The sequence below is a fragment of the Nicotiana tabacum genome, chromosome 5 (assembly GCF_000715075.1).
Source record: "Nicotiana tabacum cultivar K326 chromosome 5, ASM71507v2, whole genome shotgun sequence".
Taxonomy (NCBI): domain Eukaryota; kingdom Viridiplantae; phylum Streptophyta; class Magnoliopsida; order Solanales; family Solanaceae; genus Nicotiana; species Nicotiana tabacum.
Window position 1 is genome coordinate 134,470,320 of NC_134084.1, and position 72,089 is coordinate 134,542,408.

Here is a 72,089-nt window from a genome sequence, read left to right on the forward strand (position 1 = left end):
GCACTGAATTTGATGATGCCTCGTACTCACTCCCCGACTGATAAATAGCCCTATCAGCAGCCCTGATGAGTTTCCTTGTGTTTTTTCATTTTGTCCTGCACTGCATCAACATAATCCTATAACATCTCACAACCAGTCATTTCAAATATAAATCCTATACTACAATGAAAATCAAAGGAAAACAAAAGGAAAAAGACATGGGTTGCCTCCCAAGAAGCGCCTAATTTAACGTCGCGACACGATGCAGGTTACCATCAAATCATTTGAGATGAAGAAGTGCCACCACGTGGTTGTCATCGATTTTTCCCAAGTACTGCTTGACCCTATGCCCATTCACTCTGAAAACTTCCCCATTTTTGTTCTTCAAATCAAGTGCACCAAACGGGGTCACAAACACCACTTCAAAAGGTCTACTCCATTTTGACTTAAGCTTTCCCGGAAACAGACGTAACCGAGAGTTGAACAAGAGAACCAAATCATCCACTTTGAATTCCTTGCTACGAGCATATTTATCATGAAGGTATTTCATCTTGTCCTTGTACAAGGACGAACTGGAGTAAGCATGGAATCAAAATTCATTAAGTTCATTAAGCTGCTCCACATGAAGATTGGCTGCAATATCTCATTCAAGATTTAGCTTCCTCAAAGCCCACATGACCATGTGCTCTAACTCAACCGGTAGATGGCAAGCTTTCCCAAACACCAACCGATACGTAGACATACCAATCAGAGTCTTGTAAGCAGTCCTATAAGCCCATAGAGCGTCATCCAACTTCTTTGACCAATCGGTCCTATTAGCATTGACAGTCTTTGACAATATGCTCTTGATTTTCCTGTTGGAGACCTCAACTTGACCACTTCTTGAGGATGATAGGGAGTGGAAACTTTGTGATTGACACCATACTTTGCAAGCAACGTGTCAAAAGCTCTGTTGCAACAATGAGACCCCCCATCACTTAACATTACACGAGGAGTACCAAACCTTGTAAAAATGCTCTTCTTGAGAAATGCAACAACACTCCGGGCTTCATTGTTGGGCAAAGCCACGACTTCAACCCACTTTGAAACATAGTCCACCGCCACAAGAATGTATGTGTTCCCACACGAGCTAACAAACGGGCCCATAAAATCAATGCCCCATACATCAAAAATATCAACCTCAAGAATGGTATTGAGAGGCATCTCATCTTTCTTCAAAATTCCAACCGCTCTTTGACATTCATCACACCTCTTCACTAGTTCACTTGCATCTTTGTACAAAGTTGGCCAATAAAACCCACAACTAAGAACTTTGGAAGCCGTCCTCACCCCGCCGTGATGGCCACCATAGGGAGAGGAATGACAAGCCTCCAAGATACTCAATTGCTCTTTCTCCGGGACACACCTTCGAATCATACCATCCGTGCAAATCTTGAACAAGTACGACTCATCCCAATAGAAATCCAAACTATCCCGTTTGAGCTTCTTCCTTTGGTTAGAAGAGAGCTCACACGGGATTATACCAGTCACGAGGAAATTAGCAACATCTGCAAACCATGACATACCATTCACCGCCACCGAAAGAAGTTGTTCGTCAGGAAATGAATCATTGATCTCTAGGCCATCACGAGGCCTCCCCTCCTCCTCCAAGCGGGACAAGTGGTCTGCCACTTGGTTTTCACTACTCTTCCGGTCCACAATCTTCAAATCAAACTCTTGAAGTAACAAGACCCATCGCATCAGTCTAGCTTTGGAATCCTTCTTCGTCATCAAGTACCGGATTGCGACATGGTCGGTATGGATTAAGACCTTGGCACCTATGAGATACGACCGAAATTTCTCCATTGTGAACACAATAGGAAAAAGTTCTTTCTCGGTCACCGTGTAGTTCACTTGAGCATCATTCATTGTCTTGCTCGCATAGTACACCAGATGAAATATTTTGTTCACTCTTTGACCCAAAACCGCCCCAACCGCAACATCGCTCGCATCACACATAAGCTTCAAGGGCAAGCTCCAATTAGGTGCAGTAACGATAGTAGTGGTGGTCAACTTATGCCTGAGAAGTTCAAAGGCTTGCATACATTTTTCATCAAACACGAACTTGGCATCTTTTTCCAATAGCTTTCATAAAGGAATCAGTACCTTCGAAAAGTCTTTGATAAATCTCCGGTAGAACCCCGCATGCCCAAGAAAACTTCTAACTCCCTTGACAGAGGTAGAGGGAGGGAGCCTTGAAATCACATCAATTTTTGCTTTGTCTACCTCAATACCATGCTTTGAAATTTTATGCCCAAGAACTATGCCCTCTTCCACCATAAAATGGCATTTCTCCCAATTGAGAACAAGATTGGTTTCTTCACAACGGGCCAAAACTCTATCAAGATTCTTCAAGCACTCATCAAATGAATCACCCACAACACTAAAGTCGTCCATGAACATCTACAAAATGTCTTCCACCATATCAGTGAAAATGGCCATCATACACCGCTGGAATATAGCCGGTGCATTACAAAACCCAAAAGGCATCCAAGAAAAGGCAAAGGTGCCATATGGACAAGTGAATGTGGTATTCTCCTACTCTTCCGGAGCAATCAAGATTTGGTTGTACCCAGAATACCCATCCAAGAAACAGTAGAAGGCACGCCTAGCAAGTCGGTCTAACATCTGATCAAGAAAAGGCAATGAAAAGTGATCCTTACTGGTCACTTTATTCAACTTGTGGTAGTCCATGCATACCCTCCAACCGGTGATGATTCTAGTAGGAATCAACTCATTTTGTGAATTTGCAACCACGGTCATGCCACCCTTCTTCGGTACACATTGCACTAGCGAAGTCCAAGAGCTATCAAAGATGGGGTACACAACCCCGACATCCAACCACTTGATCACCTCCTTTTTTACAACTTCTTGCATTGCTTCGTTCAATCTTATTTGATGCTCCAAGGAGTGCTTTTCATCATCTTCTAGGATAATCTTGTGCATATAGAATGCAGGGCTTATCCCCGGAATACCAGCTAAAGTCCATCCAATTGCCTTTTTCTTCTTTAGAAGCACCGCCAATGTGGCATCAACCTGCATGTTAGTAAGACAAGAGGAAAGAATAACTGGAAAAGTAGAACTTGGGCCTAAGAACTCATACCTGAGATGTGGAGGCAACGACTTCAACTCCAACACCGGAGGTTCCTCAATTGAATGCTTTGTTGGTGGAGTCTTCCTATTCTCGAGATCCAAAGAAAGTTTTCTAGGTTCATAAGAGTATGAGCACATTTCATGTAACGCATTCACACACTCCAACCGGCTTGCATCCTCATTGACGTCAAGATTCAACAAAATAGCCTCAAGAGGGTCCTTCACATTGATCATTGCACTGGTATCATCAACTATCACTGCCATGACAAGGTCCACAAAAGAGCACACCTCGAAACTATTGGGTTTCTTCATTGACTTGCACACATGAAAGACCACTTTTTCATCACCCACCCGGAAGGTGAGTTCCCTTGCTTCCACATCAACTAACGCCTTCCCAGTAGCAAGGAAAGGTCTCCCCAAAATGGTAGTAACTTCTTAATCCACCTCACAATCCAAGGTCACAAAGTCAGTTGGCAAGATAAATTTGTCCACTCAGATAAACACATTATCAATAATGCCCAATGGTCTCTTCATCGTTCTATCTGCCATTTGTAATCTCATGGAAGTCGGCCTACGCTGCCCAATACCCAAAGTTTTGAAAACTGAGTATGGCATCAAATTGATACTAGCCCCCAAATCAAATAGAGCCTTAGCAAAGTCCGCACTCCCAATGGTGCAAAGAATGGTGAAAGCACCACGATCTTCAAGCTTCAGGGCCATTGAATGCACTATTGCACTAACTTGGTGAGTCATCTTTATAGTTTCACAATCCATGGACTGTTTCTTTATCACCAAGTCCTTCATGAATTTAGCATAGCCCAACATTTGTTCAAGAGCCTCCATCAAAGGCACATTAATGGATAAGCTCTTCATCATGTCAATGAACTTTTTAAATTGATTTTTATTTTTCTGCTTCGCGATCCTTTGAGGATAAGGCGGAGGTGGCCTTGGCAAAGGTACCTCGGCTTTAGGCACCACTGGCTCCGGCATGTCTATTACGTGTTCCCTAGACAGGTTCACGTCATTTTGAGTTTCCACCGAGGCATCTCGAATATCAATCCTCACGTCTTCGTTCACATTGTCATCAATCACATTTTCAACCACCAAAGGAACTTCATCTTCTTTCAACTCAACTTCATCACTCAAAATTTGCTTTTGTTTGGAGGCATTTACATGACCGCCTTTCCCACTTCTTGTAGTTACTGCCATAACATGATTGTTCTCACCCTTTGGGTTAACCACCGTATCACTAGGTAGAGCCCCCTTAGGACGAGTATTCAAAGACTATAAGATTTGGCCTAACTGCACCTCCAAGTTTCTAATTGAGGTATTGTGGGAAGCCAACTGCGCATCAGAATCTGCATTCTTTTTCATCATTTGTTCGGACATCATTTCAATTCTACCTATATCATTGATAGAAGAACTAGGACCTTGGGATGGAAATGGGGGTGGATTGTTTGGTTGTTGGTACATTGGGGGCCTTTGAAAGCCTTTCCCCCGATTTCCTTGGTTTCCATTATTCCATCCACCTTGATTGTTGTTACCACCCTAATTGTTGTTGTTACCATTCCAATTTCCTTGATTGTTTTGATTGTTGTTCTGATTACCCAAATTGTTTTTTTGGTTGTTGTTCCCCCAATTACCATTGCCTTATTGTTGTTGATTGCCCTAATTGCCTTGGGGTCTCCATTGTTGTTGGTTGGAAGAATTGCCCCTTTGGCCTTGATAATTGTTCATGTATTGCACCTCTTCACTCTTTCCATCATAACCATCATCTTGAAATCTACCACAATTATTGTCGAATTGCTCTGAATTCCCTTGATTTTATTGACCTCTTTGTCTTCTTTTGTTGACAAGCATGTTAACACCCTCCATAACATTCACTTGGCGAGGATTTTGAACTTGTTGCAACTGTGCCTTTGCTAGTTGGCTCATAGTAGTTGTCAACTCAGCTATATCCTGCCCATGATCATGTAACTCTTTGTGAAAATGAGTAACCGTAGGGTCACCCTGGGGCACATTGGCTCTACTTTACCAAGCAGAAGAAGTGTCAGCCATCTCGTCAAGAATGTCACAAGCCTCATCATAAGACAACATCATAAAGTTGCCTCTGGCAAGTTGGTTCATTATGTACTGATTTGTTGTGTTAATGCCCCAGTAGAAGGTCTGTTAGATCATCGCCTCAGTCATATCATTGTTGGGGCATTCCTTCACCATTATTCTATAACACTCCCAAATCTCATGCAAATGTTCGGTGGGCTCCTGCTTGAAAGCCAAGATCTCATCTCTCAATGCTTCCAAATGCCCTGGTGAGAAATTTTTTGCAATGAACTTGTCCACCAACTCATCCCAAGTAGTGATGGAATGGTTGGAAAGTCGCTCGAGCCAATCCAATGCCTTCCCTCTAAGTGAGAATGGGAATAGTCTCAATCGAAGTGCATCTTCGGACACATTAGTTTTCTTGCTCCCCCAACAGGTATCCACGAACCCCTTAAGATATTTGTAAGCATTTTGATTGGCAGCGCTCGTGAAATACCCACGCTGCTCCAGTAATGGCAGCATCACATTGGTAATTTGAAAATTGACCGCCCGAATCCGGGGCGGGACAATTGCACTTGCATAGCCTTGGTTTGGAAGCACTCGATGAGCCACTCTTGGAGGTGGCGGGGGAGGGTCTGAAATATTATCATTGGCCTGACGGCCTTTCCTTTGTCCTTGAGGCACAATAGGGACCTCATCTTCAACATTGTCATCTACATCCTCCCCCGATGGAAGATCTCCAAGAGGTGCATTATTTAAGTTTGCTGTCATTTTGTACCTGAAGTTGTGACACAAACAAATTAGTAACATAGAAGGAAAGAAGAACAATACACAAAACTATTTAGATAGATAGCCAAAATTGTTAACTCCCCGGCAACGGCGCCAAAAAGGTGATCGAGGCCAAACCTGCACTACTATGGAGTAGCGAGAGAGGTCGAAGCAGCTTTTACCCGATTAAGGTCGGGATCGATTTTCATAGAGAGCTAGATATTGGAGTCGGGTGTCTATCTAAATTGGAGTTGTGTATTTGATCTTAATTGCACTTCTACACATTTTTGGTTTTGATTATGATTCTAATTTTATGAAGCTACAATGCTCAATTAAACTAAAATAAGCTAAGGTTAAACTATTGCGAGTTGTTCAAATGATTAAAAGGCACTAGGGTAGTGACATTTGCCTAGGTGGTCAATTGACGGAATCTTGAGTCTAAAGCTAGATTGTCACATTTGGGGAGTATGATATAACCATTGCGCGATTCTACTCACTCTATGCCTATTGGTAGTTCAAATGATTTTGCTCAAATTGACATTCTCAAGACCAATTGGGTATGCAAATTCGCACAAGCAATCAAGGTTCAAGTCGGGTATTACTATCTCTAGGTTTAACCCTTTAATTGGGGCTATTAATCTCTTGAGTATGCCTCAATTCCTTGTTGGACTAATTTCATGGACTTAGGCTCTCTTTCTCAAGAAGAACCAAAGTGTACTAGGCATAAACTAGTGTTTGCAACCACTAATTCACAATTAAAACCCTAAATTAGCCCAAATATCAAACACCCATAGACAATCAAGCATCAAAACACAAGACCCATCAACTACCCACACTAGGGTTGAGCCACAACCCTAGCTTATGGGTCTAGCTACTATAATTAGAGAAGAAAACAAAGCAATAGATGAAGAAAAACTCATAATAATTAATTGCTAAATTATACTTCAAGATTCAATGTTGAAATCACGCTAAAATTACTTGAAATAGCTAAAATGAACGAAGTCACGAGCGCAGCTCAATATAAAAACTATCTCATGACCTAAAAATGGGAAAAAAATCTATTTATACTAGGCTGAAAAATCTGGACAAAAATACCCCTGCGAGGCTAGTGCAGACCGCACAAAAATGAGTGTGGCTGCACTAAGGCTCTGAACTTGAATAATCAACTCTCTGAACTTGGACAATGGGGACCGCACGAAATCGAGTGCGGCCATGGTGGTTTCCATTGCGGTCCACACAAAACCCCTTGCGGCCGCATTGCCTTTAGGCCTGAATAACAACCTCTCTGAACTTCACTTGTGCGGACCACATAGAGTGGTGTGCGGCCTCACTGGCCCTGTTTGACTGAGCTTTGTCTTGTCTTCGTACTTGTGCAAGTTTCACTCCTTTTTGAGCTAGTTTTTTTGACACTTTGTCACCTTGTTGATCAAACCTGCAATCAAGCACAACTTGTGAGCCTTTGGGACTATTTTGTACATATTTCTAACCAAAACTTAAGCAAGAAAGAGTGTACAATGTATCATATTCCCTAGTTATCAATTATTCTTGATGCAAGTCCAGAGTAAATTAGAAGAAGTTGAATCGGCTAGAAATAGTTGAATAGGCATGATGGTGGCAATGATCAGTTCCTTCAGCGCGTCGTGTTATACATGTGATTTTTGGCGGTACGTGCGAGGCTTGACGGTAGCCGAAATTGATTTATATTTGGAGGAACTTGAGTATTATGGCTGGTTAAATGTAGATGGATCCGGGGAGAGTTATGGTGGCTTAGACCACTACTAGAGGATTATATTTTTCTGCAGTTGTGGGAATTCAGTCACGTGTTGCAATGATTCTTCTGAAAAGAGTAAGCGAAAGGTTTCTATATGATGAAGTGTCTACCCTATTAGTGGTTCAGGAGTTAAGATGAAATTTTTGTACTCTTGTGTATTGGCATGATTAGGTGCAGTGAGTAGCATGGGAATTGGAAGTTGTGGTTTGGTGTTGGCAAGTGTGTCAAGAGCTCGGATGAGCATGAAAAGGATTTAGATATTTAGAGTAAGTTGGTATTGTCTTCAACGTCACCAAGATTAGTGTTTTTGTGTAAGAGGCTTTGTGTATTGATTTGCGGATCCTCGATTTGCTTACAACATTAGTGCGGCCGATGGTATGAATGTACAGACTTGTTACCTGGTACGGAAGGTCGTGGGAGCGTACCCCATGGGAAGATTGTATAAGTACGACGTGTAGTCGCTTGATTGATTAAAGAATTAAAACCAAGTATGATTGTGGTAATATTGTTAATTTGGGAATTTGTGCCTGGAGGGCGCTCAGTTCATTTGGTTTTGGACTGTGGAAGTTCGTTCCGGTTATGATGGTTGTTCTTGTGTGTTATGGGAAAAAGGGGTATTATGAATCATTGAAAGGTTGTTAGCCAGGGCGGTACGATCAAAATCGGCTTGAGGTCTGTGAATGGATCTAAATGTGAATGTGGGCTCTGTATCGAGCCAGGTAGGTTTATCTCAGCATATTGTTCCTTATGGAGGAGTATTCGGACGATAGATGATACTTCGTCGTTGGCTATTTCATGTAATACTGAATGGTAATGTTTGAGTTGTAAAACGGCTTGATAAATTTTGAATGTGTTGAGGTTCTATGTAGCGATGGTGTTATGTGAGCAGGATGGCTCTCGAGATGCAGGTCATTTATTGCACCTTAGTCGTGCTTGAGTTTTGTAGCGTATGGCACTATTTGTCTCCCTAAGAGTTTCATTATGCACTTCGCGTGCTTGTGGTTGAGATTCAAGTATTTCACAGGTATGAGCATTTTAACTCGGTAAGTAATTCCTATATAGATTATTATGTGTCAATCGGGTGGCACACCGCCACGGGTATCATGGTTGGATCGGGTTGCACGCTGCAATAGTGTAATGTTAGTTAACAGTTTCCCATATCTATCCTTGTGTGTTTTGTTTCCAATATTCTGAGGAAGACTCATAACACTTTTTCCGTTGCCTAATTAGTTACGCGGGTTGAGTAGTCCTTTCTAGAGTTCGTTTTATTATGTATCACATTCGAATTTGTGTTTTGTTGGCACATTGCGGCATTATATCAGATTTTTGGCAGTGTCTGAGGTGGCTTATTGCTTAGGTAGCTTATACTAGGTGAAAACGAGATTATCGCACTTGGGATCAGTGCAATCAGGTTTATATAAAGAATATTAAAGAACAATTATCGTTGCGTAGTTCAAAATAAAGTGATGGTTCTTGTCAGGAGAAATGACACAATAATTTGTTGACTCGGCAGTTGGTTATGAGTTTTTACACACCTTGTACGTCACGACAATATTGCATGAGTTGGAATAGGACTTATATGTGTCATAAGGTGTGTTGTGAGCATCGAATTCGTGGAATTTTAGCTATTATTATCTGAGAATGTTATTCCCGTCATATGGGTTATACACTGTATAGAGTGGATTCAACAAAGGTATGCAATCATGTATTGGTGCACCGTGTAGTGATTGATACGGTGTTCGTATGTTGGAAACAGGCCTGGTAGAGAATTTTGGATGTTGGAATTTGGATCTAATGCTAATTTGACAAAACAAAAAGAGGAATCTTAAGATTTGCTCGAGTAAATGTGCTCAGCTGAGTTGTGGTAGCTCGAGCGGTTAATAGATTGAACTCAGCCTTATGAAGATTTCTAAGCCTGCTGTCATCTGGTGTAACCGCACCTGCGAGGTTTTGGCCGCAAGTGCGGAGTTGTAGAAGCGGCCAAAGGGGCACATATGCAGTTTGGTGGGGAAGTACTGAGACCGCAGATGCAGTTATCTCGCCGCAGAAGCAAGACCGCACCTACAGAAAGGAAGGCGCAGAAGCAGAAGTGGGTATATGGGGGATAGACCGCAGAAGCGGTAGTTGGGCCGCACCTACGGAATCACAGAAGCGGTCAAGTGACCGTAGGTGCAAATGTCGGGGCTGGCAGTGTCTTCTTTGAAAATGAGGGTTTGGCTCTATTTCATTTCATTTTCTCCCATGGGAGCCGATTTTGGAGCACATTGGAGTGCCATATTCATCAATGATAATGGGTTAAGTGCTTTCTTCACAATTTTGAATTAAACATGAGTTTACGTAGATTGAACATGAAAACTAGTAGAAATTGGGGTTTTGGTGGTAAAACCTACAATCTTGTATGTTTGGATTTTGACAACGAATTTTGGACATGGAATTGAGAATAAATTATATATTTGAGTTCATGATATCATGGGCAAAGACTATTTTCAAAATTTTCGGAATTGGGGCACGTGGGTCCGAGGGTGATTTTATCGACTTTTCAAGCGAAGTTGGGAAATATTGTAAATAGGATTTTAATGAGTATTTGAGTATATATTAATGAGTTTGCACCATTATTGACTATTTTTGGAGCGTTGGGCGTCGGTTTGAGTCGTCTGAAGGGCTTGGAGGCCGGTCATGGAATTTCCGAGTGAGGTAAGTCTCCTTTCTAACCTTGTAAGAGGGAATTAACCACATAGGTGAACTAAATTATTGTGTGCTTCTACTTGTGGGGGCTACTTACGCACGAGGTGATGAGAGTCCGTACGTATCTGCTAGTTATGCCTATGTCCGGGTAGTTTTAGGCTCACATCATGCCTTGTTAATATTGTTATTGATTTATGCTCATTGTTTGCCTTGAGAGGGAGCGAGATTGAGTTTGCTTATTAAATATTTTGGAAGGAGTTGAAATTGAAGAATTTAATATTTAAAAGGTTTCATTTGAACTTCAAAATTTTGAAAAGAATTGAGGAATATTATAATAGCTTAAGAAATCGAAGTGTATTCGCATCGCATATATGTTACGTGAGTGGGGTAATTTCCTTAAAAAGCTACAAGCTGAATTTTCCTCATTTTGAAAAGAATTAAGAAAGAGATATGATTTTAAATGTTAAATTTATATTTGACCACGTTGCATGTATGATTAGCGAGCGGGTAATTTCTTAAATTTATATTTAACCGCGTCGCATGTATGATTCGTGAGCGAGGAAATAGATACATCTATGGTTCGCATCGTTTAACCCTCGGTAGTTCACTGATTGGGCTGAACATCCTCGGTGGAAATTATGTGTGATAATTTGTTTTAAATGAAGGAAGTGTTTTGGGGTTCCTTAATAATAACGAAAGAATTGTTCAGATCTCTTCTTGTTCTAAGTTTTGTTGTTATATCTACAAATCATGTGAAATTAGAACTTCATATTATGATATTATTGAACCACTAGTAAGTGTCGAAGTCGACCTCTCGCCACTACTTCTTCGAGGTTAGGCTGGATACTTACTAGGCACGCGTTGTTTTCATACTCACACAACACTTGTTGTGCATTTTTGTTGCACAAGGACGCATGTGTAGTGGCCTAGTGGGCACATCGGCATGGTTGATACAGAGACTTAGGTGAGTTGTATCTCTCGAGATAACCCGCAGCCAACAGAGTCTCCTTCAGAGTATTGGTATTTCCCTTTCTGTCTAACTTTTACGGACAGTTATTGTATTTTATTTTATCCCTTAGTAAAAGATCATGCACTTGTGACACCGGGTTTCGGGATGATTATGGGTTATTCAATATTGAAATTATTAAAACATTATTATTTATTTTGTAGTCCATCTTTTACTATTAAATTGAAGAAATATCGTGATTTCAAAAATACTAAAATGAGAACTAAATAGATTATTTAGTGTTGGCTTGCCTGATAGTGGTGTCCGGTTCCATCGCGACCTTTAAGCCATCCAAATTTTAAAGGTTTTGGTTCCGAACCTTTAAAAGGTGTATGTATCGAATTTTTAAATGTTCTCGTCTTGAACTTTTAAAAGTGCTCGTGGCGAACTTTAAAGGGTCCTCACTAACGTCTTTTAAAGATTTCTACCACGAGATTTTAAGGGTCTTCGTCGTGAATATTTAAAGGTCTTCATCACGTGCTTTTAAAGGTCTTCACCGCGAACTTTTAAAGATCTTGACCATGAGCTTTTAAGGATCTTTGTAAGAACATTATTGTTCTTCGCCGTAAATATTAAAGGTCTTCATTATGAGCTTTTTAAGGGTCTTTGCCACAAATTTAAAGGGTTTTCATCACACACTTTCATGGGCTTCACCGCAAATTCTAAAGGTCTTCATCACGAACTTTTAAAGGTTTTCACCGTGAACTTTTAAAGGCTTTCGCCGTAAACTTTTAAAGATCTGGAACCACGAGGGTTTAAGGATCTTTGTGCGTAATTTTAAAGGGCCAAAAGTTTTAAAGGTCTTCATCTCGAACTCCTAAAGTACTTCGTAGTTTGACGAAGATACTTACGCTGTCTAAAAAGAAAAAGAGACAACAAAGTATTAAAAAAAGCACAACAAAAGAAGAAGAAATTACCTTCGCGGCAATGCCTCTAGACGTCAAAGAAAGGAACTCAAGAGCATCATCAAGATGCCGAAAGCTGATTGATGCTCAAAATACATGAGAAATGTGTCTATTTATAGATTTCTCAAGGCAACATATTAAGTGGCTTTGTCGATGTGGGGGCAATAAGTCGTGTAATCCAAAAGGAATTGGGTATCCTCATGTCACGATCCAAAATTCATTAAGGGTGATGGCGCCGGACACCACTGTCAGGCAAGCCAACACCAAGAAGTTAATTAATTTCTCATTTTAGTATTTTTGAAATCATTTCTTTTCCTTACATTAAACAATAAATAATGAACTTAACCGAGTAAATAATGATGTCTTTAACAAATTTGAATACTGAATAATCCCATATTCATCCCAGAACCTAGTGTCACAAGTGCATGAGCAAATTTCTATGAAATAAAATGTAATACAATAACTGTCGGAATACAAATTGGAGAGAAAAGAAAATACAATACTCTGAAGGAGACTCTGCTAGCTACGGGTCGTCTCGAGAGATGCAGCTCACCTAAGTCTCTGTATCAACCATGCTGCTGCGCCCAATGAGGCCACTAGACATACATGTGCTTGTGCAACAAAAATGTACAACAAGTGTAGTATGAGTACGAAAACAACGCGTACCCAGTAAGTATCCAGTCTAACCTCGAAGATGTAGCGACGAGAGGTCAACTTCGACAATTACTAGTGGTGCAATAATAAAATAATAATAATGTGAAAAATCATAGATTTTTATAAGGTGATTGCAAACTCAACAAATATGAAGCAACTACAGTTCTTTGGTTAATAGAAAATTTCAAACTTATTTTCTTCTTTTAACAATTTACATCACTGGCCAATGAGGCCACATCAATTATCAATAATTCCAAAAGAATTAATCAAGTCATGTGCAAATCAGGTTGAGGTCGTACGGCCCGATCCAACAAATATTTAAACTGTGCAGTGCCAGAGGGTCAAATAGCGCGAACCATAGATGCATTTATTATCCCGCTTATGAATCATACATGCAATGCGGTCAAATATAAATAAAAGAATTACCCCGCTCGCGAATCATACATGCGACGCAGTTACACATAGATAAACACATTCAAACAATCAATCAAAAATTCATCAGGGAAACAATTACCCAAACAAATGGCAACTTCTCTTTTAACAGTCAAGAAAGTGATGTTTAACCCTTTAAAATTTATTTACCAAGATCGATGTGATTTATGCAATTTAAATTGACAATACGGTTACAAATATTGCAAGTAAAGCATGCTTTTGGGTCCTAGACTACCCGAACTTAAGCATAATAGTAGCTACGCACGGACTCTCATCACCTCGTGCGTACGTAGCCCCCACAAATAGGATCACATATTTAATTATTTCACCTACAGGGTTAATTCCCTCTTACAAGGTTAGAAAGGAGACTTACCTCGCTCCGAAATTTCATAGCCGTCTCTCAAACCTTTCCAACAATTCAAACAGATGACCAAAGCCCTAAAACTCGTTAATAAATAGGCAAAATCCATAAAAATATACTCAAATACTCACAACAATTCGATTTATATAAATTCCCAACTTCGCACGAAACGTTGGCAGTGGGTCCCACGTCTCAGAACCCGATGAAACTCCCAAAATTCGATAACTCATTCCGATTCAAGTTCAATCATACTAATTTTATCAAATTCCAATAACAACTTGAGCTCCAAATCTTAAATTTTCGTTCTTGAAAAGTTTTGCAAAAATATTGATTTCTTCCATTTAAATCCGAAATAAATGATGAATGAAATCATTGAATCATAAATTATAATTACTTTTGGATATGGAACACTTACCCCAATCCATATGGTGAAAATTTCCTCAAAAATCGCTTCAATCTGAGCTCCATAGGTCCAAATATGTTAAAAATGGCACGAAACCTCGAAATATAGCTTCTGCCCAGGCATTTACTCTTTGCGATCGCGTAAAGTGATTCGCAATCGCGAAGCACAACATTTCTCAGTGTTGTGCCCCCATTTTCCCTCCCCTTTTTGACGGAGAAGAGGTCCGGGTTTCGACATTCACGGGGTGTAATGACTCATTTCCTTTTGGGAATTGGGTATTTGAAGAGTCGCCACCTAACGGGTTATGGTGCGTTAGGGCACCTAGAGCAATTAACTCTGAGTTGGTTTGCATTTCTAGAGATTAGGGTAAGGGCTGGAAGTAACCTCGAGGGGAAGGTATTAGGCACCCCTCTTGGTCCACAACTGTGGGTCCCGACCAAACTTATATTTACAAATTAGTCCATATAAACATTTGAATCAAATAAGTTGCAAGTAAAGCACATTAGATAACTCAAGTGGCAAGATAAAGGTTTGAACAAGCTTAAATAGAGAGAGAGGATTAGTAAAGAGGGGTCCTAGGTTGTTTATCCTATAGGATCACCCCAGGCAATGTCTGGTAAACACTCCTCAATGAGAGGCTACACGTGTCATTAATCTGTAGTCATCATATCCCATGTCTACCCTTCCCATCCCCTTATTGGTCATGCAAAGCGAGTGTTTGGTCACTAATTCCTATTATGTGCTGCTACCTGTCCCATTTTAATGGTCCCGGAAGGGGTTAGGACCTCTACCTATAGGTAGTTCTAGATGTACCCCTAAGGTTTAGAAAGGCGAAAACTCTAAAGCGACAGTCAATACATTTAGGACTTTCACACATAATGGGAACAAATAAGAGGCTCACAGTTTCCTCCTCAAGTAAACATACAAGCAGCACAACTCAAACACAATTAAGGTTTTTATTAATTAATGTCCTAAAACAGGATATCTAAGTGAATATGCAGAAACAGAAAAAAACTTTTATACCCAGAAGGTATAACCTAGTAGTTGCCTAGGGACTCTCTTTTTTAAAAAGCTTATTAGGATCAGAAACGTTAAACGACAGAAACAGCTTCAGGGAAATGCAGTTTTTTTTGAAAATGTCCTAAGGCTTGCCTATATGCAGTAATGGTATCTATGTTAATGCAGAAACAAACAGGTTTTTCAAAATAGACTCCTTTAATACCTATAGGCATGATATCTAATGAGATTGAGGCAATTGTGAAAGCGCTTTTTTCAGGAAATGTTTAACACTTAATAAGACTAGTTTTTTTAAAGAAAGAACGAGGTGTAGTGAAGTTGATTTATTAGGCCGAATTAAATTATCAGATAGAATTGGGAGTGGATATCCCTATAGGCATGATATCTAGGCGGATTACTGATTTTAATCGATTTGCAGTAACATACAGGAATGCTCATTAATTCTGAATTAGAATTGAGTCCTATAGGCATGGCATCTACTGATTAAGACATGATAGTTTGGAACCTATAAACATGGTTTCTAACATGACAAAATGCAGAACCTTAGGAACATCATTTCTACTTGATGCAAACGAAATTAGAAATGAGATCCTATAGGCATGATTTTATTAGGCAAAGCAGTTAGTTTTAAAAGAGTAAAACCCTATGAGCATGTTTTCTATTGAGTAAAATAGGCAGATTTTAAAAATAAGATCCTAAGAGCAGGATTTCTACCCATATTACCCCATAAAGTATACATCTACCTACCCTTTTACTAAATACCCCAAATATCTGTTTATAAATTATTACAGGCCAATGAATGAATTACATAAGTAAAATAGAAAATCAAGAAGCTATTATATAGGGAGCCTACAATTAGGCCCAAGTTTCCCCAAAGCCTCCAATGGTCTCATAAGCCTCAATTACATAGACAAATCAGAGTCTAGGTGCATCAAAGTTCCCTAAGGGTCTCAAGAACCCTGGGCAATGCTTACACCTAGACTTAGCAACCAAGAATTGAACCAGTGCAATGTGGAAAGGCCAGCCTCAGTATGCCAGAGTTTATAGGGCTCTCAAGAAGATCCCAATGCAGTACACATACTAGAGGGGTCAGAACTTATTGACTAAGAGTAAAGTGGAAGTGCATGACACAAGTTGAAAAGGGTTTATTGAAAACTGTATTGGAAAGTCTGTTTTGAAAACAATTATTAAAGCAACAGAGATTGTTTGAAAAAGAGGTTGGAGTAGTAAACAAATCTCAAACACTTTAAGATAGGATTACACACAGTTATTCTACAGAATCCAAATGAATTCAGTAGTCACACAGGGGTCAAGGGGTTTAGGACACATAGACATTTGACTGCAAACACATAACCCAGCAAGGGTCTTAGGACTGGATTGGATATGCTCAGAAATAGTTGACACTGGTATAATCACAAACCAGTCAGGAAGAACACAAACACATAGAAGGGGATAGGGATTTGGGGATTCATAAGATGGTAAGTACATAGTAAGTAAAAGACAATTGACAAGGCATGCTTTGAAACACATATAAGGGAATACATTAATCTAAAGGGAAGGGGAGACATAACAACATGCTGATAATGTAACTTAACTACAAGTTTCACAACAGAACCACAAGTAGAAGCAGACTAGAAATAAGAGAAACTGAAACAATAAGAGAAACATGTTGTTGTTGAGGCTTTAAATTAAAACTAGGACATACCAAAGAAGAGAGAAGTAAGCAGAATGAAAGAACAAGAGAGCACAGATGATTAGCCTTGGCTTGCAGCCAGCTAATAGCAGCAAATATCACAAGAGAGAGGGGAGAGCAGATATATTTAGTAAGAGAGGTAGTTTTGAAAACCAAGTGTCTGTGTCTGTTAATGAAAGACTTAGGGTATTTATAGTTTTGAAAATAGGCAGAAAATAAGGTAACAAGTAAAGGTTTAGCACTATTATGGAAGTAATCACAACTAGAATCCAATTAATACAAGTACTCCCCTTTAATCAAGGAATCACAGCTTAAACGGATACCAACATGGATAACTAAGGAAAGAAAATCAGTTGAGAAAGACTGATTTTTACCATATAAGAGGTAGTAAAAGTATAGAGCATATGATTGGGTCTAAGTACAGAACATACCAATTAAGGAAAGGATTCAGCAAGAATAAAGTATCACAATAAATAAGGAAATGGAATCAGTCAATTTAAACAGACAAGTAGAATTTTAGGGTTTTGAAAGGAAATCTTGCAATCAAACCATAAATTAAGGAAATCAGAATCAATCAAGAGGGAGTCGTGATTCTGTACCTCAACATATAAATAGAGGGGAACGAACAGGTGTAGCAAACAGGCAAGGTCAGCCATATCGACAGAAAGAAGCAAGAGATGAACACAATCATACAAAAGTGACATATGTAGGCTAAAGACTCAGTAGAAAACCCATTTGAAGCATGGTAACCAACCAAAACTTAACAAAATCAGGTAATCATGCTAACACACAGAACCAAAGCAAAGAAGATCTAGAAAAATTAGGGCGTTTTAACAGAGTCGAGTTAAAAAGCAGTAGGAACATAAGATCAATCAAAATAAGCAAGGAAAGAGGTTTAATCATAAATAAAATCGGTTAAAACAAGTGTAGAAGGAACTCCAAGAAACCCTAATTTTTAAAGAAAGTAAAATGGTTTAAAGTTGAGGATCTTTCAGAAGAAGTTCGAGAATAGTGCAAAACATAGGAAGAAATAGACTTAAAGCATAAAAATAGCACAGATCTGAGAGATTCAGACGAGAGTTAGGGTTTCAAAGGAAACTCAGATAGAAACTAAAGAACATGTTGTAAACTTCACCGATCGTAACATATAAGGTGTGATTTTGCCCAAAATCACACCAGAGAAGCCATGAATAACAGAAACAGAAACCCTAGATCCATATTGGCATTGCCCAGGACCCTTGAAGGCCTTAGATATGATGAGCAAGGCGGTGGAGTGACCATTGGAGGCTTGGGGTTGAAAGGTAGTCGCCGAAAATGACCAGAGAAGGAGGAGGTGGTTGAAGAATGATTAGGGTTAGGTTGAGAGAAAAAAGAGGAGGGAGAATCTGAAGGCGGCGGTGGTTTGGAAATGAGTAGGGTTAGGGGGGTCGTTTAGGAATTAAAAAGGAAAGGGTTTGTATGGACCGTTAGTCTAGGAGATCAACGATCAGGATTCAACCGGGTAGGTGGGTTCTGGGTTTGGGTAAGGGGTTATAGGGTCTGGGTTGGGTTATTTAATAGGATTGTGCTGGGGATTGGGTCCGATTTGGCCTACAATTGAAAGCCAAATCTGGCTATTATTTAAATAGCCACTTTCCTTATTTTAATTTATAATAAATAATAGGTAATTTCAGAAAAATAATTTAATGTGCCAAAATAATTTAAAATACATAGTTAACATTTTAAAAAATATAGGGACCATTTTAAGCATATAAAATATAATTATACCTTAAAATGGGCTAATATTGCAATTATATGCAATTTAGCTTTAAAATATACTACATATAATGCATAAAAATTACATTAGCTATATTTTGGCATAAGTATAGAAATTAAATGAATAAATCATTATAATAATTTTTAGAAAATAATTATTGGGGATTTTATGGATAAAAGGGGAGAAAATAAATCAATTTAAATCCTTAAAATTATGGAAAATTTTATAAAACCTTGTGCATGCTTATATATGCATATATATGCTATTTTGAAGGTATTTATACATATTAAAATATATAGGGAAAAATTGGGTATCAACACTCAGCCCAAAATTTGCCCTTCGTGATCGCGAAAAATGCTTCGCGATCGCGAAGAACACATGCCCATCTCTTCCAGACAGACTCTAGTATAATAGTCATAACTTTTTGTACAAAATTTCAAATTACAATGGTTTAACTTTTTGAAAACTAGACTCCAAGTGCTACAACTTTCATGCCTTGCTCATCTCCCAGTTCTTTATAGATTACGAGATATAAGCTGCCAAAGTCAGCCCTGTGCAACACAGATTTCTTCTTAATCTTCCTAGACAACCTGGAGTGTACCAGCCATAACTTTTTGTACACAACTCCAAATGCAAATTGATTTAATTTTATAAAAACTAGATACAAAGGGCTACAACTTTCATTCTTAGATTATCTCCAAATTCCTTATAAATTGCAAGATACAAGCTTCCAAAGTCGGGTTAGTGCAGCAGAAATTTTCCTTTACGCGATCGCGAAAGGCCTTCTGCGATCGCGAATTACTGGCCAATTTCTCCCATTTTACTCATCGCGATCACGAATAATTCCCCACGATCGCATAGCACACTGCTGTAGCCAAAAAATCAGCAGCTAAAAATGGCCTAGAAATGGTCTGAAACCTCCCCAAAACTCACCCGAGCCCCTCGAGACTCCATCCGAACATACCAACAAGTCTCAAAACATAATATGGACTTAGTCGAGGTATCAAATCACATCAAACAACGCTAAAATATGAATTACACCCCAATTCGACTCTAATGAAACAAAGAAATTCCAATTTCTACATTCGATGCCGATATACATCAAATAACGTTCGATTGATATCAAATTTTTTACACAAGTCACATTCGACATTACGGACCTACTTCAACTTCCAGAATCGGAATCCGACCCTGATATCAAATAGTCCACTCCCAGTCAAACTTCTCAAAAACCTTTAAATTTATAACATTCGCCAAATGTCCCCGAATGACCTGCGGACCTCCAAATCCACTTCCGGACGTGCTGCCAATCCAGAATCATCATACAGAGCTATTCCCAGATTCAGAATCCTAAACTGACATTGATAGAAATACACCTCAACCCAAATTTATGAAATTCTTTCAAAAATGCTAACTTCCTAGATAGGCGTCGAAATGCTCCCTGGTCATCCAAAACCCGATCCGAATATACGCTCAAGTCCAAAATTATCATACGAATATGCTGGAACCTTAAAATGTCGATTCCAATGTCATTTACTTAAAATTTCAACATTAGTCAATTCTTCCAACTTAAAGCTTTCGAAATGCAAATTCTCTTTCCAAATCGACTCCGAACTTCTCTAATTTCAATTCTGACCATGCGTACAAGTCATAATACTTGAAGTGAAGTTACTCACGACCTCAAACTGCCGAACGACATGACAGAGCTCAAAACGACCGGTCGTATCGTTACACCTAGCTCAATTAGAATTACATGACGTGCTTTTGGCATATGGGAATAGGTGCAAGTTTAGGTGTTCTATGTTAATTTGAAAAGAGAAATCCTATTTGAATTGGATTTCTATCAATGCGTTAAAGGTTTGTATTTACGTCATCTAGGATGCTTGGGGTTACACCAGCAAAGCTTTGCCTTTTTAATGTGAAATACATGGAAGTCTAAGTCAAATAAGTATTTGAGAACTGCAACAGATTCATGTATTCATATTGACTTATGAAGTTTCCTGGAAATGAAAATAAAGGGTATGTTGTCTTCATCAAATACTTCAAGTTGTTAAATTTATATCTCGACAAGCCTTGAAGTAGGGGCATTTGTAGGCATATGAATTTTATTGGAATTAAATTTGTAAAATAATTTTGACAATATTTTAAATTCAAGATATATTAGTTCAAATAAATTTATTGGGCTAATATAATTGGATTAGTTATATAAGTCCAACGTATATGGATTAAATAAATAAGTCTTAATCCATTGAGCTAGCACATTTAATTAGGCTAAAGTGATGAGCCTACTTCATTAAGTCCAAGATGTCATCTTCCTTGAGGCCCAGTTTGGTGTCACGTGTCATATGACGTGGCGTGCCAAGTCAAATGGAAGAGCCAATATGATTGTGCCACGTGGCGAAATGACAAGGCATGCCAAGTAAAATTAAAGGGCCAACGAAACCGCACCACGTGTGCAAGTGACATGTTGTGACCAATCAAATATGGCCTTGTCACACTTCAATTTGATTGGTCGGAAAGAGTTTGTTCTTATCATAACTCTTACCTCCCACAACTACAAATAGGGGTCGTCATAACTCAGAAAAGGGACCAGAAGTTATAAGAAGAAGCAAGAGAGAGCTCATGGATCAAACACTGCAGATTTCTCTAAAAACTACATGCATTTAAGTGTTCTAAGGATTAAAAGATCAAGACGAAGATTCAAGAACAAGTTGCAATCCCTTGGATTAAAAAGACGTCAAGATCAAGATCAGACCTTAAACACTTGGATTAAACTAAAATAAAATTCAAGATTAAGCTCAAAAGCTCTTTTATTTACTATTGGAAAGAAGAATCAGAGGATTCATAGAGATTGTAACACTCATATTATTTAAAATAAAATACTACGATTGTTGCAATATTTTTCGGTCTTGATTTTATTTTCTCTACGCAATTTTGTCTACACCTGTACTTACTGCAATACGTTTTCTCATATGGATAACTATATAATGCATATTCAAGAGAGACCAACTAAATTAAATTGCTTATCTTTTTGTAAACAATTTTTATTTACTGATATGGCGTACACGTGCAACGCACGTACTCTAAAACTAGTAATAATAAAAAATATTGAAGGCTCTTGACACAATCCAAAAGGAGCTCTTTGTGTATTTACTTATTTATATTTTCAATCACGTTAGTGATTTTGGCTCCAACCACTATTTGCGACTTGCAAGGAGATGTGAAAGCACCAACCAACGTTTTTGTTCATTAGTCAAAATCTAATCTTCTCAGCTGACCTCCCCATACCCTACCCGACATGGCCATTCTAAAAAGGAAAACTTGACTGTGTGATTGATTTAGTTGGCAGCTGCAGCAATCTTTATCTCCAAAAGTTGATCGTAAAATGAACAGGAATGATACATTCGTAGATATATATGATGTTTACTTTTGTCATTGATTTGAGATGTTTGTCCATTGTCTAGGGTGCTAGGTCACTGAAACTTGCTCATGTTTTTCGCACTTTCACATATTGTTCATCTAAAAGACGTGCTAAGTTGCCTATTTTTCACGTTGTATGATATATACTTTCTCCATTTCAAAAAAAATAATTGTCATTGTTTAACTAGGCACAAACTTTAATAAAACTAAAAGACTTTAAGATATGTGATCTTAAACAAATTATAGTATTTGTGTGATTGTAAAAATTTTAAAACTTGCGGTCTGAATGTCATAGTATTCGTGTAGATATAAATACTTTATATTAGAAAAATATTAAAAAGTGTCAATCTTTTTTCAAATGGACTAATAAGGATATAGTGTAAATATTTTTGAAACAGAGAGAATACATCTCTTTATACCCTAATCACTTGTGTCATTCAGCTCTTAGTGCTCCACTCTCAATCAACTAGCAACACATAGTTCACATTCACATGCTGTGGTTTGTCTTTAACCCTTTAAAAGACAGAACATAGACTGATTACTGTATCCTTGTTATGGAAAATCAGTTTAAAGAAATAATAATCATAATATGACATAGAAAATATTGTAAATGATATATTTTTGATGGCAGAGGAATATCCTTCTCCCCATTACTTTATGCTGGTTGCTTACCCTAAAATCCGAATAACAATTAAATTTATATTGTGATTTTTAAGATATGTGATTATAATCCAATACTAACTGATAAACAAGATATCAAATGTATAAATTAAAGAGTAAGGTAAGTCAAACCAGTGTGTAAGCAAATCTCGACCTCGAGCTATGGCAACCTCGAGGTAGGTGAATAAGAACAATAAAGTAATAATAAGGCAACTTAGATGAACAATAAGCAAGAAAGTGATGTATGTATATTCTCTTGTCAATGATTGATGCGTTACAAATGATTGGAATCCCCTTTATATAGTAGGAAAATCCTAAATAAGGTACACTTTTAATTGTAGTAGGGAATCTTATTATACAGTTGTCTAACCGCCTAGTACAAATCCGTTCCCGAATTTACGCCGTGATCTTAAGGCCACTACGGTAATCTCGCCCTTCTGCTATATAACTATAACGGTATTATCTCGAGGTTGGTCATACTTGGGCTCGGTGTTCATCGAGCACTTCAATCTTCGAGTCTTGTAATCCGCCATCGGGCTCGAGCCTGATTTTGACCGTATACAGATAGTCTCCACGTTTCTTAGAGTAAGGGGATAAGAAATGATTTGATCTTCGATCCTCTGATGCCTCGATCATGATGTCAATCCCATGACATCAGTGGCAGAAGTGATTGAAAGGTCGTGTCTGCGTAGTTGCCAAGGTCATTAATTGAAGGCGGCTGATGGTTGGCCATTGACTTCCCCAAACCATTGAAGCGGCCACTATAAATAGGTCAATTTCACAACCTTTGAAATCTTTACTTCTCAAAACTTTCCTAAATCTTTACTAACTTCTTCATCTTCTTTGAGTCCATCCTTTTCTTCAATTTGTGCTTGTTACAATACCAACTTCTTCTCTTCTCTTGAGTTTCACAACAGTGATGGATAAAACTTCTAAAACTGTTTCTCAAAAAGAAAAATCCTCCTCATGATCACGGTCGGCCAGTGGTAGAACGACGGTGGCACCTCGTATCGATGAGTGCATTCTCGGGCCATGTGAGCTATCTTCCGATTTCAAAGTCGATAAGGCTGCATCAGTTCCAGGCGGATGTGAGCCCATGTCCCGATACATCTGCTTGATAACTGAAGACGATCTCGAGCAGGTGAAAAAGGATTGCAAATAGGAGGATAAGGAGGTGGTGATTCCTTCCCCTGAGGAGGAGATCACCACCCATGTGGATAGATACTTAAGCGTATATACTTATCCTTTCACAATGGGTCCCGTAGACCCAGTTATTATCGATTTTTGTCACTAATATCGGGTGACACTTGGCCAGATCTACCCTTCTTTCTGGCGCATTGTCAATTTGCTTAGGTGTTATTCGAGCAAGGTCATGGAGATGTCTTTTATCCTCAACCATCTGACTAGGCTATACAGCCCTCGCCTCTATCGAGGTGGGTTGATAAAGCTCCAGTGTCGATCCTCGAAGGCGCTGTTCTATAGAATCGATGAGGACAAGGACCAAGGATGGATGGGCCGGTTTGTCTGAATCATGACCTCCGACCTAATTCCTGCAGAAAGGATGCCATTCCCCGAGGAATGGAACATGAAATGTAAGTACAACCCCATCGATGATGCTCATTACTCTGCTTTATCTATTCTTCTTCGATCTAATTTCTTTTTGATGGTGCACCTTCCCCTTGGTTTCCTGGTGTGATTCCGGACCTCGCAGGTTGGGATCGACAACTGGCCTCCACTTTATCACATGCTGAACGTTGTTGGAGCAATTTGTCCAAGGGTTGGTAGGAAGCTAAAAACCATGGTGAGTTCCTTTTTTATATGTTGATGTTCCTCTGTAAAATACTTGTTTTCCCCCTAGTCAGGCCTTGGAAACACTATTGTTATGAGGTCTCCTCCGCCCGATGAAGAGGAAATCCTGAAGCCAACCAAAGAGAAGAAAAGGAAAAAGGGCTTCACCACCAAGTTCCCCGAAGCCTAGAAACAATAAAGCTCGAAAGCCTAGGGACGATCCTGCAGCTGTATCTGCTAACGTGGTCAAACAACTTCGGGATAACGAGAAAGAATGAGACGATGCCGACTGCTTACTGGTAGCTCGAAAGAGGGGAAGTACTAAAGTTTCAAAGGCCGCTGAACCGGCGGTGGCTGATGTGATTCAATCTCGAACCGAAGATTCTCGGAGGGGATCTCGAGCAGAGTTCCCGAGCCATCGGGTGATAAAAGCGTACCTTGCCGTAAGGACATCTGTCGCGTGAGCCCGAAGGGTATAATTCTGAGGCCCTCCAAAGAGAAGAGAATGTCCCAAGTGAATCACTTGGGATAATTAACATAGATGAATCGTTGCATGGCCCTGTGTTCTCTAAAATGCAGTTTCGAGATTCCCGGATGATGAAGACTCCCATGTGGGGATGACCCACGAAGAAAATGATATTTTCTAGGAACGCTTTGTGGGGGTCAAAGATGGTCCCGATTCGGATGCTTCATTTATTTTTGACGAGGCTCAGCGGCTTCTTAAATAAGTAAGTTTCTGCCTCTATAATTATGTTCATGTTTCATTCTCATTTTTCTAAGTCTGACTTCTTTTCTTTGTATGAAGGCCGTGACGCTCCATCGACAAGCGTTATCCAAATCTTGAGCCGAGCTTGCCCGATGCGAGGCTGAAATTGGGAAGCTCGTGGAAGAGAGGGACGACCTCAAACTCCTCTACGTTCAAAAAGAGGAGGAGATCAAGGCGAAAGAGGCCGAGACCCTGGGGTGGAAGTGGTATATGGATCGTCTTGCCTCAGAGAAAGATGGGCCTAACTGGCTTCGGTCGAATCCCAACTTCAAAATGTGAAGGGAGAAAGCTTGGCCCAGAGCCAGAAGATTGAGGAGCTCGAAGCTAAGTCAGCCGCCGAACTTACAAAGGCTAAATTCGAGGCGGAGGCGTTTGTGGCCTCTTATCGAGCTGACGTCGAGGCTGCCAACATTCGGGCACAGGAGATCTCTATTGCTACTGAAGTCAAATTGTCATGCAATGTCGACCACGCTAGGTGACAATTTCGGAGAGAGACTTTGAAGGAAATACACGCTCGTGGCTTTGACCTCTCAGCTGGTATCGAAAAGGCAAAAACTTTGGAGGATGAGTATGCCGCTTTACTCTCCGATGATGAAGACTCTTCTAGTGGTTCCGAGAGCAGAGGAGATGAGGATGAAGTCCCTGAGGAGGAGGTTCTCGAAGATGTGGCTCCCGAAGATGCAGCTCCCAAAGTAGACTAGGCCCTAAGGATTTTGCTCTTTTTGTGTGTAAGGCTCCTTGTGGGCATTGTAAATACTTTTCATGTATATAAAGAATTCCTTTTCTTTCTGCTCCGTCTCCCATTTGTTGTGAAGTCTGCTTCGTTTTCATTTTTTGAAATTTTTTGATGTTTTAACTTCAATAATGAGTGAGCACTGGCTCGAACTAAGAGTAAAACAAACCCTTAGGTTTTTTTAGTAATCGATGGGCAATCTTATAATAGAATACCTCTTAAAGTTTTTTGATGAATCCTCGAGCTATGCTTAAGTCGATTTATGCGAGCTCGAGATGGTGGGACCCTTAGGTCCGAGTTGAGTGAGAATAATGTCTCAAACTCTAAATGTTTTATCACTTAGGCTCTTTTAGATTGGGCCGATATGGCCTTTAAGAGATGGCTATTGTTTCCCCTTTTCGGCTTAAAGACTTAGTAAAAATTTCTTTATGCCTTGGCATGCATTTTTTACCCATTGGGTTTTCTGAGGTTTAGTGTCGATCGCAACTCTTTTGTTTGTTTTGCTTAGCATAAGTTTGTATTTGAATAATTGGATATCTCTTAAGGTTTTTCGAGGGCTGGTTTTATCGAAGCCCTTTGATTATTTTGCCGAGGGTAGCCTTTATTAACCCATTTTTAGAGAATTTGAAGGCGTGTTTTTATTGCGGGATTCAGACGTTTCTGAGCCGCGTTATTTCGGTCGTAACCTTTTGTAACGACCCGAACCGTCGTTTCCTTTATTTTCATCCCGTATTCCCCGTTAAATGCTTATTCATGTTTCAATATGTGTACTTGGTGAATTTGAGTCAATTCGGATCGAGTTTGGTATGAAATGGGACAATTAGTCTCTTTAAGGAAGAATTAGTTTGGAAAAGTCAACCGGACGTTGACTTGTGAGTTAGAGGGCTCGAAATTGAATTCCGATGATTCGGTTAGTTTCAGGGGATGGTTTAAGGCCTAGGAGCGCAATCGGAATTAATTTTGGAGGTCCGATGAAGAAATTAGCTCATTTTGGCGAAGTTAGTATTTTGGCGATTTCTGGTTGATAGGTGAAATTTTGATCCGACGGTCGGAATGGAATTCTAAGAATTTTTGTAGCTTCGTTATGTCATTTTGGACTTGTGTGCAAAATTTGAAGTCAATCGGACGTGATTTGATAGGTTTCGGCATCGGAAATAGAAGTTGGAAATTCTAAAGTTCATAAAACTTGGATTGGAGGTTGATTCATGATTTTAGAGTTGTTTGATATGATTTGAGGCCTCGAGCAAGTCCGTAATGTATTTTGGGACTGGTTGGTATTATTGGTCGGGGCCTCGGGTGTGTTTCGGATGCCCAATGGGTCATTTTTGGAAGATTCTTGCCGTTTTAAGCATAAATGTAATGATCTAAAGGTTCATTTTTAGTTCTAGAGATCTAAATTTGATTTTGAGACTTCCAGAATTTAAATCATGAATTATAGGACTGATCTGGAAATTTTGGTTTAATTTCATCAAGTCGCGATTGGGTTTTTGACGTGAAATTTGAGTTAATTGGTTAACAAGCGAAATGGCTATTGAACTGGGCAAACGAGATCCGGATTGAGTTTCGATTGAAGGGTTGTGTTCGTATTATTATTTGTGACTCATAGGAACAAGAATCGTCTAATTCTGAATTCGTATGATGGAGTTAGAGCCATTTTAGTGAAAAATGGTTGTGCTGCAAATTTCTTAAAAGCTGCTGTATTTTCTGCAGCAGTGAACAGTACCCGCGCGTGAATAGTAACTGCGCGGGTGAACAGTGAACCATGAACCGTGAACAGTGCCCGTGAACAGTGCGTGTACAGTAACCCCGTGAACAGTATCGGACAGAATGTTAAGTTCGGGAGATTTTCCATTTTTAACGATTTGGACCTCGGATAAGGCGATTTTTCGGGAGATTTTCGGAGAGAAAAACGGGGTAAGTATTCTTAACTCAATTTTGGTTAGATTACTCGAATCTATTACAAGTTTTGGCATTTAATCCGTGAATTTAGCGGGAAAAGTTAGAAACCTTCTCGAATAGAATTGAGAATTTGAGGGTCGAAATGTTATGGGAATTTGATAATTTTGATATGGTTAGACTCGTGGAGAGATAAGGAACTCGTTGATGTAAAAAATTTCGAATTTCGAGACGTGGGCCCGGGGCTCGGGTTTTTGCTAATTTCGAGAATTTTGGTATTTTTCGATTGTTTTGATTGGGCTTTGTTCCCTTATCATATTATGACATATTCGTTCTGATTTTGGATAGATTCGACGCACGTGGAGGCCAATTCGAGGGGCAAAGGCGTCGCGAGCTAAAGAAGTAGCCGGTTTGAGGTGAGTAATGATTTTAAATGATGCACTGAGGGTTTGAAACCCCGGATTGCACAACATACTGCTATGTTGAGATGAGACACGCATTGTATGACGAGCGCGGGGTCATTTACTATTGGGGATTGTGACTTGGTCCATCCCAGTTGATATTTTTACCGCGTAATTGATAAAGATTTATTGTTTTTCACTATGATTGGGCTTATTGCCATATTTGGGCTTCGTGCCAATTATCTGAAATCTTTTGTGAATTTACATCACTATTTTCCTCACGAATTGAAATATTATTTGAACTCAGTCCAATTGAATTATATTATTTTGTGAACTACATTTATACTCAACTCGAGATTTAATGATATTTATAATGATGTTGAGCTGAGCACTATTGTTTTACTGATGCCCAAGAGGCTTATGATTATTTTCTGGACTGATTGAGGTCGAGGGCCATACGTGAGGATATGTTGAGTGATGTGAGGAGGCTTTCAGGCCTCGAATGTTATATGACGAGGCTTTCAGGCCTCGTGTGTGATGTGTGAAGGCTTTCAAGCCTATTGATATTGCGCTTGGGCTGTAGGAGCCCCTCCGGAGTCTGTACACATCTCCAGTGAGCGCAGGGTACCCAGGTGAGTTGGGAGTGGACCCGAGAGGCCGTTGCTTGTGTGTGGTGAGTTAGGAGTGAGCCCGAGGGGCTGATGTTGTGTGCTGGTGAGTTGGGAGTGAGCCCGAGGGGCTGATACTATACTGAGATTTACATATTGAGCCCGAGGGGCAAGCTTTTGATTTATCCCTACTGTGGAAATTATTTGTCTTTACTGTTTTAAAAGAAGAATTATCTGATACTCACTATTTTACTGTATAACTGATTTTACTGCTTGGGATAGCATTATATTGTGCCGTTATGAGATTTCATGTTTTCAGTCGTTATTTATTTTTATTACTCACTAGGTCGGAGTACTCACATTACTCCCTGCACTATGTGTGCAGATACAGGCAGAGCTGAGTTCGCTCCTGAGCGCTGATTCTTTCCAGATCAGGCTGTGACTAGGAGTAACGAAGTAGCTGTTGACGTCCGCAGCCCCGTTTTCTCCCTTATCTTTGTTATTTATGATAATTCCAGACTTTGTAAAATATTAGTAAACTCTATAGTAGCTCATGACTTGTGACACCCCGATTTCGGGCTAAGTTGGGAGGGTTTTCCTTGTTCTATCACGTTTATTTCGCATTTAAGATTATATTGCCCATGATTTAGACTTATTCCTGCTAAGTAATTATAAAGAGATGTATTGTTTTGTTGATTGGCTGGCCTTGTCCTCACGAGTGGCGCCATCACGACCGGGTTGGGATTTTGGGTCGTGACAAGTTGGTATCAGAGCCTAGGTTAATTGGTCTCGCGAGTCATGAGCCGATTTAGTAGAGTCTCGCGGATCGGTACAGAGACGTCTGTATTTATCCTCGAGAGGTTGCAGAACCTTTAGGAAAACTTCACATTCTTGAATTTTTATCGTGCGTTCTTGATTCAGCTTGAAAAGTAACTCTTACGATTCCTTCCATATGTTCGTATGCGCGAACGAGCACTCAGTATTCGATTTACCTTGATGGCTTGTAATTCCCCGATAGAAGGGCGAGACGTGATCTCGGTGAGTTTGATGTTAGGCCATTTTGGAAGACTTGAGGCCGGATCTTGCCTATGGCTTGAGCACTGAGCTGCTGATTGTGCGAGCAAGTGTTTTGAACCTTTATGTTCGGTATTGTCCCTATTAGTGGCAATCATGGCTGGATAGCTACGTGAGGAGTATGATAGTACTGCGAGATGTATCTATATGACTTGGAAGTGACGAGGAAGGTCTACTGGATGATAGATGAACTATTGAGTGTATGATTTCCATTGTGATAGGATGTGTAGTCCCAAGTTATGGGTGCGTGAAGAATCTTTTTATGTCTCCTATTTGGAGTGAAGTAAATTTCATGTTATAGTATGAGTTTAGACTCAGGAAGATTAAGTGATTGTGTAATGTGTATGGCAGTGGAAGGTATACAAAAAATATTAACTAAAGGTAAAGCTAGTGGGTAATTGGCTTATGAGGGGAATCTATTTGTCATACTAGTTAGATAAGTCTGGGAGCTGAGATCGCTTCTGTAAATGTATTATGACGAAATCGTTGAGTCAAGGAGACCACCTTGAGGGTCGAAAACATTAAAGAAAGAATATGTTCTTACTCGGTTGAATAGCCCAATAATGGAGGATTGAAAGGTATTTTCTATGTGTTATGATTCAAATAGGTGCAACGCATGTCCATGTATCAATTTTGATAATATAATACATGTAATATTGAGATTAATGTTGTTGATATACATTGTGATGCTTTGTCAAGTTGTGGACGTGTTGTTAGGATGGTTTTGGTGATTCTCTGGCAGGTGGATAGGCCCAATTACAAAGGAAACTCTGCCGAAATTTTTGAAAAATTTGGGACTTAGTAAAAAAAAATTGTCGCCTAAAGAGTGGGCTTAACTGTTGTGTGAGTGAATGCAAAAATTGCAGAAGAGTTAAAATTTCCGATGATTCGTGTTTCCACAAGCTTATGAATGATTGAGTTTAATCTCACCATGGTATTACGGCAGCAGTAGAGTATATGTGTTGTGATCTATGGCTTCGAGCCAAGTTGTGGAGCTTGTTATTGGTTAGCGGATTGTACGGTTATGTACTATGTTAGTTCCGATTTGATGCATGCTGGTGAATCAGTTCTGGTTGTTGAAATTAGGCCGAGAATGGCACGAGTGAAGGAAAAGTTTTGACAAGATGTCATGAGCTCGGATGAGCAGGAGATACGTTTCGATGTTTACGGTAAGTTGGAATTGTCTTTAGCGTCACCTAAGATCGGTGTTTTGTAAAAAGGGTTTTGCATCCCGGTTAATGACTCTTGATCGCTCTTCAGTGTTAGTGCGATCGATGGTTTGGAGGTACGCTCCAGATATTGTTGTGGTAGGTTGTGGGAGTGTGTCCCACGGGAAGATTATATAAGTGTGGCATGTGATCACTTGATTGATTAAAGATGTAAACCAAGTATGAAGTTTGTGATGGTGTCGTTAAATTAAAGATTCATGCCTGGAGGGCACTTGGCATATTGGGTTGTGAACTGGGGAGGATTACCCCGATTGTGATGGTTGTTCTTGTGTGTTATGAGAAAAATGGGAGTTATTATGGACCTTTGAAAGGTTATCAGACTAGTTCAGTGTGATCAGAATCGGCTTGAAGTCGATGGATAGATTTAATGTGAATAATGGCTTTATATCAGGCCAAATGTGTGCATTTTAGTAACGCGGTCCTCATGGAGGAGTAGTTAGGTTGATGTTTCATTGTCAGATATTTCACGTAGTGATACATTGCGCCGTGTTAGTTGTGAGACGACTTGAGAAATTGCTATGTGTTGAGAATCTGTGTAGGAATGATGTTATATGAGCATCTTGTCTCTTGAAATTCAGATTGTACATCGCACCTTAGTTGTGCTTGAGTTTTGTAGCTTATAACGCTATATGTCCCTCAGAGATATTATTATGCACTTAGCATGCTTAGGACCGATACTCGGTATTTTTTTGTAATGAGCAAATTTGGCTCGATGTGCATCTCCTTATGTAAGATCTATGTGTGGATCGGGTGGCACGCCGCCATGGGTATGTTATCTGGATCGGATTGTACGCCGCAACAGTGTGATGTTGAGTATAGTTTTCTATATGCTATTTTGTATGCCTTGCTTCCTGTTTTCTAAGGAAAGTCTGTATTAGTGTGTGACATTGGTATTTCCTTCCAGAGTTTGTTTTCCTTTTGTACCGTGTTCGAATTGGTAGCTTATTGGCATATTGAGGCATCATATGTGACTTTTAATTATGTCTGGGGTGGCTTATTGCCTGAGCAGTTCGTACTGGGTGAGACGAGATCATTGAATTTGAGATTAGTGCAATCTGAGTATATGAAGTAAATTAAGGAGCTAAGACCATGATTTTGCTCAAAATGAGGTGATAGTTCTTGCCAGGAGTATAGAACCAACGAATCGTTGTCTCGACAGTGGTCATGAATTTATGCATATCTCATCCGTCATGTCAATATTGTAAGAGTTAGAACAATACCTATGTACATCATGCAGAACATGAGATGTGTAGCGATTTTCTTCTAGGTGATTAGAGAAAAAAAAGGCTTTAGATGATTAGGGCGAATGATCTTCGGATGATTGGGGAAATAGTATTGCTAGTTGAAAGTGACTTGACGAGAGTATATGTCTCATAAAAAGGTAATGTTATTAAACTAATGATATTTCGGTAGTATTGCGGCATGTTCTTGTTGGGTCCGTTGATGGTACTGATGAGCTTGAGGTACGACTCTTTCGTTTGAGTCATTTTTCATGACTTGAGTATGTTCAGGCCGTTTCTTATTGGTGCGCGTATTATGAAAGTTGTGGCTTAGGCCTGTATTGAGGTGTCATATCACCAGAGTGGTGTGTTGGATTCGAGGTGATCATTGGGGTCATTGATGAATACGAACGGATTTGATTTCAGCATGTTTGATGGGTAAATATCGAGGTTCGGTTTTTTTTAAAAAAAAATTGTTACTATAATTGCTAGAGGAGAAATGGCCTCATGAATGGTTGATCTGAGCAATGGTTATGATTTATTGCGTGTTTCAATTATCATTGGCAGTATATGAGAGTGTTGGAATGAGACATTGGCTAATAAGAGATTTCTATCGGTATTTGGTTGTTGTGGGCAGCTGCTGTGAATGGAAGTTATTGCTGCATTTGTTTGAGTTATTGGTATATCATACAATTGCACCTAAGGTTGCAGGCATGGTCTATTACAGCTGGTTCAAACTTATTCTGAATGTAGGTGTGAGGTTCTGATCTTGTGTATGATTCCGAAAAGGTGAAATGTGGCTCTATGATTTATGGGCTAGACTAGATTGTGTGATCTTAGTTACAACGCGTTATCGGACCCATGTGAGATAGGGTGACGTGGGATCATCTCCAGGTTTGTGCTTGATAAGGTCATTCAGCTTTTGGTTGGCTCCTAGTACAACTCTGGGTACGCTCGAGGACGAGCGTTTGTTTTAGTTGGGGAGAATGTAACGACCCGAATCGTCGTTTCCTGTATTTTTGTCCCGTATTCCCCGTTAAATGCTTATTCATGTTTCAATATGTGTAGTTGGTGAATTTGAGTCAATTCGGATCGAGTTTGGTATGAAATGGGACAATTAGTCTCTTTAAGGAAGAATTGGTTTGGAAAAGTCAACCGGACGTTGACTTGTGAGTTAGAGGGCTCGAAATTGAATTCCGATGATTCGGTTAGTTTCGGGGGATGATTTAAGGCCTAGGAGCGCAATTGGAATTAATTTTGGAGGTCCGGTGAAGAAATTAGCTCATTTTGGCGAAGTTAGTATTTGACGATTTCTGGTTGATAGGTGAAATTTTGATCTGACGATCGGAATGGAATTCCGAGAATTTATGTAGCTTCATTATGTCATTTTGGACTTGTGTGCAAAATTTGAAGTCAATCGGACGTGATTTGATAGGTTTCGGCATCGGAAATAGAAGTTGGAAATTCTAAAGTTCATAAAACTTGGATTGGATGTTGATTCATGATTTTAGAGTTGTTTGATGTGATTTGAGGCTTCGAGCAAGTCCGTAATGTATTTTGGGACTGGTTGGTATTATTGGTCGGGGTCCCGGGGGCCTCGGGTGTATTTCGGATGCCCAACGGGTCATTTTTGGAAGATTCTTGCCGTTTTAAGAATAAATGTAATGATCTAAAGGTTCATTTTTAGTTCTAGAGATCCAAATTTGATTTCTAGACTTCCAAAATTTAAATCATGAATTATAGGACTGATCTGGAAAATTTGGTTTAATTTCATCAAGTCACGATTGGGTTTTTGACATGAAATGTGAGTTAATTGGTTAACGAGCGAAATGGGTATTGAACTGGGTAAACGAGCTCCGAATTGAGTTTCAATTGAAGGGTTGTGTTCGTATTATTATTTGTGAATCATAGGAACAAGAATCGTCTAATTCCGAATTCGTATGATGGAGTTACAGCCATTTTAGTGAAAAATGGTTGTGCTGCAAATTTCTTAAAAGCTGTTGTATTTTCTGCAGCAGTGAACAATACCCGCGCGTGCGCAGTAACCGCGCGGGTGAATAGTGAACCGTGAACCGTGAACAGTGCCCGTGAACAGTGCGTGTACAGTAACCCCGTGAACAGTATCGGACAGGATGTTAAGTTTGGGAGATTTTCCATTTTTAAAGATTTGGAGCTCGGATAAGGCGATTTTTTAGGAGATTTTCGGAGAGAACAACGGGGTAAGTATTCTTAACTCAATTTTGGTTAGATTACTCGAATCTATTACAAGTTTTGGCATTTAATCCGTGAATTTAGCGGGAAAAGTTAGAAACCTTCTTGGATAGAATTGAGAATTTGAGGGTCGAAATGTTATGGGAATTTGATAATTTTGGTATGGTTAGACTCGTAGAGAGATAAGGAACCCGTTGATGTAAAAAATTTTGAATTTCGAGATGTGGGCCCGGGGCTCGGGTTTTTGCTAATTTCGAGAATTTTGGTATTTTTCGATTGTTTTAATTGGGCTTTGTTCCCTTATCATATTATGACATATTCGTTCTGATTTTGGATAGATTCGACGCACGTGGAGGCCAATTCAGGGACAAAGGCGTCGCGAGCTAAAGAAGTAGCTGGTTTGAGGTGAGTAATGAATTTAAATGATGCACTGAGGGTTTGAAACCACGGATTGCACAACATACTGCTATGTTGAGATGAGACACGCATTGTATGACGAGCGCGGGGTCATTTATTATTGGCGATTGTGACTTGGTCCATCCCAGTTGATATTTTTACCGCGTAATTGATAAAGATTTATAGTTTTTCACTATGATTGGGTTTATTGCCATATTTGGGCTTCGTGCCAATTATCTGAAATCTTTTGTGAATTTACATCACTATTTTCCTCACGAATTGAAATATTATTTGAACTCAGTCCAATTGAATTATATTATTTTGTGAACTCAGCTACATTTATACTCAACTCGAGATTTAATGATATTTATAATGCTGTTGAGCTGAGCACTATTGTTTTACTGATGCCCAAGAGGCTTATGATTATTTTTTGGACTGATTGAGGCCGGGGGCCATACGTGAGGATATATTGAGTGATGTGAGGAGGCTTTGAGGCCTCGAATGTTATATGACGAGGCTTTCAGGCCTCGTGTGTGATGTGTGAAGGCTTTCAGGCCTATTGATATTGCGCTTGGGCTGTAGGAGCCCCTCCGGAGTCTGTACACACCCCCAGTGAGCGCAGGGTACCCAGGTGAGTTGGGAGTGGACCCGAGAGGCCGTTGCTTGTGTGTGGTGAGTTGGGAGTGAGCCCGAGGGGCTGATGTTGTGTGCTGGTGAGTTTGGAGTGAGCCTGAGGGGCTGATACTATACTGAGATTTAAATATTGAGCCCGAGGGACAAGCTTTTGATTTATCCCTACTGTGGAAATTATTTGTCTTTACTGTTTTAAAAGAAGAATTATCTGATACTCACTATTTTACTGTATAACTGATTTTTTTTCTTGGGATAGCGCTATATTGTGCCGTTATGAGATTTCATGTTTTCAGTCGTTATTTATTTTTATTACTCACTGGGTCGGAGTACTCACATTACTCCCTACACCATGTGTGCAGATACAGGCAGAGCTGAGTTCACTCCTGAGCGTTGATTCTTTCCAGATCAGGTGGTGACTAGGAGTAACGAGGTAGCTGTTGACGTCCGCAACCCCGTTTTCTCCCTTATCTTTGTTATTTATGATAATTCCAGACTTTGTAATATATTAGTAAACTCTGTAGTAGCTCATGACTTGTGACACCCCGATTTCGGGCTGAGTTGGGAGGGTTTTCCTTGTTCTATCACGTTTATTTCGCATTTAAGATTATATTGCCCATGATTTAGACTTATTCCTGTTAAGTAATTATAAAGAGATGTACTGTTTTGTTGATTGGCTGGCCTTGTCCTCACGAGAGGCGCCATCACCACCGGGTTGGGATTTTGGGTTTTGACACCTTTAGTATGGCCGTAGCCTTCAGGTATGCCTCTTGGACTTGATTCCCAATTACATTTCAAACTTGTTCGAAATGTTAGTCTCCGAGTATGATGGCCTTGGCCTTTACGTCGAGGGATACCTCTTTGAGGTCTTATGAATCTAAGTTTAGATAACTCGAATGTGTTGACTGTCGACAATACTCCCCGAGTATTCGAGGTGTATTTGCAGTTTGCCCCTTGAGTCGTTTCTTATAGAATCATAAGTGTGGAGATCGTATAGTAGCAAATTTCTTTCAGACACAAAAGGTTTGATATAGAAAGAATGTTTCTTTGAATAATTCATACATGCGTACAAGTTTTGCCATCGGGACTCGACTATTCTGTATGGACACGGTTCATCCGACTATATGGCCCATTACAATGTTTTCCTATCGAGACCCTCTTTGGCGTGAAGTATTTTTCTCAAAAATATAACCTTTGAGGGTGATGCCCTCCAGTATTCGAGGTTGATTGAAAAGAAGCCTTGGATACTGTTGAATTTTCCTTAGGTAGCACATAGTTGTTGCCTCGTTAAAAAACTCGTCGGGAAAACCCATTTGGGATAAAACCCAATCTAAAGGAAAAAGATTGCAACACGTGCTTTAAAACCTAAGGTCTTCGTGTAACTTGACGTCTTTGATTGAACACCTGCAATAAGTTAGTATTAAATATAAATGGAAAAAGGGAGAAGGTCATACCTCAGGAATAATATCATTTGAGTAGTGATAAATTCCAATTGTTTGGCAATTGTTTGCCTTCCATCGTGTCGAGTTTGTAAGATCCTTTTCTGATGACTCGATAGGGTCCTTCCCAAGTCGGGCCCCAGTTTCCCTTCATTCGGGTCTCGAGTATTGAGGGTGGATTTCCTTAGAACTAAGTCCCCGATCTCGAAGTGTCGAAGGTTGGTTCTTCTATTATAATATCTCTCATATCTTTGCTTTTGTGCAACCATCCGAAAAAGTGCAGCTTCTCATTTTTTATCTAATAGCTCGAGGCTAGTATTCATAGCCTCATGATTTGATTCCTCCTATGCATGTCAAAATCTGGCGCTGGGTTCCCTGACCTCGACTGGAATTAAGGCCTGGGAGCCATATGCTAAAAAGAATGGGGTTGCCCCCATGCTGGACTTCGATATCGTTTGATATGCCCAATGAACATTGGGTAGAACTTCTCTCCATTTCCCTTTAGCGTCATTCAACCTTTTCTTTAAGTTTTGAATGATAGTCTTGTTTGTTGATTCGGCCTGTCCCGTTTCTGCTCAGGTGATACGGCATTGATAAGATCCTTTTTATTTTATGTGCTTCGAGGAACTCCGCTACCTTGTTGCCGATGAATTGCTTCCCGTTATCTCATACGATTTTGGCAGGTATCCCGAATTGACACACGATGTGGTCCCAGATGAAGTCTGTAACTTCTTTTTCTCTGACCTTCTCAAGGCTTGTGCTTCAACCCATTTATAAAAGTAGTCACTCATACACAAAATGAATTTAACTTTACCTGGGGCGGTTGGTAGAGGGCCGACGATGTCCATTCCCCATTTATAACATCCTTTATAAAAGTGCCTTCTTTGATCTCTCGTAAAACATAATCGGTGTTCACCGGCCCTAAACATACCACCAATGGTCTATCGAACATCCTTCTGTATAATGTTCCATCTTTATCCAATGTGAACCGATCGGCCTTGGTCCGTAGAGCCCTTGACTCTTTATGGTCCGATGTGAGCTATCCATTTTTAAATATTCAATATACTTATTCTTCCAATCACAATTTAAACTTGTAGAATTTATCTCAGCATGACCCTCCTCGACCACAGATCTCGATAACTGGACGACAGTCCCTGGGATAATATAAACTTCCTCGACTGATGACCGCAAGTTTGCAAGTGCATCGGGCTCACTATTTTGTTCTCGAGGTACATTGTCTAGAGTCAACTCCTTGAAGCGGTGCAAGGTTACCTGTAGCTTGTCTAAATACCTTTGCATCCTATCCTCTCGAACTTTGAAGCTTTTGTTTACTTGGTTCACCACCAATAAATATTCACACTTGCCATCAACGACTCATGCTCCCAAGCTTTTAGCTAGCTCGAAACTTGCAATCGTGGCCTCATACTCGACCTCATTGTTAGTCAACCTAGAAGTTTTGATAGATTGTCTAATAGTGTTACCTATGGGTGGCTTCAAAACAATTCCAAGCTCAGACCCTTTCACATTCGAGGCACCGTCCATGAAGATTGTCTATACTCCTGATGATGTACCCGATTTTAATGGAAGTTCATTTTCCACTTCGGGTACGAGGGTTGGCACAAAATCGGCCACGAAGTCTGCTAAAATTTGAGACTTGATGGTTGTTCGGGGTTGATATTTGATATCGTACCCGCCAAGTTCGATGGCCCATTTGGCCAATCGGGCCGATAACTCGGGCTTGTGCAAAACATTTTGGAGAGGATAAGTGGTTATCACACATATGGGATGAAACTGGAAATATGGCTTTAACTTTCTAGATGCGCTTATTAATGCAAGCGCCAATTTTTCTAAGTCTGGATACCTAGTTTCAACATCTCCTAAGGTCCATCTTACGTAATGAATAGGAAACTGCATACCTTGCTCTCATCGAACTAGTACACCACTTACCGCTATTTCAGACACTGCCAAGTATAAGTACAACTTTTCTTCTACCTTCGGAGTGTGGAGCAGAGGTGGTCTCGATAAGTATCGCTTCAATTCCTCCAATGCTTGTTGACATTTCGGGGTCCATACAAAATCATTTTCTTTTTGAGTAAGGAAAAGAACCTGTGGCTTCAATCTGATGACCTTGAAATGAATTGGCATAAGGCAGCTATCCGTTCGATTAGCCTTTGTACGGTTTTTACACTGTCTACGATGGCGATATCCTCAATGGCCTTAATCTTATCAGGGTTGATTTCAATTCCCCAATTTGATACCATGAAGCCGAGGAATTTGCCCAAGCCTACCCTGAGGGCACTTTTTTTGGGGTTAAGTTTCATGTTGTACTTCCTCAAGATTTTGAATATTTCTTGCAAATAAGTCAAATGGTCCTCTGCGTGCAGGGACTTAACTAGCATGTCATCAATATAAACTTCCATTGACTTTCCTATTTGTTCTTCGAACATCTTATTTACTAGGCGTCGGTAAGTAGCTCCTACATTTTTTAGCCCGAAGGGCAATACATTGTAACAGTATGTTCCATACTTGGTGATAAACGAGGTCTTCTCCTGGTCTTCCGGGTTCATCTGAATTTGATTATACCCAGAATAGGCGTCGAGAAAGGTAAGGATCTCATGGCCAATCATGGCATCGATCATGTGATCGATGTTAGGAGGTGGAAAAGAGTCTTTAGGGCATGCCTTGTTTAAATCCTTGTAATCTACGCATATTCTAAGTTTGTTCCCTTTTTAGGGACTACAACTACATTGGCTAACCATTCGGGGTATTTTACCTCCCGAATGGACCCTGTCTTAAGAAGTTTAGTTACCTTATCCTTTATGAATGCATGCTTCACCTCAGACTGGGGCCTTTTCTTTTGCTTCACTAGTTTGAATCTGGGGTCGAGGCTTAGTCGGTATGTTGTTATTTTTGGTGGGATCCCTATCATATCTAAATGGGATCAAGCAAAACAATCCATGTTATTGATAAGAAATTGCATGAGTGTTTTCCTGAGTTCGGGGATTAATCTCGTCCCCAGGTATACCTTTCGCTTGGGCATGTACTCGATCAGTATAACCTATTCCAGCTCCTCGACCGTTGACTTGGTTGCATTCGACTCTTCGGGAATGATGAAAGTTCGAAGAGTTAGGAAATCCTTTTCTTTTTCTTTCGATTACATGTTTCTCCGATTCGGTCGAGGCTGGGGACGGTGATTGCTATTTGGCCATCTGCTTATCTTTGGTGCTTGATTTTTTTAATGCGAAAGTGCTGATATAGGTGTAACCTTGTCGACCGCAAGCATTTCCTTTTCAGCGTGTTGTTCACCGTAAACTATTTTCACACTTTCCATTGTCGGGAATTTCATCATTTGATGAAGGGTTGACGGTACTACCCTCATGTTGTTGATCCATGGCCTCCCGAGTAATGCATTATATCTCATGTCACCTTCGATAACATGGAATTTTGTATCTTGGATGGTCCCGGCCACGTTTACTGGTATGATTATCTCCCCTTTTATTGTTTCACTTGCCATGTTGAAGCCGTTTAAGACTCGAGATGCAGACACAATTTGGTCCTGCAGTCCGAGCTGCTCTACGACCCTCGATCTAATTATGTTTGCTGAGCTACCTGGATCCACTAGAACATGTTTAACTTGAATTTTATTTAACAAAATAGAAATTACCAGGTCGTCGTTGTGCGACTGAGAAATGCCCTCCGCTTCTTCGCCGTTGTACGATAGGATGCCTTCGGGCATATAACCCCGAGTCCGCTTTTCTCTGGTGATCGAAAACTTGGTACGTTTGAATATAGGCCCTTGTGGAACATCAACCCCGCCAACGATCATATGAATTACATGTTGCGGTTCTTCCTGCTCATTCTTTCTGTGTCCTCTAAAGTAATTCTTAGCTCGATCACTGAGGAACTCTCGAAGGTGGCCCTCGTTGAACAATCGAGCTACCTCCTCCCTCAGTTTCCTGCAGTCTTCGGTCCTATGGCCATGTGTGCCATGATATTTACACATCAAGTTTGGGTTTCTTTGAGAAGGATCGGTTTTTATAGGTCTGGGCCACCTGGTATCTTTGACCCTTCCGATAGCCGATACAATCCCTGATGCATCGACACTGAAATTATGCTCCGATAAAAGAGGTGCTTCCATAGGATCGGTATGTTTATCAAAACAATTCTTACTCATAAGTCCATGAGAATTTTGCCCTCGATCATTTCTTCGTTCGTTCCGAGGAGGATTGCACCCTGAACCATTGTTTATTCGATCTGTGACATATGGCTGATACCGTTCTCTGTTCGACCTTGGTTCCCTATCGGTATCCCTCGGGGCTTTAACTGCCAATCTTTTTGGATGAACTAAACCCGGGAGGGCTCCCAACTGGTCATCCTCAACCCTGATCTTTGATTGATAAAGATTATGCGCATCTGCCTAAGTTACAGCTGGATACTCGATCAAATTTTGCTTCAACTATCGTGACGCTATCGAACTCCGCTCGTTCAACCCCTGGGTGAAAGCTTGAATGGCCCAATCATCTTTGACCGGTGGTAATTCCATTCGCTCCATTTGAAATCGGGATACGAACTCCCTTATCATTTCATGATCTCTCAGTCTTATCTTAAAAACGTCTGATTTCCTTGTTGCGACCTTTATGGCCCTGACGTGCGCCTTTACGAAGACGTCTGTTAACATAGCAAATGAGTCTACGGAATTTGGTGGCATGTTGTGATACCAAATCATTGCTCCCTTTAACAAAGTTATTCAAAAAAAAATTCAACAAAACAGACTCGATCTCATCATCATTTAAGTCGTTTCCTTTAATCCCGCATGTGTACGAAGTGATGTGTTCATTAGGATCGCTTGTACCATTGTACTTAGGTATATCCGGCATATAGAATTTCTTAGGAATGGGCTTCGGGGACGCACTCTGAGGAAATGGCTTTTGCACGAACTTCTTTGTATCCAAATCTTTTAAGATCGGAGGTGCCCCTGGTATTTGATCAACACGGGAGTTGTATATTTCCACTTTATTGTCATTATCTTTGACATTTTTCTCTCCTGACTCGATTCTTTTAGTGAGCTCCTCGAGAATCTTCATAATTATAGGATCAGTCCCCAATCCATTACCGTTCGACCTTTCTGGAACCGGCTCAATACGGCGAGTGATTTCTAGTTCGATCATACTTGGACTTTTATGTTGACTTTGAAGCTGAGCGATAGCAATCTGCTGAGCTTGTAGCATCTCGAATATTACCTAGAGACTAACTCCCCCGTCTCCTACACCTTGTGTTCCTTGGCCAGCAGATTGGACTTCCCTGCGTACACCTCCTCCGGGGTCTGCGCCTAATTCCGCATTCAAAGTAATGTGCGAACTAACATCGACTAGTTCTACAGTCGGCACTTCCCCAGGGTTAATCGGTGGTACACGGGCTCCTGGAGCAACTACATTATGGTTTTTCCCGTGAAATCCAATACCATCATTGCCATGTATGGGTGTGTTTTGTGAGTTTGACATGTTTTAACCTCAGAACAAAAAATTCTTGACAAGAACAAGTGTGAAAATAACATGTGTTATAAGAATCAGTACTAAAAAAATCACTATTATCCTTAGCCCTACGGTGGGCGCCAAACTGTTTACCCTAAAATCCGAGTAACAATTAAATTTGTATTGTGGTTTTAAAGATATGTGATTTAATTCAATATTAACTGATAAACAAGGAATCAAATGTATAAAGAGTAAGGTAAGTCAAACCAGTATATAAGCAAATCTCGACCTCGAGCTATGACAACCTCGAGGTAGGTGAATAAGAACAATAAAATAATAATAAGGCAACTCAGATGAACAGTAAGCAAGAAAGTCATGTATGTATATTCTCTTGTCAATGTTTGATGCGTTACAAATGATTGGGATACCCTTTATATAGTAGGAAAATTCTAAATAAGGTACACTTCTAATTGTAGTAGGGAATCTTATTATACAATTGTCTAATCGCCTAGTACAAATTCGTTCCGGAATTTACGTTGTAATCTTAGGTCCACTGTGGGAATCTCGCCCTTCTGCTATAAAACCATAACAGTATTATCTCGAGGTTGGTCATACTTGATTTCGGTGTTCATCGAGCACTTCGATCTTCGAGTCTTGTACTCCGCCATAAGGCTCGAGCCTGATTTCGTCCGTATACACTGACCATGTGGTTTGAATGATTGGAATAGATGTATGCAACAACATGATTGATTTCAATAAGATATTGTGGTGCGAAGATGCTGAAATACATTTAATTTGCGATTCTGTAATTTGCATTTGCTTTCATCACCAACAAAAAAACATAATAGGAATGACCAAATGAGCAATGTTTTAATTAAGCTAAGAGCTATGGTGCCTAATACAATATGTTGACTTTTGTGGGGAGCATAATTTGTCTTCCACCAAGAAAATTCCTCTATCTTGTTCGCCCAAATCATGAAATTCTCCACTCAATTAGTTAAAGTTATGCATTTTGTCAACTCGGTAATCATCAATGTTTAGCCTTAAAAAAGAAGTAATTATATTAACGTTCCAAATATATATATTAATAAAAACCATGAACACATGTTTCATGTGTTCCATATTGATATTTTCCCCTTTTCCTTCAAAGGTCACCATGTATATGTTCCTCATATTGACAACATATCTTTTTGGGTAATTATATAGTATAGATGTTGATTGATTGGATTAATCTGGAATCAGGTGTCGTAGAATTCATGAAAGGAGAACACTTCTTCCTACCAAAGATTTCTGCTTATTAACAACATATTCGATAATAAAAGTCAAATTTGAATTTTTTTTTCCAAATATAGGTACGTGCTAGAATTTTAAATACTATCGTCAGCATATATTTATACTATATTAAAAGCACGAAGACCCTCAGTGAAATGTCGTTCGCCTTTTTGCCCTTTAAAAATAGAGTTTACAAAGAATAAAATAGTCATTTTATTAATTTTCTAATATTTAGGATTTTAAAATCAACTAAAACTTTAGTTATTATAATAGGAAATCCCAATATTTAAGATATTAAAATCAACTAAAATTTTCCTTTTATAATTTAAAATCCTAATATTTAGGACCAAATATAAGAACTAATTCTGACATTGAAATACGTTTTAGGAATTCAAATTTCAAAGTATTAATGTCTCACCACTAAGCATTAAATTGGGATTCAAGACATTAAAGGCAAAAAAAAATGAGACGAACTATTACTACTTTTTAATTTGAAGAAAAAAACTACTATTATTAATTCTTCTTTTTATTTCTAAGTACTATCTATATTCTAAAAGTCAAGCTAAATGAGAATTAGAGTTAAAATAAGCCAATATATAATTAATATAAGGGAATTAATTTCTACTCCCTCCATCTCAAGTTATTTATCGTAATTCTAAAAATAGATGTTCCAAATTATCTGTCATTTTAGAAGTAATTGTTTCAAATTAATTTGTTTTTGTTATATTCTTAGTAGTAATTGTTCTTGAAGATAGAGATGACACATAAATAAAGTAAATGCTCAACGAAGAGATATTATATTTATGACATAATAAGGGTTAAATAGTTTAAAAAAATCCTTTGAAATAATATTTTCTTTAGGTGTTTGTAATAGAGAAATACGATAAATAGTTTGAGACAAAGGAAATATTTATTAGTAATCAAGAGCATTTAAATAGGTAAAAAATGGTGAACTTATTAGTTATATGAAACATTTATTTTAACAACAAGAACGTATCTCCAATCAAACAAATAATTGATCAATGTCAGAAATCACATCAATTGGTAAATGAAACGATTACCGTTACAGATGTTAATGCTGAAGTTGCACTAATCAATAAACTCATGAGTTTACTAGCAAAATTAACTAAGTTCTGCTTGGTGGAATTGTATTTTCTAAAAGATGAAGACAGTAAATTTTATTTATATTTGACATAAAAGAAAAAAATAGAAAAAAAATTATAACTCACAAAGTTAAAATCATGTATCAAAATTATTTAAAATCGAAATAACTCACAAAGTTAAAACCATGTATCAAAATTATTTAAAGTCGCCAATCGAAAACTATATTTTTTAAATATAAAAGGACTAAAAACAATTAACATTAGATCTTTGTTTAATTTTAACTATATGTATTGTCCACAACAACAAAAATGTACACGGATCTATCTATCTGTCTATCTTATTTTAGTAAGAAAAATGTATTATGCAAATTAAAATAGAGGAAGTAATATTTATATCTTCTAAATTTAACATTCATTATACAAGTACACGCACAAAGCGCGTACCATAAAGCTAGTACGAAAAAAAGGATAAAGATGACAAAGGTAAATCAATTTATTATTAGTGATACAAGTGGGACGTTTTTCCAACTCACCCCCCCCCCCCCCCACACACACTACACAAGCGTCTTACCGCTCAATAAAAAGGAATGGATGAGTCTTAACTTCTATCTCAAAGACAGCAACTTCTATCTCAAAGACAGCAACCAGTCAATCATTAGTCATCTACTAAAAGAATTGATTCATTGGATTAGTCAAGAAAAAAAGTATTAAAGTCATGAATCACATACCCTATATATAGTGCTTTAGCATCTATATTCCAATAATGAAGAAATGATTAAGACATGGGTTAATTATTGACAAAGTAGGCTTTATGTCAACATATCATCGATCAACCATGGAGTTGCTTGAAGCAAAGACATGGTGTTCTATCAAAGATAGGAAGAAAGAAAAACTATATAAGTGCCCCACTAAGCTAATATGCAACATAAGGTTTTGCTAATTTAAGTTAGTTTGTGCTAAAGTAGTGCGAGTTTATAATGTTTTTTTTTTTTTAATTTCTATTTTCCAATCTTGGATGTTGTCGGCAATAATGTGGTTGGGTATTGGTCTTACCTAGTTTTTTAAAAGGCATGAGCGTAAGGGGAGGGGTTTTACATATGCCTCGGCGAGGTGTAAGCCCACGGAGTGTAAGCTCCACGGGCATTTAGTTTTTAATATTTTATAAAATAATATACTTAACAGTAAATATTTATAAATAGGTAAAATTGCATAAAATTTTTAAAATATATATATATATATATATATATATATATATATATATATATATATATATATATATATATATATATATATGTGTGTGTGTGTGTGTGTGTGTGTGTGTGTGTGTGTGTGTGCACAAAAAACTAGTCAAAATAATCTATTATACACTACTTACAAGCACAAATAACTTGAGTAGAAAAGAATAAAGTTTTCTACATGGAGGAACAAAAAGGATGACTAACCAGCAATTTGAACCTGCTGCTATGAAAGAGAATAGAGTTCTCTTTGTATTTATAAAAAAATGTCGTTGCTTTTGAGAGTTATTAGAAGACTAGAGGACAAGATAAAGAATTAAAAAAGACCTGCTCTCTGAACTTCCCCACTAGCTCCCCGAATGGGGCGGCACGCCTGTGCAATTTTCTTAGAGTATTTATCTTGTTTCGGCAAGGAAATAATTTCGCCTGGGCCCACACCTACAGGATATAAATACACCAAAAAGATATTTTTGTAGGGACTTTTGACCTTGGGAACCATTGTAGAGCATTGGAGGCTTCAAGATACATGATTTCATCATCCTTCCATCAATTCAGTGCGCGAGTTTGGATTGTAACGTTGGATTAATATTTTTATGCTCTTAAACTTATTTGTGATAACTTTCTCCATATCTATGGAGTAGTTTACCTTAGAGTTTGATATAATTTTGTGATTTGGTTGTTGTTTATGGATTATTGTTTAATAAAGGGGCTTTAATAGAGTTGTGATTTTATTCTTTATAGTGTTTAATCGAAAGACGAACATCTTATTGAATATCATTGCAGCGTATACCTTATTTATTTTGGTGATTCTTTGAAGTAATTGAGAGAGCTTTTTGAGTTACCATTTAAATTAAGATTGATTAATATTCGTGAGAAGTTTCTTGTAGATCATTCCTATATACCAATAGATTCTTGCAAGTTTCACCATACTTCACATTAGTTTATTTAAAAGATTTACACTTAATCGAAAGAGTAGTCTGAATCGGAAGCATAAGCTAATCACCTGTTGAATTCGTGAGAATTGATAGAACCGCAAGAGTGAAATATAACAGTATCATATCAAGACTAATAACCTTGCACATATAATATCAAAACCCTTATTTCTCACATTGATAAGAAGTCGACTTTGTTAATCTCTAGTTTGCTGCAGTCAATTGTCAATTGCTTTACGTAGTAGTTAATCGTAGTTCGTAACCATTTCAAATCAAGTTTTGATCATCCTGAATAACAGTTAAACCAAGAATTACTAGAGTATTGTTTAAATCCAATCCCTGTGAAGATGATATTATACAATATTATCTTTGATTAGTGAGCATCAATTTTGTGTTGTATTTTGCGCTCGTCAAATTTTGGCGCCATTGTCGGGGATTGGCAATCAATAGTGTTCAATTAGTTTTTGGTGCTAATTCAGGAATTTATTTTTATTTTTTTTATTCGTCACGGGTTTTCTTTTCTGTGTGCAGGCAACATAGTGACGTCTCTGGTGTATGGCTTGATCTTCTTCGAAGGAATTAGTTCCATACAATCCAAAGGTAGAAAAGAGTCTACGACAGTTGAGCAAGGAGAAAGAATTCACCGGAAAGATCTTGGGGCAACCTTCAACCCAAGAACACGTGGCTAATAATGGTGAAGATGAGGTAACTTTAGCTGTCAAAGATTCAATTTAAATCGACCCTTGATTGAAGACCAATTTGAGAATGCTGTACCCAGGCCTGGGAGAGCATTGGGTGATTATGCCAGACCAGTCTACAATCAGGATTGTCCAATGTCAGACCTCCATAAGTAGCAACGAACAATTTTGAATTGAAGCAAGGCCTGCTTCAAACTATCCAGAACAATTGTGTCTTCAGAGGGAAGGTTAATGAAGATCCTAACACACACTTGATGGATTTTAAGGAAATCACGAACACCTTCTAGTACAATGGAGTGTCGAAAGATGCAGTCTACCTAAGGGCATTCCCCTTTTCACTGAAGGATGACGCAAAGCATTAGCTTCGTAGCTTACCAACAAGGTCAATCAGGACATGGGATGATATGACTAAAACGTTTCTTGACAAATACTGCTCAGTTGCAAAAACAGTGAAATTCAGAAGGGAAATTTACAGCTTTTGCCAGACGGACACTGAGTCAGTTTTTGAGGCTTGGGAAAGATTTAAGAAGATAGTGAGGAAGCATCAACATAATGCGATTGAATTGTGGATGCAACTCCGGGACTTTTGGGATGGAGTGATACCTCCCGCACGACGAACTCTGAACACTGCAGTTGTTGGTCCTTTAATGAAGAAGACTCTTGAGAAGATTTTGGCAATTCTTGATAAGCTCTCTGAGGATGTTAACCAGTGGCCCGCTAAGAATAATGATAAAAGAAAATTATTTGGGGTTCGTCAAGTAAATTCTAACACAGCACTACAAGCCCAACTAGACGCCATAGCCAAAGAGATAAGAAAGTTGACCTTAGCCAAGGTCCATAGCCAACTATCACCAGTTTGTGATTTATATGGAATGGGTCATCCAACACATGTGTGTCAGGCCTTAGCTACAAATGAAGTGGTAAATATTGTGGGAAGTTTTGACAGAGGCAACTATCTGAGTGGTAATAATTTTAACTCTATGGGACAGAGGCACCCAAGCTTTTCTTGGAGTTCACCAAGTGGTAGCCTGAACTCATGGCAGCAAAATAACTCTAGACCCTAGGGACAAGGAGCTTCGGCTTTCAAAATCAGACGAGCCAGCAATATCAGCCTCCACAGTCTAATCAGTATAGCATAGAAGATCTAATGAAGGCATTTATTATTAATACATATGACAGGCTTGAAACTCATAGCTCAGCTATACGAGAACACGGTGCAGCTATCAAAGAAATGGGCACGACTTTTTGAAACCTAGAATGACAGGTTGTGCAACTAACTACTATATTGTCTAAGAGAGTTACAGGAACGCTCACTGCTGATACTGAAAGAAATCCAAAAGAGATAATAAATGCATTATCTTTGAGGAGTGGGAATGAATGGGATCTCCCATAGAAAAGAAAAAGAATAAGCCAATTGAAAGACGTGGAGATTGTGGAAGGGCAGAAAAATGATAACATGCAAGAAGGTGAAGTGATGGTAAATGATGGTCTGAAGAAGTAGGGGAAGACTAGAGCTTAGAAAAAGAAGAAAGATGATTATGCAACAAATAATGAAACTAAAGAGAGCAAATACATGCATGCTCTACCTTTTTCACAAAAGCATAGAAGAGAGAAGTTGGACAAACAATTCGGGTGCTTTTTAGAAGTGCTCAAGCTGGTACATGTGAATATACCTTTCATAGAGGTGCTTTGGTAGATGCCAGATTATGCTAAATTCATGAAGGAGATATTGTCCAAGAAGCGAAAAGTGGAAGATACATCGGTTGTCAAGCTAAATGAGCATTGTAGTGTCATTTTGCAAAATAAGCTCCCTCAAAAGTTTGGAGAACCAGGGAGTTCTATTATACCTTGCTCTTTAGGAAGCACTAAATTTCAAAAATCTTTGTGCGATTCTGGTGCTTCTTTTAATCTTATGCCTTTTTCTGTTTTCAGGAAATTAGAGGTAGAGATTGGAGAAATCAGGTCAATACCTGTGTCCTTGCAACTGGCAGATCAGACCACAATTATACTTGAAAGAATAGTGGAAGATCTGCTAGTTCGGTGGAAAAATTTGTGTTCCATGTGGACTTCATTGTGGTGAGGATGGATGAGAATAGGGAGGTCCCTCTAATTTTTGGAAGACCATTCTTGACCACGGGCAGAGCATTTTTGGATATTCGAAAAAGGCCGATCTTCAAGATGGAAGGAGAAAGGGGCCCCTAAAGGAGCAACTTCTAGAGAGTAAAACCGATAAGTGTAGGGTGTACCCAAAGAATGAGGAAAAGAAGCTCTCAGCATGTGTGTGTGCAGTAGGTCAAGCGTACAAAGGTGATCCCGACTTCGATTCCGACCCTGACTAGATGAATCAGGGAAGTTTCCTTTACCTCTTGCTTTTTATTTGTATGTCATGGGGGCATGCCATAATTTAAAGTGTGGGGTGGGAATGTATATATGTATATGTGTGTTTGTAATAGTATCGTTTCTTTTGATTGATATTTTTTTTTGACCTTTCCTGACGATGTATTTCCTCGGCTGTCTTCTTGAGGGAGCAAAGTCGAAGATTTTTTTTCCTTAGATAGTGTAATAATTTTTTCTTGGTTTTTCTTTGTGCCATGGTTCTTTTTCAAGTGTTTTTTTGAACCGGGTGTAGTTAGTTTTTATTTTAATAGGAGTAATGAAGTCTTGTGCTATGATATTAAATGGAGATGACTTTCCTTGACTTTGTTGTGCCTTGAGAGTAGTGAGTGCGTTAGTTGTGATGCCTAGGCTCAATTCTTGACTCTTAAACAAGTATGTTAAATTGTGTGATTGTAACTTTACTTAACTGTTTTGACTAGAGAGTCGTGATAGATCCGATCTTGAGTGATATATGTGCCAATGTGTGTGTGAGAGGTTTTGCGATATTATGTGCATGTAAGTTGATGTCTAGAATTAGACCCGTGTGTTTGTAAAGAGAAATAGTAGTCTTGTTCAATCTAGAAAGTGATATAGGCATTTCTTTGTTGAGCCAGTTATATGTGTTTACCCACTTAATTGTGATGTATTTTAGTTAGCCCATTTGAGCATGTAATCCTATTTCTTTGGCAACCAAACAACAAGTTTGGCCCTTTGTTTGAATTGACTATCTGTTTGAACCGTCTACCTCTCTTGAGCACTTGATTTTGTGATGCGATTGTAAAAGCTAAGTGAGGTATGGTCGGGTTTTTGAGTGGAACTATAGAAAAAGGTGAAAAGTGCACTTTTTGAAAAATTGTGAGAGCCACTTGTAGAGAATTGAAAAATAAAAAAGAGTTTGATTAAAAAGGAAGAAAAAAATCAGAACTTATAAAGGAAATAAATTATTCCATGCTAGTGGTAGTCCTCATCTTGTTTGTTCGTAAAATATTGGGAGCTTGATGCTATTATGTATGATGGTTGGGGTTCGGTTCAACACAATTGTGGGGTGTAAATTATTAATATGTATGTATTAAAGAGCCCAAGGAGGTGTAGTTACTATATCCATATGTATCCTACCTGTCCCGCAGCCTACATTACAATCAGATTAAGTCCTACTTGATCCTTCACTGAATGAGTTCAATTAGTAGAGTATTATATTTTGGGCAAGCCTATGACACATCTTCTGTGGCACATGAATTTTATTTCTGAGAGATAGTTATTTTTTTCTATCTTGAGTTCTTAATTGTTCTTGAACTTTATTGTGTGTGGAACTACCCTCTGTTATTTGTATGAGGGCACATGATTTGCGAAGGTGAGGCAAAGTCTTTGACCTATGTGTTAGAGTAAGTGAGTAGGTTGTAAAAAATACGTGGTACTTTTGAATCGAGACTTGAGGCTAGGATGTTATGACATGGTGCTTAGTCTTTTCTAAATAGTCTTGGCATGATGAGTTAGAGATGTTGTCTGATAAGAAGGTTGTCTCTATGTGAAGTACGATTTGATTGCTCGAGGACGAGCAATGTTTCAAGTGCGGGGTGTTGATGGTAGGCTAGAATCACGTGTTTTAGTCCTAGTTTTCACTCTAATTACTGCATTTTACTTGTGTTTGAGCTTAAATGATAGTGTATTGCACTTATTATGTGTTTTATGTCTTCCAGAAAATGATTTCGAGTTAAAGAAATCTTCGGGAGCTAAATTGAACAAGTTGGAGCTTTGAAGTTTAAGTAAAAGCCCAAGGGATTAGATTGGGATTGTGTTCGGGGGTCGGAAGCCAAGTCTGGATGTCCAAACGCGAAGAAAATGAGTTACTCTGGAAAACCTTCTCTGCCACACCGCATGGAGCGGCGCATGGGAAAGTGTGGAAGTGTATTTTTTCTGCTGCACGTTAGAACCTGCTCTGTAAACTTCCCCAGTAGCACCCTGCATGGGACCGTGCATGGCGTGACACTCCTGTGCAATTTTCTCAGAGTACTTGTCATGTTTTGGCTAGAAAAGGTAATTTTTCCTGGGCACACTCCTATAGGGTATAAATATACCAAAAAGACATTTTTGAAGGGACTTTTGACCTTGGAAACTATTGGAGAGCATTGGAGGCTTCAAGACACAGGATTTCATAATCCTTCTATCAACTCAATACGCAAGTTAGGATTGTTACATTGGAATAATTATTATATGTTCTTAAGATTATTTGTGATGACTTTCTCCATATCTATGGAGTAGTTCACCTTAGGCTTTGACATGATTTTGTGATTTGGTTGGTGTTTATGGATTTGATTACTATTTAATTACTTGAATTTGTTGGAGGAGCTTTAAAGAGTTGCGATTTTATTCTTTATTGTGTTTAATCGAAAGGGGAACATCTTATTGAATAAACTTGCAATGTATATTTTAGTTTATTTTGGTGATTCTTTGAAGTAATCGAGAGAGATTTTGAGTTACCGTGTAAATTAAGATTGAGAAGTATTTGTGAGATATTTCTCGTAGATCATTCCTACCAATAGATTCTTGCAAGTTTCAATGTACTTCACATTAGTTTATTTGAAAGGTTTAGATTTAGCCGAGAGAGGAGTCTGAATCGGAAGCATAAGCTAATCACCTGTTGAATTTGTGAGAATCGATAGAACCTCAAGAGTGAAATATAACTATATCATATCCGGACTAACAACCTTGCACCTATCATGTCAAAATCCTTATTTCTCACATTGATAAGAAATCGACTTTGTTAATCTCTAGTTTGCTGTAGTCAATTGTCAGATGCTTTACTTAGTAGTTAATCGTAGTTCCTAATCATTTCAAATCAAGTTTTGATCATCCTGAATCATAGTTAAACTAGGAATTACTAGAGCATTATTTAATGCAATCCCTATGAAGAGGATATTATTCTATACTATCTTTAATTTACGAGCACCAATTTCGTAATGTGCGCTCACCAGACATCGACACTTACTAATTGTCTAACAAATAGGGTGCAAGAATCGTAGGTATACATGAAATACAGCATGATCAATAGGGCAAGGAACAATAGGAACAAAATCCGTTAGCAAAATGTTATCAGTTTAAAATCCTTAGGGGCCACGTGCTATCTCATCACTACAAGGACTATCAATTTAATATCCTCTCTCAAGTCATAGAAGAATATCATGAAATTTACAAATTATATCTAGAGGGTAATCTCGTGGGTGTACTTTTAACGATTTTTACGCACGAATTATGTCGAGGTCGTCCGGCCCGATCCATATAATCGTGTATATACACTACCGAGGTCGCACGACCCGATACATGTATCCCTCCTATGATATATATATATCACCGAGACGTTCGGCCAGATCCACAGGAATAGGGAAACTCTTCGGATTTGCAAATTACGTATTTACAACTTCAAGGTAAAGCCCGATCCACAGGAATAGGGAAACTCTTCGAATTTGCAAATTACGTATTTGCAACTTCAAGGTAAGCCCATAAAAGAATATAAATTTCCATCAAGGATCAGAAGCCCGCCAAATTAATGAGGCTCGATTTAACATAATCTTTAACCAAATTCTTACTTATTAATTCATGCAATTTAAACTAGCAAATTGAGTTCAAACAAAGCAAATAATAGCATAATAAAGGCCTATGTCTACCCGAACATAACATGAATCTAGCTACGTACGGACTCTCGTCACCTCACGCGTATGTAGTCCCCACAACTAGTAGCGCATAACAACAAATACCTACAAGGTAGTTTCCCCCTCACAAAGTTAGAAAAGAAACTTACCTCGCTCCAAAGTTTCATAACCGGCTCCAATACCTCTCTAACACCTCAAAGCAATGCTCATCTATCCGAAACTAGTCAAACAATCATGCAAACCAATAAAAATATACTTCAATGCTTATAATTATTAAATTTACAACAATTCTCAACTCCGCTCTTAAAGTCAACAAGTCAACCCTCGGGCCCACGTGCCCAAATTTCGAAAATTCCTGAAGATAATTATTACACATAACACCACGAACTCAAATATATAATTTATCCCTAATTTTATTTCCAATTTTGTGATGAAAATCCAAAAATACCAAATTCTAGGTTTTCTACCAAAATCCCACAATTTTCATAACTTTTCATGTTAATCCATATATAAACTATGTATTTACTTGCAATAAGTAGGAATCATTTACCTGCTGTTAGATGATGAAAATGGAAACTCAAAAGTCGCCCCAAATCCGAGCTCCATAGCTCAAAAACATGAATGAAATACTCAACCCCCGAATAAATAAGGTATGTCCAACAATCATCGCGCCTGCGGTCACTTGAGCACATCTGCAATCCCGCATGTGCGGTCTAAGGATCACATCTGCGAACACACTCCGCCTCAAGCACTTTAGCTTCTGCGGACATAGATCCGCTTCTACGAGTCCGCTTCTGTGAAATTTTCTCTGCTTCTGTGCGTCTTCATCCCAGTCCCCTTTCCGCTTCTTTGGAAAACACCTCGCACCTGCAGAAGTACACCTGCGCGCCTCTGCATCTGCGGAAGACTATGCCTCTTCACCTTTCGCTTCTGCGCTCCACTACCCGCATCTACGAGCTCGCAAATGCAGTAAATTCCTCGCACTTGCGAATCCAGTCAGCCTCAATCCCAACCTCTTCTGCGACCCCTGGGCCACTTCTGCGGTCTTACACATGCGGCCAAACCTCGGAAGTGCGATCACACCAGAAGCCTTAAGCTTAAGAAATTCTTTAAGTCTAGAACTCGATCCGATTCTGATCCGATTCGGACCCGAGGCCCCCAGGACCCCCATCCAACCATACCAATGCATCCTAAAACATGATACGAACTTAATCGAAGCCTCAAATCACATCAACAACATCTAAACTATGAATAGACAGTCAAAACCTTTCTTTCAACTTACAAACTTTGCAGAACACGTCCGAATTACACAAAAACATCTCAGAATGATGCTAAACTTTACATGCAAGACACAAATCACGATATGAAACTATTCCAAGGCACAGACTCCCAAATGGACATCAAAAGCACCAAAGTCCAGTTCAAGTCAAACTTAGGAATTTCTAAAACCTTTAAAATGCCAACTTCCCACAATAAGCGCCGAAATACTCCCGGACCACCTGATACTCAACTCGAACATATGACCTTGTCCGAAATCATCAAACAAACCTATTGGAACCTTCAAATCCTGATTCCGAGGTCATTTACTCAAAAGTCAAACCTTGGTCAACTTTTTCAACTTAATGCTTCCGAATTGAGAATTTTTCATCTAAATCAACTCCGAACTTCTCAAAATTGAATTCCGACTACACGTACAAGTCATAAAACATGAAGTGAAGCTACCCAAGGCCTCAAACCGCCGAACAACTGTCACACCTCCTTTTTCCGCACCCGCGGGGCGCAGGGGAGTTTTTTCCAATTAAAGGACAATCGAAACGGGATTTATTTATTTATTTCAGAGTCGCCACTTGGGAGATTTAGGGTGTCCCAAGTCACCAATTTTAATCCCGAATCGAGGAAAGAATGACTCTATATTACAGTCTGCGTACCAGAAATCTAGATAAGGAATTCTGTTAACCCGGGAGAAGGTGTTAGGCATTCCCGAGTTCCGTGGTTCTAGCACGGTCGCTCAACTGTTATATTTGGCTTATTTATCTGATTTTTAATACAATATGAACTTATGTGCAAATTTATCTTTTAACCGCTTTATTATTATCGTTTTATAAGAATGTGAACATCGCTTAAAATATATCTTTGGACTGTGTCACATGAAATGCACCCACAATCCGAAACATATTTTATTTGATGTTTTAGGATTTGGATTTGGGTCGCATGAAATGCGCACCCGAGCTTAAGAAAGTAAATTATTAAACACGCGCCTAAAGAGACTATCGCGTTATTATTTTGCGGAGGCCGCGAAATTCGCTAAACGACCCTCCTGAATTCTAAGTAATTTTAAACAAGTATTTACTGAGGGCCCCGCAATTTGTATTTTTATTCGGCGAGGCTCATCTCATTCTTATTTTTTAAAGAATTTGCAACGTCATGGAAATGCATCTCGGGCCACGCCACAATCAGTGCGCCCGTGACTAGAGACATATTTCGACTCCGTTGAGATTTGGATTTGGGTCACATAAATGTGCACCCGAGCTTAGGGAGATAACATTATTAAAGGCGCGCCTAAAACAACTAGCGCATTATTATTTTGGGGTAGGGCCGTGAAATTTGCTAAACGACCCATCCCGGAATCTAAGTATTTAATACATATACTTTGTGAGGGCCCCGCAATTTGTCCCTTTTATTTGGCGAGGCTCGTCTCATTTTATTTTTTATTATTATTATTTATTTTTATTTTTATTTTTTATTTTTTTTTTTTATTTTATTTTATTTTTTTTATATTTTTAAAGGGATGCCATTTTTACGCTTTTAACCATACTAAACCTTACAGCTTCTTTACAACTAAAATCTCATAACTTGTTAGAGGTTTAATAAAAGAGTTTTAGCGAATGAGTATTTCGGGATTAGTAATAACATGTACTAATAATAATTTTTTTGAATGAACTAAGCGAAGTAAAGGACGAACAAATTAACGTCAAACTTGTGTCATAGAACAACTAGCCAAACTTAATTAAACGACATCAAATAAACAAGAATAACATAATATGAAAATGAACAAAAATGCAGTCAGTGAAACATAGGCAGAAAATTTCCATACCAATTTTTATATTGCATCTCAAACATTCAACGTAAAGTTTATTTATCTAATACATCGAGGTTTACTAACCTTTGCACCTCGACAAACTCAGAACGACAAACACGATTCCGACGGAACTCAAGCCGGACCTCTCTGAACGAAGAACAACGACGGAACCTCGGACAGCACCTCGACGTACCGGACCTCGACGAACCAAAGTCGACCTCGACGGAAAACAGAAAACTCGGCGAGGCGGGATCACGGCAACCCACAACTGCCCGCGAAAGACGGAACGACGTCGACAGCAGTAAGGTCGACGCGGGGGAGGGGGGGCTACTGACGGACCTGTTAGGTGGTTTGGACGTGGGGGGTGGTGGTTATGGCGTCGGGGTGGTGTTTGGGAAGATGAGGGTGGTCGTTCATGGATGGACCTGCGGCAGTAGGTGGTTTGGACAGTAGGGGTACCGGGGAAGGTGTTGGTCGTAGTGTTGGTGAAGCTGGTGGCGACGCTAGATGGGTAACAATGGTGGTTTGTTGATGGTGGGTGGTTGTTCGGAGGTTGACGACGGGAGGGGTGGTCGTGGTCAGTAGGGTCGTTTGTGGTGTTTGGACGTGGAGATCGGTGGGGGAAGGTGATGGGTTGAGGAGGGTGGTCTCGTTTCGTTTTTTTTTTCCGTTTCCTGCGTTCTCTTCTGCTTCTTCTTCTTAAGAAGAAGAAGATAAACAGTACATGTTTTTTTTTTTTTTTTTTTCAAAATTCTCAAAATCCCTCCCTTTGTCAAATGTGTAGTCCGTGTATTTGGCATGGTTTGCCATGAAAAATGAGCCCACGCGTGGTGGGGTTCAAGGCATATGTCCCCCACGCGTGGTGGGGTTCCCCATGTGTCCTGGACACTGTTTATTATGGGCTAGGTCCGAAAATTAGGCCTAAAACCGGGTAGTTTAAACCCGAATATTATTCTTTTGCCCGGACCCGAGAAATAGGAACACGTTGCTTAACTAGTCCTATGTAAGCAAAAATAACTACCAAAAATAAGACTAGTATTCAACAAAACTATATATTTTTTAAAATATTTTTTTAAAGATTTAAAATAGCTACAAAATATTAATGAAACTATTTTTTTGTAATTTTCGTTTTCCTTAAATATTAAGATAAAATATGAAGTAATAATATTTTTTGTATTTTTCAAAGTTAAAATGATTATAGAATATTAATAAAACTATTTTTTTGTAATTTTCGTTTTTAATAAAGACAAAAATAAAAAGTAATATTTTTTTGTATTTTTCCAAAATTAAAACGACTACAAAACATTAATAGAATTATATTTTTTGTAATTTTTGAATTTATATAAAGTACAAAAATAAAGTGCAATTTTTGATTTTTTTTTTTCAAGTTTATGAGGGATACATAAACTAAAATTTATATATATACTTTTTTTTGTAATTTTTCTTTTTGCAATGAAATAAAGTAAAAATAGTTAAAATAGCTATACTAGACCCAATTTCACATATTCACACTAAAAATGTGAAAATTCTCGGGGAGGGTCAAAAATCACGTGCTTACAGCTGCCCTCTTTGACTGGAAACACGAAGAGTTTTCCGACAAAGAACGACTAGACGTGTTTTTGACCCGACCATTACTTGGACGGACTACACTTAAGGAAAGGGAGGGAATGTGACCGAGCCCTGGTATCTGAGCTGCCTACATATCCTTGGTTATACAGGAATCAGGCCACGTGTAGTTCGGAAATGAGAGAGATAGTGAAGTGTACCGAGGTGAAGAGCCGATCGAGGTGCCGTTCCGTTGAGGTTCCGGTTTGCGGTCCTGTCATTACAAAAATGAAAACTGAAACAGCCTAACTAAGCCTATCAGCTACTTGTTACAAGGATTCCTATCTCTTAAGTCTTCTGAAACTTGGTCTTGAGTCTTGAATGGTGCTTCATACAGACTTTGGATCTGAACCTTGGTACTTGCTAGTTGCAGGCGCTAGTTCTTGAGCAGATCACATTTGTTCTCCACATCCGTGCTTCGGATTCATTCATTTTTCTCCTTTTCTTTTTCTTCTTTTTTTTTTCTTTTTTGTTTTTGTGACTAGCTTTTGTTGACCCTCTCAGACTGTTGACTCGCATTCTTGGGGAGAGCTTTTTGTTGCTTCTATCTTGGATTGAGTGCTGGGGATTTTTGTTGTAGCCTTCTGCCTTCCAATGGGTTACGGCTTGACTTTGAACGATCCCGCTGTTCTACAGGCGGACCCCTAACTTCTTCAATCTTTGAAATATAACCATCTTCTGCTCTACAGGCAGGCCCCTGACAATCAAAACAAACAAAATTTCCTAACCCAGTTTGTACTGGGAAGGTTTGTGAGTCGTTAGCAAAATCGTAGCCCACTGATACTACTGATGCAGTGCTGAGAGTGAACTAAACACTAGATTAGGATGTATTCCCTTGTTATACAGGTGGGCGCCTAACTTCAATTGCTTGGAATGTAAGGACTGAAATGTATTCCTCTCGTTATACATGTGGGCGCCTGGCTTTAGGAAAATGACTCTTTTTCAAACGTTTTTCTTTCTTTTTTTTTTCATTCAAAATGTTTTTTTTTAGCATCTTAGGAGAAAGATTCATCGGACTAAGATTTTGATTATTTTTGGTTATCTTAGGAGAAATATTCATCAGACTAAGATTTTGATCCTAGGAGAAGGTTCGTCAGACTAGGTCTCTATCTTAGGAGAAAAATTCATCGGACTAAGATTTTGATCCTAGGAGAAGGTTCATCAGACTAGGTCTTTTCTTTTTGGTATCTTAGGAGAAAGATTCATCAGACTAAGATTTTTTATTTTTGGTATCTTAGGAGAAAGATTCATCAGACTAAGATTTTGATCCTAGGAGGAGGTTCATCAGACTAGGTCTCTATCTTAGGAGAAAAATTCGTCAGACTAAGATTTTGATCCTAGGAGAAGGTTCATCAGACTAGGTCATTTTTGTTTTTGATATCTTAGGAGAAAGATTCATCAGACTAAGATTTTGATCCTAGGAGGAGGTTCATCAGACTAGGTCTCTATCTTAGGAGAAAAATTCGTCAGACTAAGATTTTGATCCTAGGAGAAGGTTCATCAGACTAGGTTTTTTCTTTTTGGTATCTCAGGAGAAAGATTCATCAGACTGAGATTTGGATCCTAGGAGAAGGTTCGTCAGACTAGGTCTCTATCTTAGGAGAAAAATTCGTCAGACTAAGATTTTGATCCTAGGAGAAAGTTCATCAGACTAGGTCATTCTTCTTTTTTTTTCTTCAAAAACAACTTAGGAGGAAATGCATCTCCTATGGGTAAACTTAACTTTGAGGAAGTGCGTCTCCTGTGGGTACAATAAACTTAGGAAGTGCGTCTCCTATTGGGGATAACTGTTCTTAGGAAGTGCGTCTCCTACTGGGTGAAACTAAACTTTAGGAAGTGCGTCTCCTATGGTGAAACTCGCTTAGGAAGTGCGTCTCCTATTGGTGAAACTTGCTTTAGGACGTGCGTCTCCTATTGGGTGCAATAAACTTAGGAAGTGCGTCTCCTATTGGTAGAACTGAACTTAGGAAGTGCGTCTCCTATGGGTGAAATGAACTTAGGAAGTGCGTCTCCTATGGTGAAACTCGCTTAGGAAGTGCGTCTCCTATTGGTGAAACTTGCTTTAGGAAGTGCGTCTCCTATGGTGAAACTGAACTTTAGGAAGTGCGTCTCCTATGGTGAAACTGACTTAGGAAGTGCGTCTCCTATTGGTGAAACTTGCTTTAGGAAGTGCGTCTTGAAACTGAACTTTAGGAAGTGCGTCTCCTATGCTGAAACTGACTTAGGAAATGCGTCTCCTATTGGTAAAACTGAAACTTAGCAAATGCGTCTCCTATGGTGAAACATATAAACTTTAGGAAGTGCGTCTCCTATGGGTAGAACTGAACTTAGGAAGTGCGTCTCCTATGGTAAAACTGAACTTAGGAGGAAATGCATCTCCTATGGGTGAAACTGAAACAAACCTAGGAGGAAATGCATCTCCTATGGGTAAAACTAAACTTAGGAGGAAATGCATCTCCTATGGGTAAGACGTGGAATGTATGCCTCTATTATCTGGGCGGGCTCCCAATTTCAACACTTGAAATAAAAAAGACTGAATGTATGCCTCTGTTATCTGGGCGGGCTCCCAATTTCAACACTTAAAATAAAAGACTGAATGTATGCCTCTATTATCTGGGCGGGCTCCCAATTTCAACACTTAAAATAAAAGACTGAATGTATGCCTCTATTATCTGGGCGGGCTCCCAATTTCAACACTTAAAAATAAAAAGACTGAATTTATGCCTCTGTTATCTGGGCGGGCTCCCAATTTCAACACTTAAAAGTAAAGACTGAAACCAACATATCCTATTCGAGGGCGGATGAACCCAACATATCCTATTTGAGGGCGGATGAACCCAACAGATCCTATTTGAGGGCGGATGAACCCGACAGATCCTATTTGAGGGCGGATTAACCCAACAGATCCTATTTGAGGGCGGATTAACCCGACAGATCCTATTTGAGGGCGGATTAACCCAACATATCCTATTTGAGGGCGGATGAACCCAACATATCCTATTTGAGGGCGGATGAACCCGACATATCCTATTTGAGGGCGGATTAACCCGACAGATCCTATTTGAGGGCGGATTAACCCGACAGATCCTATTTGAGGGCGGATTAACCCGACAGATCCTATTTGAGGGCGGATGAACCCGACAGATCCTATTTGAGGGCGGATTAACCCGACATATCCTATTTGAGGGCGGATGAACCCGACAGATCCTATTTGAGGGCGGATTAACCCAACAGATTGGGATGAATTTTCCCCCTTTTTTTTCATTATTATCTTTTTTATTCTTTTTTTTTTTTTTATTCTTTTTTTCTTTTTTGTTTTTGCATAGCTTCTTCCTTCGAAGACTACCTCCCTTGATTTACTTACCTGTTGGGGGGTAAAATGTTATCAGCTGGGGGTACCTGACTTCCAGAAAATTTTCTAAATGGAAGGAAAATTTTCTGCCCCAGTTTGATAATATCCCTTGTGGCATGCGTTTCTGCCTCAATGTCATTTCCCTTACCTGTTTCAAATCAAACAAAATTGTTAGTTTAAAACGCGGTGGTTGGTTGTGATACTCCCAACGGGGTGGCTTTTCCTCTTTTCCTTCCTTGCTTTGCATTGCACAACTTGTTGGGGACGATTTTATTTGCTGGGTACAATCCCTTTCTGATGGGGATATCCCTCTTCTTTTGTGGCATAGCTCGGAAACTGGCATTTCTCCGACCTTTTAGTCTAGTATGGATTTCGCCAAATCATGCTCACTACTTTCCTTGCTTTGTCCATGGGCCTTGGCCTTGAGGTTTATAACGCTTGTCAATCTTTCTGTCAATTCCCTTTTGCTGGGGATATCTGTATTGACACTGGCATCGCGCTTGTTCCTCGCTGACTATACCATTTGGATATACTAGTCAGATCTCATCTTGGAAAGCTGATGGCATATTTTGAAGTCCTTTCATACTCGTTCTGACCGGACAGACTCTATTGGGGAAATTTTTTTTTATGAAAGGAGAAAGATAACATAAACAAAATAAAAGACAAAGGAAACGATGACTCTTTTACAAAAGAAACTATAAATAAAAATATATCAAACGCAGATACCGACTCTAATGGCCATGACATGCGTATGTGGCCTATCCTCTGCCGTCAATCATCTTTTAAGATCTTCCATTGGCGATTCCCCCTCTGATTCTCAATCTTATTCGACTTGTAGTGCCCGAAGGGTTTTCACTATCAAGTCTCTCTCATTTTTGGCTTTTCTCTCAGCTTTCATCGCCTTATGGTGCCTGTGAAGGTTTTCACCGATAAGACTCTCTCATTTGTATCTTTCAAGTTGGGGGTTTGGAGTGTCGCCGGTATGACTCTTTCTGCTGGAGGTTAGAGTCATTTCTGTTGTGGAACAGAGTGTTATGTTCGCTGGTAAGACTCTTCATTTGTCTGACTGGGCATCTTTTGAAGACTGATCGGAAGGTCTTTCTTTGGACCGTAATGTGGGTTTTTGGATTGGGCTAGAAAGAAAGGGTATAAAGGGCTCAAAGAATGCATTAATTTTGGGTTATTAATTACAACCTTCGGAATTAGATTTATTTACATCAAACGCAACATCTGCCCCAGTTTCTTGCTTGGGGATATTTTAATTGATTTTTTTTTCATTTTTCAAAACTATGACCGAGCCGTGAAGCGCCTACGTATCCTCTTTGAGGAATCAGGTCAAACGTAGTTCCCAATTCCTCTTTTCATTCCGACTTTCTTTTGTTGTTTTTTTTCTTTTTTTTTTCTCTTTTTTTTTTGTTATCATTTTTCTTTCTTTCTCTTTTTCTTTTTTTTTCTTTTTTTTTTTCGTTGCTACTGATTCCGAACGAGGGGTATGAAAGAAAATAAATAAGGCTCAAAAGGGGTTAACGAAGGATAAAGTGTTTAGGTAGCAGAACAAAATGCCTTCGTCATTTCAGCCTTCAAAACATGCCAAGTGCAAACAACACACTTTAAATTTGTAGTCTCTTCTGATGGTGCTGGACTTGACAATTATGTTAAACATTTTATTTTCCTTTGTCATTTCTAAGCATCGTTGGGCGACACACTCATTATCATGACCGACCCTCATGCCAATTTGGCGAATCTTGCTTTTAACAGTTTTCTTTGTGCTTAACTTGCCCCAGTTCCACATGACTCAAGCTCTGAATAATCTCAAACCGTCCTTATATTCTTTAAATGGTCTGATCGCCTTTCCAGGATTTTATGATTAACTTTAAAGACTAGGCCCAAAGTGTGTGCGCATGTCATGTCCCTAGAATCGGCATTGAACGAAATGATAAAAGGACTAAATAAAAGACGACTGGATCTAACAAAAGACCGACTTTGTATTCAGACTACCGGTGAAATGGTTTGAAGTAATAAAACAAACAAAACAACCAGAATAAAATCCTAACACAAACTGGACAAAATTTAAACAAACTGCTATGACAAAATGGAAAGATAAGAAGGTTTGACACAGGACAAAATCCCAATTACAACCTTAATAATCCGAACAACAGAAATGACCACAAAATAAGCCACCACAAGCTTCTCTCTTGCTGACCAAGGAACGAAGCGTCCTCCCATTTAAATTGGCATCTTAGCCACTGAGCTTTGCATCAATACTGCCAAGATCATTACCCGCTTCAACATCGTCACCCTCTGTCAACAAGTTCTCGATAGGGTTCGAGTGCTCCATGTCACTGTTATTAATCACAATCCGCCCTTCTTGGATCATTCTTTCTATTTCTCTTTTCAAATCCCGACAGCTTTCAACATTGTGCCCCTGGACATTGGAATGGTATTCACACCTTTTAGAAGGGTCAAAGCTTCTTGCACGTGGATCCACACGATTTGGAGGAATAGGTGCAATCATGTCATGATTCTTTAATTTCTCAAATAAGCTTTCATAGGACTCTCCTATTGGTGTAAAATTATCTTTCAACCTTTGTTCCCCTTTATACCACTGGCTTGGCTGTGGGTTATAGGGCACCTGAAAATTTTGTGGAGACTTCTGGAGATTTTGTGATGCTCGTGCTCGCCTCCTGGGGTGTTTTGGTGGCTGGACAACATACTGAGGTGGAGCGACAGAGTATTGAGCATCCTGAGGTGGATAATACTGCTCAGGGGAGCCATAGAAAATTTGAGGAGGCTGCTCATACTTTCGAGATGTTCTCCTGGGACCTCTTCTAGACCCTGATGTCATCATGATTTCTTCAATCTCCTCATTTGTGTCGCTAAGATTATCTGACTCAACCAGGACAGCTTGAGTTGTGGCTTTAAGAACAGCTTGACTTATAATTTTGCCTGTCTTAAGACCATTCTCTACCATTTCTCCAATTTTGATTGCTTCCGGGAAGGTTTTGCCAACTACGGACACCATGTTTTGAAAGTAATCTGGCTCTTGCGCTTGAAGGAAGACAGTAATTAGCTCGTGGTCATCCATGGGTGGCTTAACTCGAGCTGCTTGCTCTCTCCATTTTATGGCATATTCCCTGAAACTTTCACTTGGTTTCTTCTTCAGGTTTGAAAGGGAAATGCGGTCTGGGGGAATGTCGATGTTGTATTGGAACTGTCTGACAAAGGCCTGTGCCATGTCATCCCAGACATACCAGCGAGACGTGTCTTGATCCATAAACCATTCGGAGGCTACTCCCGTAAGGCTTTCCACAAAATAAGCCATCAACAATTCTTCATTTCTTCCAGCACCTCTCAGTTGATTGCAATACCTTTTCAGGTGGGCTATGGGATCTCCATGTCCATCGTACTTTTCAAATTTTGGAGTCTTGAAACCAGGCGGCAAGTGGACATCGGGGAACATACATAGATCTTTGAAGGCAACACTCTTTTGGCCTGCTAGCCCTTGCATGTTTTCCAACCATTGTTCTAAGCTTTTCACTCGTTGGGTCATTTCTTCCTGTACCATCTTTCGGGCAGGCTTCTCAGCTTTTGCAGCAAGATCAAACGAGTACGAGTGGTACTCAGGAGAGTGGTACTGCTCTTGTTGTGTCGCAAATTGTGACTCATGACGAGGAACCTTCCCACTCTGAGTCTCTGGAGCACTTGTAACAGCTTCGACGTTAGTTGTCATTTTCTTTGAGGCACAAACCAACCACCTCAACTTTCTTCACAATTCAAAACCAAATATGTTAGAATGGACTCAGTCGGTCCTTATTATTATCAATATATATATTTATTTATTTATTTACCTTTGTTTTTCTTTTTCTTTTTTTTTCTCTTTTTTATCATTTTTTTTCTTTTTTTTTCTTTCCTTTTTCTCGATTTTTTTCTTTTCTCTTTTTTTCATTTTTCTGTTTTTTTTTTCATTTCGTTTTTTTCATTCCCTTTTTTCATTCTTTTTTTTTTGCTTTTCTTTTTGTTGTGGTCGAATCTTATGGAGATTGCCTACGTATCATGACCCCGCATGAATCAGACCTTGCGTAGTTCGGACCAATAAAAGATAAAAAATAATGAACATTTTTTCTTTTCACTTTTCATATTAAAACAAACTGGGTTTCATAGGTTTAAAGATGACCTACCAACTTGAAAATCAAACAACCCGCCTATTTTAATCAAAAGATTTATAAACTCAAAAAACAAAATTCCAGCTCCCTTTCTCTGTTCGACAAATGCAACCAAATGGTTATTTTTTGCAAATGTGGCCCCTTCCAAATTTCAAACTTGTCCATTCTTTTACAAACTTGTCCATTCTTTTACGAAAATAACCTTTCGACAACTGAAAGATACTCTAAGGCTATTTCGGCAAGAACGGTTTAAGACGCGGCCGAAACTGGCTCGGCTTATTTTATTTTTTTTTTCATATTTTTTTGACTAAACATCCAAACGGCATTCACCCGACCGTTGACTCTTTGTTTTTTTTTTCAAATTATGATAAAAACCTTGTATTGCGAACACGGCCTTTCGACGTCTCGGGGACGAAGCTTTTTAAGGCTGTGTGGGTCAACTGGACCAAAATCCTAAACATGACCCAAAGGTGGCTGTTTATGCAAAGTCAGCCTTCCGGCGTCCCTTTTGGGAACATTCGGCTATTTATGACAAAACAACATCACCTGACTTATTTATAACTCTTTTTATCGTTTTTCAAAATTAGAAAAGTCAATATTGCGAACACGGCCTTCCAACGTCTCGGGGACGAAGATTTTTAAGGCTGTGTGGGTCAACTGGACCAAATCTTAAATATGACCCAAAGGTGGCTGTTTATGCAAAGTCAGCCTTCCAGCGTCCCTCTCGGGAACATTCGGCTATGTCTTGATAAAACAACGTCACCCGACTTCTTTATGACAAAATTAAAATTTGACATGTTATTCTTTTATTATTATTATTTGTTTGTTTTTGGCTTTTTAGCAAAACGGTGGGTTGGACATCACCCGACTTATTTATGACAAGATTAAAATTTTTGATTTTTAGCTATTTTAGCAAAAGGTGGGGTTGGACCCGATGAGGGTTGCCTACGTATCTCACATCCGGTGAGAATCAAACCCGCGTAGTTCGGGCGAATAAACTATTTTTTAGAGGACCCTTTTCCATTTTCTATATTTTTTGTTTTTGTTATTTTTCCCACAACAATCAAATAGACTATTATTTTTCATTCATAACAAACAAACAAATTAACGAAAAACATAAAACATTCCTTCTTTTTTTGAGAAGGTGGGGTTGGACCCGATGAGGGTTGCCTACGTATCTCACATCCGGTGAGAATCAAACCCGCGTAGTTCGGTCAAATAAAGATAAGTAGATGAACTAACCTTTTTTTGAATTTGAAAGAACTACTTTAAAAGAAGAAAGGAAGTATTTATTTTTGATTGATTATCTTTTTAAAAGAAACACTTCTAAGATATATTTTTGAATTTCATTTGCTTTTTTTTTTATTCTAAAGAAGAAGAAGAAAATATTTTTTGGAATTTTACCTTTAATAAAAGAAATGCTTCTAAAATGTTTTTTTTTCGGAATTTTCTAAAGAAGAATCAAAATATTTTCGGATTTTTATTTATCTATTTTATCTTTTTGAATTTTGAACTTTCTTTTGAATTTTTTTTTTGGATTATATATATACTTATTTTTGGAACAAATAAAAACTCTTTTTATTTTTATTTCTGGCATTTTCACAGACAAACAAAATAAAATGAAATAAAACATTTTTTTTTAAAAAAAACAAACTCTTTTTCATTTTCATTTAATGGCAAAACAAACCATTTTCTTTAATATTTTTTTAAAAACAGACAGAACAATGGTGATTTTTTTTTCCTTTGCTTTTAATATAACAAACTAACAAGACTTTTTTCATTTTTAAAATTTCGGCAGAGTTTCGACTCTACTCGGACTTCTATGCTGTTATTTTCTCCTCTTTTTCACGATTTATCTTTAATCTGTGGAAAATAACGAAAACATACAAAATCTTTTTGAATTTTCATGCTTTGTTTTATTTGTAATTGTTTTCTTTTTTTTTTTTTATTTATTATTTCTTTCAAAACTGTGGCATGGGAGACATAACGATTTCCAAGACTTCTTGGATTCCGCAAATGCTCCCCATGCGCTTTTCCCAACATATGAAGCGTGGGGGACATATGAGAATTCCAAGACTTCTTGGATTCCACAAATGTTCCCATGTGTTTTCCCAAAAAGCAAGCGTGGGGGACATAGGGAATTCCAAGGCTTCTTGGATTCCACAAATGTTCCCCATGCTTTGATTAGAATAACATCATGCTGGAAATGACCCAATGACCCATACGCCCTTGACTAAATACAACATGTAGCACATAGGATGCCGAAAGATTTTCTATTATTTTCAGGTTGCTTGTCCTAGACGGACCCAACCCCTGTGTTGAGTCCCCTAAGTCAAATGCACATGATGCAAATAAACGTTCCTACTAGGGATCCGGCATGTGGCTTTGTTATACTAGGTTTAGACCTGGGTGTTTGTTCTAGACCTGGCTTACCCGAGCGGACAGCTCGAGCCGAGGGGGGCAGCGTACCGGGAATACAGAAGCTTCGCCGGCTTAGCAACTTGTCCGAACCTCGTTCTAAATTGGGATTTGACACTATACAGAAAAGAAGTCGTACGAAGTACACCCTTCTTCATGATTTAGAAGACTCAGAAAGGATATGGGTTTCGGCACAGTTTATATACAGTTCACATAATATCAAAGCGGTAAAAGCAACATTTAGCACATTAGGCTCAAAACATGTAAAAAAAATCAGATAAAGCCAAATATAACAATTTATCTAAGCTCGAATTTCTAACCATGAACCAGTGGTTCTGGGTTCATCCCCAGTGGAGTCGCCAGAGCTGTCACACCTCCTTTTTCCGCACCCGCGGGGCGCAGGGGAGTTTTTTCCAATTAAAGGACAATCGAAACGGGATTTATTTATTTATTTCAGAGTCGCCACTTGGGAGATTTAGGGTGTCCCAAGTCACCAATTTTAATCCCGAATCGAGGAAAGAATGACTCTATATTACAGTCTGCGTACCAGAAATCTAGATAAGGAATTCTGTTAACCCGGGAGAAGGTGTTAGGCATTCCCGAGTTCCGTGGTTCTAGCACGGTCGCTCAACTGTTATATTTGGCTTATTTATCTGATTTTTAATACAATATGAACTTATGTGCAAATTTATCTTTTAACCGCTTTATTATTATCGTTTTATAAGAATGTGAACATCGCTTAAAATATATCTTTGGACTGTGTCACATGAAATGCACCCACAATCCGAAACATATTTTATTTGATGTTTTAGGATTTGGATTTGGGTCGCATGAAATGCGCACCCGAGCTTAAGAAAGTAAATTATTAAACACGCGCCTAAAGAGACTATCGCGTTATTATTTTGCGGAGGCCGCGAAATTCGCTAAACGACCCTCCTGAATTCTAAGTAATTTTAAACAAGTATTTACTGAGGGCCCCGCAATTTGTATTTTTATTCGGCGAGGCTCATCTCATTCTTATTTTTTAAAGAATTTGCAACGTCATGGAAATGCATCTCGGGCCACGCCACAATCAGTGCGCCCGTGACTAGAGACATATTTCGACTCCGTTGAGATTTGGATTTGGGTCACATAAATGTGCACCCGAGCTTAGGGAGATAACATTATTAAAGGCGCGCCTAAAACAACTAGCGCATTATTATTTTGGGGTAGGGCCGTGAAATTTGCTAAACGACCCATCCCGGAATCTAAGTATTTAATACATATACTTTGTGAGGGCCCCGCAATTTGTCCCTTTTATTTGGCGAGGCTCGTCTCATTTTATTTTTTATTATTATTATTTATTTTTATTTTTATTTTTTATTTTTTTTTTATATTTTATTTTATTTTTTTTATATTTTTAAAGGGATGCCATTTTTACGCTTTTAACCATACTAAACCTTACAGCTTCTTTACAACTAAAATCTCATAACTTGTTAGAGGTTTAATAAAAGAGTTTTAGCGAATGAGTATTTCGGGATTAGTAATAACATGTACTAATAATAATTTTTTTGAATGAACTAAGCGAAGTAAAGGACGAACAAATTAACGTCAAACTTGTGTCATAGAACAACTAGCCAAACTTAATTAAACGACATCAAATAAACAAGAATAACATAATATGAAAATGAACAAAAATGCAGTCAGTGAAACATAGGCAGAAAATTTCCATACCAATTTTTATATTGCATCTCAAACATTCAACGTAAAGTTTATTTATCTAATACATCGAGGTTTACTAACCTTTGCACCTCGACAAACTCAGAACGACAAACACGATTCCGACGGAACTCAAGCCGGACCTCTCTGAACGAAGAACAACGACGGAACCTCGGACAGCACCTCGACGTACCGGACCTCGACGAACCAAAGTCGACCTCGACGGAAAACAGAAAACTCGGCGAGGCGGGATCACGGCAACCCACAACTGCCCGCGAAAGACGGAACGACGTCGACAGCAGTAAGGTCGACGCGGGGGAGGGGGGCTACTGACGGACCTGTTAGGTGGTTTGGACGTGGGGGGTGGTGGTTATGGCGTCGGGGTGGTGTTTGGGAAGATGAGGGTGGTCGTTCATGGATGGACCTGCGACAGTAGGTGGTTTGGACAGTAGGGGTACCGGGGAAGGTGTTGGTCGTAGTGTTGGTGAAGCTGGTGGCGACGCTAGATGGGTAACAATGGTGGTTTGTTGATGGTGGGTGGTTGTTCGGAGGTTGACGACGGGAGGGGTGGTCGTGGTCAGTAGGGTCGTTTGTGGTGTTTGGACGTGGAGATCGGTGGGGGAAGGTGATGGGTTGAGGAGGGTGGTCTCGTTTCGTTTTTTTTTTCCGTTTCCTGCGTTCTCTTCTGCTTCTTCTTCTTAAGAAGAAGAAGATAAACAGTACATGTTTTCTTTTTTTTTTTTTTTTTCAAAATTCTCAAAATCCCTCCCTTTGTCAAATGTGTAGTCCGTGTATTTGGCATGGTTTGCCATGAAAAATGAGCCCACGCGTGGTGGGGTTCAAGGCATATGTCCCCCACGCGTGGTGGGGTTCCCCATGTGTCCTGGACACTGTTTATTATGGGCTAGGTCCGAAAATTAGGCCTAAAACCGGGTAGTTTAAACCCGAATATTATTCTTTTGCCCGGACCCGAGAAATAGGAACACGTTGCTTAACTAGTCCTATGTAAGCAAAAATAACTACCAAAAATAAGACTAGTATTCAACAAAACTATATATTTTTAAAATATTTTTTTAAAGATTTAAAATAGCTACAAAATATTAATGAAACTATTTTTTTGTAATTTTCGTTTTCCTTAAATATTAAGATAAAATATGAAGTAATAATATTTTTTGTATTTTTCAAAGTTAAAATGATTATAGAATATTAATAAAACTATTTTTTTGTAATTTTCGTTTTTAATAAAGACAAAAATAAAAAGTAATATTTTTTTGTATTTTTCCAAAATTAAAACGACTACAAAACATTAATAGAATTATATTTTTTGTAATTTTTGAATTTATATAAAGTACAAAAATAAAGTGCAATTTTTGATTTTTTTTTCAAGTTTATGAGGGATACATAAACTAAAATTTATATATATACTTTTTTTTTGTAATTTTTCTTTTTGCAATGAAATAAAGTAAAAATAGTTAAAATAGCTATACTAGACCCAATTTCACATATTCACACTAAAAATGTGAAAATTCTCGGGGAGGGTCAAAAATCACGTGCTTACAGTGATGTGTATGTATTCTGGGTTTACATTCTCTCCCACTTAAAAATATGTTCGTCTTCGAACGTGCCAAGAACGATTTCAGAGTTTTTTAAAAGCGTTGTTTAACACCTCGTGCACCTACCCACGCTACCAAACCCATGTGAGCACACTAGCTCGAGCCAGACTGACGACCCTCCCTTTTACCTTAGCCAACAAGCTTGAGAACCAAATTCTAACATTCAAAATTCTCTACAAGGCCTGATTCTAACATATGAACACCGTATCAATCTCAACCCACTATACCAAATATGATCATGCACCCATGCGTCGCATAATTCGTGTGCCCATAATAACATCCTCCAATTGTATAAGCTGTAAATTCACTAACCTAATACCCGTAGCATGCCCCATAACACTTATGAACCCTAAT